This window comes from Dipteris shenzhenensis, chromosome 33 (genome assembly GCF_047967505.1).
Source record: "Dipteris shenzhenensis isolate YYH24624 ecotype China chromosome 33, Dip_SZ_1.0, whole genome shotgun sequence".
In the NCBI taxonomy this organism is placed as follows: Eukaryota; Viridiplantae; Streptophyta; class Polypodiopsida; order Gleicheniales; family Dipteridaceae; genus Dipteris; species Dipteris shenzhenensis.
The window spans coordinates 5,328,848-5,400,936 of record NC_141628.1 but is presented as its reverse complement, the minus strand read 5'-3'; the positions used below and the strand labels follow the sequence as shown (position 1 = coordinate 5,400,936).

Here is a 72,089-nt window from a genome sequence, read left to right as displayed (position 1 = left end):
CTATTATTCATGGGCGGTGTACCAACCGCATCTACCGCTAACAAGTCGATGACATAAATGCATAACGGTCACCCTGGCATATCACGAGTGGAGCTTGATATCTCAACACTCCCTCGATCTCAATCCCAATTCCTGCACACCAAGCAGGTCTCTGAACTTGAGCAGCTTCTGTGCACCCAATGCCTTCGTGAATATGTCAACTAGCTGATCCTCTGTGCTGACATAAACTAGATCAATAAAACCTACTAGAACCTTCTCCCGCACATAGTGATAATGCACCTCAATGTGCTTTGTTCTAGCATGATAGACTGGGCTATTTGTGCCAAGTGTATACTGCTCATGTTGTCACAATAAATGACAACTGGTCCATCTGTAGACTGATGCATATCATAAAGTAGCTTACACAACCAAGCTACCTTACATGCAGCCATTGTTGCACCCCTGTACTCAGCCTCTGTACTCGACAAGGCAACTGTAGGCTGTTTCTTGCTGCTCTAAGTGACTGCAGCACTCCCAAAAGAGAACACATATCCACTGGTAGATCGTCTATCAAAAATACTACCAGCCCAATCAACATCAATATATCCATGCAATTGTACCTGAACCCCAGTCTCATAAAATAGTCCATACTGCAATGTGGACTTCACATACCTCAGTATATGCGTCTAACCACATCCAAATGCGATTTCCTTGGAGCCTGCATAAACTGACTTACCAACCCAACAACATAGCTCAAATCTAGCCTGGTAATAGTCATATAAATCAAACTTCCTACTATGCCTCTGTACATAGTAGGGTCTTCTAGAAGCTCACCTGAATCTGCGCTCAACTTCACATTCTACTCCAAAGGAACTGAAATAGGCTTACAGCTTGTTATCCTATATATGGACAGCATGTCCAATCCATACTACCTCTGCAAGAGCCATATCCCACTCATGGGTCTAATCACCTCAATGCCCAAGAAGTAACGCAGCTCTCCCAAATCCTTCATCTCAAACTTTTGCCTCAATAGCATTTTCACATGAAGGATATCTTTATCACTATCACCTGTGATGATCAAATCATCAACATAAATGACAAGCAGCATAATGCCTTTCTCTTTTTTTCTCACATAAAGTGAGAAATCTGCCTTGGAAATCTGAAAGCGAATAGTGACAAGATACTATCATATTTTGTCAGACCATGCTCTGGGTGCTTGCTTCAAGCCATACAAGGCTTTCTTCAACCTACAAACAAACTCAAAAAGAACAGCATGCACATAACCTGGTGGGTGCTCCATATAGACCTCTTCTTGCAAATCACCATGCAAGAAGGCATTCTTTACATCCATCTGATGTAAAGACCATCCCTTTGATGTAGCCATAGCAATGACTACTCTTACGGTTGCCATTCTTGCAACCCGACTGAATGTTTCTTCATAATCAATGCCATATGTCTCTGCATACCCCTTGACAACTAATCTTGTCTTGTATCTGCTCACAGAACCATATGCATTATGCTTCACCTTATAAACCCACTTGCAGCCAATTGCATTCTTGTCTCTAGGCAAAGGCACCAATTCCCATGTAGCATTTGCTTCCAAGGCATCAATTTCTTCACCCATGGCTTTCTCCCATTTTTCTTTTCCCATGGCTTGCTCAAAAGAAGTGGGTTCTGGTTCTTGTATCACTTTGACCATATAGGCATAGTGAATGGTTGTAACTTCATCATATTTTAGTCTATCCATAGGATACTTAACTATGGTACACCTGCATAAAATAGGCTCACTACCAGGTGCTCTCAAAACATCCCTTATCTTCCTTACTCCAGGTGTAACAATAGAAGGAATACCCAACTCATCATCAAGGCTCTATTATGAGCCACTGGATTCACCATCCACATAAGAGTGACTTGCATTCACATCAACCATGGGCTGATCTACTTTCTCTTTTCCTTTTCGTGATACTTGCATACCACTATCTGCATTGCTTTGATGAGATTCTCCTGATCTCAATCTGCTTGTCCATGGCAAAGTATGTGAATCATTGCTAGAGGACACTATAGGTCCACTAATATTTTGTGATTGCTGTTGTGAATCCTATGCAGCATTACCATTTTGTGCATCTACATCATCAATCACATTTACTGGTTTATACCAGCTTCTCATCTCATAAAAAACATCTCTGCTCACAGTGAACTTACAAATAGAAGGGTTATAGGATCTATATCCTTTCTGCTGCAGAGAATAACCAATAAAGATGGACTTCTCAGCTTTTGGATCCAACTTGGATCTCGACTTATCTGGCACGTGAACATAGGCAATGCAACCAAAAAGTTTTCAAATGAGAAATATCTGGTTTCCTACCAATATACCTCTCCTCTAGCGTCATGCCATGTATTGCTCCAGTGGGACTCATGTTCATTATGTAGATTGCTGTAGCAACTGCTTTAGCCCAATAATAATTTGACAGGTCTTTTTCATTGAGCATGGCCAGAGATACCTCTCCAATATGCATGTTTTTTCTTTCTGTAAGTTCATTTTGCTGTGGGGTATGACTGCATGAATATAGCTGCTTTATGCCATGCTCCTGCAAGAACCTTGCAAACTCATTTGAGAGGTACTCTCCCCATCCATCTGACCTTAGGCATTTTATTTGCAGGCCTGTTTCTTTTTCAACCATAGCTTTAAAAGCTTTGAAATGCCCAAACTCTTCACTTTTCTTTTTCATAAAATACACTCAAACTTTTCTGCTGTAGTCATCAATAAAAGTGACAAAATAATGACAGTCTCCAATAGATGCAGCTTTAGTAGTCCACACATCAAAGTGGATCAATTCCAATGGCCTCTTACTCTCTTGAACATGTCTAGGAAATGGTTTCATTGCCTGTTTTCCAAATAGATAAGCTTCACATACGTTATACATTTCTGCAACCTTGAACTTAGGCAATCCTACAACAATATTTTGGGCCTGCATTAATTTAAGTCGTTATACATTAACATGACCAATGCGTTTATGCCAGATATCAATATTTGCAACTACACCAATCCCATGTGCAAACATTACTACACTCAATTCAAGCATGTCCACATCGAACGTCAACATTCTACCCTTCTTCTTCCCTTTTGCTATTAAGCGATCTTTATTTTTCATATCCTTAACAAAGCATCCATGAGGATTAAATCTGACCTGCAAGCCCTGCTTAACCATTTGACCAACAGAAACCAGATTCTTGGTGATATTCGCGACATGAAATACATCAGACAGATATTTCTTTTTTCCATCCTGCATACATAAAGGAACTTTACCAATCTGCACAATAGGATGTGCAGTATCATCACCAGTCTCCACAAATCCTGGTCTCCATAGGTATTAGCATTCTGGATGTCTAAGGTTATCACGTCCTCCATAGGACTGGTTTTCTTAAATTTTCTGCATATTCTGATTTTTGCTACGACCTCCAGATCGGCCTGCTTTACCTCTGCCTCTACCTCTTCCAGCATTTGAGTAGAAGACAGCTTCTTTTGAACTTTCTTCTGAAGAAGATGCACCACCATTTCTCTGCTCTTCAAAAATTAGAAGAGCAATCAACTCCTCAAAATCAAGAAATTTTTCACGGATGGTAATGCATGTCCGGGATTGTGCATAATCCTTTCCTAGACCATTCAAGGTCACAGAAACTAAATCATCATCTTCCACTGGTGACCCAATGGAAGCAAGTGCATCTGCAATCTTCTTCACCTTCATGTGGTAGTCATTAATGCTCATATTTTCTCTCTGTACATTATGCAACTCCTGCTTGAGCTGCATTTTCCTGGCCTGTGTATTTGTGCTATACATTTTTGTTAAAGTATCCCACGCCTCCTTCGGCATGCTTGCATCTTGAATATGCACAATCATAGAATCTGAAATACTGATAGACAACCAGTACATAACTTTTCTGGCTCTTTCATGCCAGCCTTTAAATGCCTGCAACTCCTGTTGATTGGAAACATTAGAAATAACTGGTTCTTGTTCAGCTCGAGTAATGAACTCCCAATAGTCTTTTCCCTTAAGGAAATTCGTTATTTTAAACTTCTATGCTGGGAAGTTGTTCTTGTCAAGCTTTTCAGTGACTATATGTGAAAGAGCATTAGACACCATTACAGAACACTGCAAAAATATTATGGCACTACAAAAAACACAACTTCTTCTCACAAGGGTAATTCTACAAAACTGACGAAAGTGATAGTTGACCACACAGTCACTTTCTAGTGATGATTATGCATCAATAGGCAATAAGAATGATTCTATCACTCTCAATATCTCTGTGCACAAGCATACGATGCAATTTCTCGGTAACTTTTCACCGACCTGCGGAATAGTGATCGCATAGCAAAAATATGGCACTTTCTTGAGTGTCTGCGAAAAACTTCCACCACCAAAACGGCATCGAATAAAAAAAATAATGTCACTGAGGGCTCTGCCATTCTCCTATAGCATATGCTACCCTCTCGACGCACCACGAAGGGCGTCTCAATCTGAGACAGTGCACTCTTGCACTTTTCAATTGTGCTACCTGTAGAGATTTACTTCCAAACTCGAGAAAAGAAAGCAGCACCGATCCTCTTACCAAGACACCGCGAACTTGGTTTGCTTTCTTGAGCTCCTTACCACGAACCGAGCTCTGATACCATGTGAAGAGAGTGGAAGAGAAGTAAGGAGTCTCACTTGCAGCTTTCTCACATACACAATGGAGGAATACACACAAAGGTGGAGGCTGAAAACAGTTTTTCTCTTCTTAGTTGTGAAAGCCAAAAGAACTCTCTTACCTACACAATAGGGGAATACACAGAAACGTGGAGGCTGAAAATAATTTTCCTCTTCTTAGTTGTAAAAGCCAAAAGAACTCTCTTAGTACAAAAGGAATAGATGAACCCTATATGTGGGTCTCAAACCAAACTCGGCTAACCTACATACACAATGGGGGAAAACACACAAAGGTGGAGGCTGAAAACAATTTTCCTCTTCTTAGTTGTGAAAGCCAAAAGAACCCTCTCTTAGTACAAAAGGAATAGATGAACCCTATGTGTGAGTCTCAAACCAAACTCAACTAACCTAGGTGGCATACTAACTGAGTCACTAACTAGAGTACATAAAGATAGCTGTCATTCAGATACTATTCATGGGCGGTGTACCAACCACATCTGCGGCTAACAAGTCGGTGACATAAATGCATAACGGTCACCCTGGCATATCACGAGTAGAGCTCGATATCTTAACATTTTACCCTTTGAAAAATTTCTTAACACTAATCCAATTTTATGAATCTTTTCACTACTCTCTAATTGATTGACTAAAGTATTCAACTCACTCTCATCCATGGATGTCATCTTATCTTCTAATTCAATCTTCACATTCATGGAATCTTAAAGACCAAAACTACTACTCCAACTTCATTGGCCTCCTCACAATGATCACTTTCATCAAGAGGTAGTCTCATAAGACATGATGAATCAATTTAGATAAATGAATAAAAAACTACATCATCTTATCTTTTAAAATCAATTCCTAGGTCCAACACTATGCTCTGTTCTTTGTCAATTTAATCAAATGGATGGTCATCAATTTCATTCACATGGCCTTTAATATATTCACTAGTTAAAGTCCATACTCAACTTCTTTGACAAAAGCATATTTTTCCAATAGGGTGGACACTTGGAATACACCACCATCGCCATGAATAATCCAAAGTAAAGACTTAATGTGACCAAAGAAGAAATGGCCTAGAATGGATGGATTTTTGTCTTTAGCACTTCTCTAACTCCATGCATCCCCCCATAGCTTAATTAGCCTTTAGTATTTTCAAGAAGAGCACATATATCCCTTTGGAGTATGGTAATGATCTCTAATCTAATTTAGTTATACAATGCACCCTTACTTTTTATAAAAACCTTGACATTTTTTGTGAAATGATCTCTAAATAGCTTATGGGATTGAAATATCGAGAATGCATTTCACATTAAGTACTAAGCACAATTTCTAAGGTTATTTTAGCCAACTGAGTTATGAAGAGAAAAGGAAGAGAGAGTCCCCTTGAAGGCATTCCAAACTTGGGGGATCAAGGTTAATGCACATGTCAATGCCTCCATCTCCTTTTGGGTTGGCAGGAAACATACACATCTCACCTCCTGCACGTCCTAGACGCACAGGTCGCACACAGCTAGGTCTGCCCCACCCGAAGTCAACATCATATGTCGAGAAGCGATGCGAGCTAGCAACATTCAAGGTGGTCCCTGGGAACCAGTGGGCATCAAGCCCAAGAGAGGTGTCATGGAGTTCAAGCCAATGGATAGTACCATAAAGGGTGTCAAGGCTAGTACATGAGTCAAGGGCGGCCATGATGCGGGATGCAGTGCTAGCGAAGTCCTCGGAGAGGAGTTGTCCAGCAGTGGTGCAGGCATTGGTCCAAGTGACAGCGTTGCCGAAGTATGCATCAGAGACGGGTGGAGGGGACGACGAGGTGCGTCGATGCCAACGCCAGTTGGCGATGACGACGAAGCTGAGCTCAGTGTGGGGAGGCAGCTGTCTGGCGAGGGTGATGTGGCGCCAGCAGTGAGCAGAGAGAGCGACATAGGAGGTAGGCTGACGATGCAAGTGCCCAGGAGCTGGGCTGGCAGCCATCTTCTTGAGCTGGCGGAGGAACTCGGAGCTGAAGTGAAACACTGTGTTCTCGAGCTGTCTTGCTTCTCTTCTGGGGAAGGGCACCAGATTGAAAGGGAGGAGCTTCGCTGTTTCTTCCGAGATATGGTCTGGCTTGAAAACAGTCCTGTCGTGAATGGGTGGTTTGGAGATGGCCACTCCCCTCGCGCATTCCCCCCACGACACCATGAAATGCCACAGTGAATACCCATCCATCGCTACATGACTGTGGCTCACTCCTACCACTACCCCCGCGCCCTCAAATCGAGTCACCTGCAAATAGATTTCTCTGTCAACAACTACTCACCAGCTAGTAGACCTTTCCCGTAACAAGATTTGCACATACCTGCACCGCTAGCAGCGGCACGTCGCAGCGATCTGAGAGCGTCAAATGCCCCCACGGCGCCAGCTCCGCAAAGAATGGCTTCAAATCGAACTTCTCTCCCATGTCCTCGAAAGATGCGTCGATGGATGCCACCAGGAAGTCTACGCCTGCGTCGTTGCAATCGATCACAAACCTCCCATCATCTCCCTTCGCCAACCTTCCTGCCAATGGGAAGAAAAGCACCAGAGCGGCCGCCAAGCTTTCCTTCAGCGTCCGAACAAAGTCTGCGAAGTCACAGGATTCGATTCGGTAGAAGACGAGCCGCAAGTTGTAAGGGATGTCTCGCCAGAAGAGGTCTAGGCTGGAAAGATATAGCTCGTGTCTTTCTGTAGGCGTAGAAGGTAGGACGTTGGAGGACTCAAGAAGAGTAACCATTGGATTTGTCATGATAAATGAAGGGGAAGAGATGCACTAAATGAAGGGGAAGAGGTCGCAAGTAAGAAGAGCCATTCTAGAATCCATGTTTTAAAGAGGAGTAATATTGAAGGTTTCTTGGAGCAATCATTTAAGCTTTTTCCAAAGATCCATGTTTTAAAGAGGAGTAATCATTGAAGATTTCTCCAAAGAAACCACTTATCTTCTTTCTTTTGTGAGGGGCATTGGCCCACTCACCCACACAACTTGCTCGCTACCACTCAACCCCCAAGACATGGTAAGCTCACCTAATAGGAGGCTTCCTCTTGACCCTAGTATTGGACCCAAGAAGAACATCAATCTTAACACACTAACATGTGAGACAAACACACAATATTCATGAATATTCTTTTTCCTCCTCTTCACAATTATTCATGAATATTATTTTTTGTCCTTTACATAGATTTTTATAAAGGAGCATGTGGACCACTCCATGACTCGTCCTTCAACAATTGACAAATACTTTGAAATAGAACAATTATTGCTATAAATACCAAAAAGAGCAATTCACCAACAACTCAAATCAATTAATAGTAAGAAAATTTTGACACTACAACAGCCTATAGGTTATCAAAACAAAATAGCTATGAGTTAAGGTTCATTTCCCCCAAGGGAATAAATTCATTTACCAATGATATAAAGCCTAATGTTGGCATTTGTCGAACTGGAAGTCTATTATTATAGGATAATATGGAGCTTGTGATCCTTGAAAGTCCCCGCTCCATTAAATTTAGTCTTTCAATCTCTGTCCATGCCTGAAATGAAGTATTGATGGGTCAATGTTTGCTTGGGTGTAGCCAATCGCAGAACTATTTTCGGGCCTATTTTGGAGCTGCAACGTGATACACTCCTGGATGAGATTTTGAATTTGGGATGGACCCACGCTTTGCTAAAAATTTCCTTGATGTCATGATGCCGTGCTGCATAATAATGAGACACAATCTATTTATTCTGAACACCATAGAGCTCGACACACGGTGGCTCTGCCCTCCTTCGCACAGCGCGACTACATCGTGCATCTTTGCACTGCTTGGTGTAACGCAATCTCTGGCCTGACCACCTGTCATTGCGCAACCTTTTGTCATAGCTTTGCCATCTGTCACTGGACAGCACACCCATGTAGATCATGAAAATTCAAGGTTGGCTTGGAGAGACCACCGCATTGGTTCTTGGCGTAATAATGAGACGCAATCTATCATTCTGAACACCATCACAGCACAGTCTCTGGCCTAACCACCAGTCATCGCCGAGCCTTTTGTAGCAGCATTGCCACCTGTCATCAGGCAGCACGCCCATGCAGATCAAAAAAATTCAAGTTGTCTTGGAGCGACCACCGCATTGGCAAACAAAAAAAGATCTATGACAACCACCTTGGTGGTTCTTAGAGTTATATATTAGTGCATCAAGGAAAATGTATTTCCTTGTGCAACCAAGGAAAATGCAATTGACGATATGGCCCTTGAAGGGTCCCTTTTAGGGACAAGGGCCATATCGACATGACATATTTGTCTAGTGCATCCTGGATATTGTATAATGCATGTCGATATGGCCCTTGCCCCTAGAGGGGACCCCTCAAGCACTATATTTTCAATTGCAAATTCTAAAAGTTTAGTTGTATTTTTTTAGATGTATCTCCATGCAACCACCGTGGTGGGTTGTTGGAGCTCTTTTGGTTCTAAATCAAGGAAAGAGTGGAAGTTGAAGCTTTGGATCATCTACTATGATATTAATTTTAGATGGTGGTATTCTTTTATTTTCTATGCTATCTATACACAACATATAGCTATGATCGTTTACTCTGATGACTTGAATACTACCTCAAGATGAGGTTGAATGTAATAGGTGCTTTATATAGAAATCTTTTTTACACAACACAATACAATTTTTGTGCCCCCAAAAGAAAAACCACCCTTCCTCTCAGGCCTTTGCAAATGTTGAGAAGGAGTGATGTAGATAGTCCTTTCTCTTTTGGCTCTTTGCAAACATTGACTTTCTCTATTACTACTCTCTTAGCTCTTTGGAATAGTTAGCCTAAATGAGCCTTTATATGTTAATACAACCATTTTCTAAAAGTGACATTTATTTAGTCTATTCAGAAAGGGAAGAGAAAAGGCTATGAAGATGTGCCCTCTCCAAAGGTATGTTTGTAGTTTCTTAGAATTATTGGCAGTAAGTACCCTTCCCACCTATGCTATCTAGATGATATTAGTTAGAGGTGGGATGGGCCTAATTCAATTAATGATCAATTCTACCTATTGCATAGATAATAAGCCACTGGCATGTTTCCAATGTTGAATTGGGCGTGATGAAGGAATTTTGCAAAACAAAGGATGATTTCAATAGAGAGTAAAGGTTGTGTATAGAAGGAGAAAGTCCAAGGTGGCTTATGGAAAGGGTTGTAACACTAAACCAATGGCTTAAAGAATTTTTTGAGCTTCCAACAAGGGGCTAGAAGGTGAAATTGAGGCAAGAATACTACACATGATTTGATATACAACACAAAAATAATTATCAAGGACCTCCTCTAAAATTTAAATTTAGCCTAGCATTTGCAAGAGGTCTTGTCTCTGCAAAGTGCTTTTGGGGAGAGCACTATGAATAAACTAAGTGCAAAACCTGGCTCTCTCAGAAAACATCAAAGTGGTCCCATGAGACTGCTGAGCCTTATAATGGCCTTGCCAATGGAACTATGGGTACATCCATAGACATTGGAAGAAGTCAAAACATCAAGCAACTACGTTTGAGTCAATGTAGCATTCAAACGTTACACTCTACATTTCTTGGATATTGTGTCCTTTCTTGGATGATCTAGATAGATAGAGAGATGAAAACAAACATGACTTCTTCATAATCATTCCCCATACTAGTTGATAAATTAATACTACCTTTACATAAAGTCAGATAAATTAGATACCCATAAAGTCATTATTATTTTATGAGATGCATTGTTGTTCTACAAGCTAGAAGACAATACACATGAAATATATTCTCTTTATTCAATCATTGTTTTATGAGTGCAACATCCCAATGCATGACAACATGAAATTCCATCCAAGACACCCATAAAAGGTAAGTTTCTTTAGGACATGCTCTAATAGAAACTGATATTATTATTATGCAACCATTTGTTTCATTGTAGGCTTCCTATTTTTCTCCAATTTCTTATAAAATGATGGTTCAAATTTGTTGTGTACTATCTCCTCTTAAATGACAGAAATGGTGAGATACTTAGACTAAATATTAATAAGTTTTCATTTGTCAATGTATGAAACTCTACCAAATCCAAGATAAACTTGTCCTTCGATCCATATTGAGTAGTACCTCACAAAACTAGAAGCTCTTCAAAGCTATACTCGATGAAAAGAGAGGGGTGGATAGAAATGATGATTTCCATGAGCTCTTGTTCCAATTCATCATATTCTTTAGCCTCATGTAAGAGGTGCTATTATAATGACCCTAGCTTTACATCAGCACCTCTTACATAAGGCCATGCCTTCGACAAGAGCCCATGGAAAGGGCCATTTTTATATACCCCTATCTTTTCATAGAGTACAGTTTCGTAGAAAATTACAAAAGAGTTTTCTTTGAACAACCCCATTGGTTAGAAGATAGTACTTAACAGGGATGAAAGATGAGTTTTAGGGTAGATCTCATAGAATCGCACAAAGGACAAATGACAAGTTCAGTCAAAATATTCTACCATTGACGTTCCTAGAGGAGAGAAAATTTTGGAAATAGGAAAATAGTGTGATGAAGTTGATGGAAACATAAATATAGTATCAGAACCCATTGGAGTTAGTGCTGAAGAAGATTATCTTTTGTGGCTTTGTAGAATAATGATTCATTTTGATGTGCATTGGAATACTGCACTCATGAAACAAGTAGTTGCAAAGAGAGGATTGTATATGTCTATTGTCTTTCAACATCTGCAAATGTTGGTAAATCTCTTGGAATAATAATAACACCATGAGGGTCTCACAAGTAGAGTTAGCTGGTTCTCGCGTAGTTACACAAGAGTGGAGCATTGATATCTAACAAAAGACATATCTGATTTTGGTGAATACGATAACAGCTACTCAGCCAAACACTAAGCCTACACACCAAAAGTTTCTTTCTCAGTTTTTTGATTGTTTCTTAGAGGATTTACTGCCTGGACTACTAGGTTCTCGACCTAAAGATCATAGGATAGAAATCCTACCATGCAATACTCCACCTTGAAAAGCTCCTTATAGAGTCAACATTTGGAGCCCCAAATGATCCTGGATGGCTCTGGGCCGACCGGTGACCATAGGTGAATTGCTCTATTTTGCGCCGCCGTTCTATCGTGTGGTCGGTGGCCTATTTTAGGACCAACCCCTAGTCGGCTGTTTTGGGCGTGGACTGGGTCGATCACCCAATTGGGTCTAACTGACTACGACTGGTGGCTATATAAGAGCAAGCCCATGAAGCCCATCATCATCACTGGCTACAACAACCCTGATTCCTTAGCATCTAGCCTCTGTCGTCTATTGTTTTCAGCATGCCATCGAAGCTTTTCACACAGGAGCACACGGCTGGGAGGCAGCAACGCCATCTATTGTATCACTTTTATAGTAATCAAATTTTTGATTCTCCATACTATCTGCTTTTCTCTCTTGCATACGAGATCCTGTTATCTGTTGAGCACAGACGTTGTATTGTTTTCTTACATCTTCTCACGTTTCCTAATTGCTCTTTTGGCTTGTGTATGGTTGAGTAAAGGACTGATCTCAGGTTTCATTGAGCTTTTTAGATATATTTCTTGTCTGTCCTTCTCAATCCACATCTGGTGTGAATCGTAATCTATCTTAGGATTATATTGATGCCTCCATGGCATTCCTAAGATGATGTCCACTCCTTGTAAGGGTGCCACTGTAAAGTCTCGTCTATCCTTGTAGGGTTTGATTGAAATTTCAAGATTCTTGACTTCTCTAGTGCACCCTCCGGAATATCCTCCAAGAAAGGCATGCTCTCTACTGTCTGATAAATCCTCCATAACGTTGAATTGTCTAAAGTCATCACTATCCATGCTTCGCAATATGCACTCCATGTAGTTGTTCACACTTTGCACTCCAATGTGTTGCTATCCAATCTCCATGCTTTGTGTTTCTTTGCAAGTAGCTCACTTACAACCTAACATGGCATCATGTTTGCTTATAGCCTTACGCTATCACTATTTGTATCTTAGGGTTGAAATAACTGCCAAGGCCCAAAAGGGTTTGTGGCTATGAGCAACCAAGGTTGAAGCAAAGTTGATAAAACCATAACACCAACAAAAGAAAATAGGATATGGATGAAGGCAACAGACATCGACAACAGAAGCAAATTCACAAAATAGGCGCCATAACGCCGTATAGTAATTTTAGGACAATGGATTTTTTTTGGTAAAAAACATGATGTACCTAACGATTAATTGACATTACCTAGCACTTCTAACATTTCTAATGAGTACCTGGCATACCTAATAAGTATGTGAGTACCTAGCATTTCTAAGATACCTAATCATTAGGCACAAGACCTAAACTAACGTTAGTTTTCAGATTAGTGGTGTATGTATGAGAATTGAACTTCAAATCACATACCTAATGGTTAGGTATGTTTACTTGGAGGTATGTTAGTTTCTTTACCCCCCCAAAAAAAAATCGCTCTGTCCCATCACCATATGAATCTGTCCTACCCTGTCTGTACACCTTCACTTTGTTGGCAGGCTATGTCTTCCTATTTTGCTTTAACCTTGTACACTATGAGTATAGCCTTTTCCTCCACCGAGCTCTTGCACGGGCTTTCACGAGTAGGGATGAGAGAATTCTTGCGACCCATGTTTGTATCGAGGAGCGTTGTATCGCTTAAGAGATCAAGGGTTTGCTCTAGTTGTTCTAAGGCACTGGGAAGTGTGAGCCAATGGCTTTTCTTGGGAACCATTTGTAGATCAGTCATGTGGGAGAGACTTGTGTCAATGTGTCGTGGTGATTGATGGTCAGTTAATTCGACATTCAGAGAATTGACAGTGCATTTCGGCGATTGGGAGGGACTAGGTTTAATCTTGCATTTGGCACTGCAAGTGTTATACTCCATGATGGAGTTTGTCAGGCATGGGTCGGCGAGGATGGATATTGTGGGAGTGATAGCCTTATCCAAGGGAAAAGGCTTGTCGATAGGACTCGGGTTACTACCTCGTAGGTCCTTGGGTGGTGCAGTCAGTATGGAGAATCCAATATGTGTGACATAAATTGTATTGGTTTTGGTGAGAGTCGGGGTGCTGTCGGAGTCTGGTTTGAACATCAGAGCTAGGTCAAATGCAGAATCAATGGTTGGATCAAAATTGGATGTCTCAATCATGGACTAAGTTTGAACATCTTTTCTTTTGCCTGAAGCAAATCAAAATCAAACGTCTCACTCGCACGGAGTGAGTTGTCATAGCAAACTCAAAAATACTTATCGGATCAGAGTAGGAGTCGGGTCGAAAAGTAGGATTCATGTCGCATGTGTTGGGCCAGATCAGAGTCGAATCATTTGTCCACTCGCATGTGCTTGTTGGATTGGAGTCGGAGTCATTTGTCCACTTGCACACGCTCATCAAATTGGAGTCAGAGTCGGACACACTGGTCAGACTTGGATTGTACTCGGAGTTCTCAATCGTGTGCATTGTAGTAGTTGAATTGGAGTCGGGACCCTTCGTCGTTCGGACTGGCATCGGATCACCGTTGAGTCCAGGCTTTCCACTGTGGCCATGTCTACTAACTCTCGTGTACCTTCACCACTTATGTGATTGGATCTATATGGTTTAGTGCATAAATGAGTTTTGCTGGAGATGAGACAACTCATTTCTTTTGTGTTTGTCAAACAAGCGTGGATCTTTTTGTCTGTGGTTGTTCTCTAAAGCTCAGCTTTGGCATTGTGCTTGCCTTTAGGAGCTGTAGTGGAGATTGTGTATGCATTGCCATCTTGTGTAAAAGCTAGTGACCTGATATAGTATCATTGTAATTTGTGGAAATAAGTTGCAACCCACAGAAGTGGTTGCTGGTTGCATTATTTGGAGTCATTCTTTGCTGTTTTTGCTATAGTAAAATTGTATGTTGGCTGAGCCTTGATATTTTAGTGGCTAGAGTAAGGTTGTTTGTAGCAGAGTCGGACTTCTGTCGGAGTCTATTGTACACAAATCCTTCAACTTGAATAGCTGAAACACAAACATTATCTTGATTTATGTCAGTAGAGAGCTTGAAAGAGATTGTATTTATCTTTTCTTGAGTGGGGTCAGGCCCAATCTAAGGTTTTAGCCTAAAACCATTCAGTAATCTGTCAAAGCAGTAGAGAGCTTCAGAGAGATTGTATTTATCTTTTCTTGAGTGGGGTCAGGCCCAATATAAGGTTTTAGCCTAAAACCATTCACTAGTCTGTCAAAGCATTGCCATGAAGGTCAACCAATTGGAAGGTTCCTTTATCAAAAGCCTCAAGTACCTTGAATGGGCCATCATATCTTAGCTCAAACTTCCCTGGCATTTTTCCCAAGTTTTTGTTGAACATCAACACTAAATCACCCTTCTTGAACAACTTGGACTTTATGTTTCTATTAATCCATGCTACCCTCCTTTTTTGAATAATATTAGCAATATATGATCTTGTGAGCCTATCCTCATCCAATTGTAGAAGTTGTTCTAATCTAGCATTGATGGAATCTTTTGGGGATAGTCTATTATCTATTGCCACTCTCAAGCTACCTGCAAGAAATTCCATAGGCACTACTGCCTCATAGCCATACACCAATTTGAAAGGTGTTAATCCAGTTGCAACCTTGTGTGCTATTCTAAGTGCCCATAGCACTGAATCCAAGTGCTGATCCCAATCCTCTAGGTGATCAACTACTACTGTTCTTCTGGTATGCTTTTTTTATCAGTTTGTTGGAGCTCTCAGCCTGCCCATTGGCTTGTGGGTAATAGGCTGTAGACTTTTTATGCAACATCATGTGCATTTTAGTCATCTTCCTAATTGTTTTGTTGATGAAATGGGTCCCTCTGTCAGACACTATTTCAATAGGAACACCAAATCTAGTGGCAATGTTGTGATAAAGGGAATGTGCCACAATCCTAGCCTTGCATGTTTTGAGTGCTACAACTTCAACCCATTTTGTACAATAGTCAGTGGCACCCAAAATATATTGATTACCCGGAAACTTTGCTGGAGTTTTGATGGGTCCAATAAAATCTAGTCCCCATTTCTAAAAAGGTCCCAAGGGGAGAATTGGTTGATGCGACATCCTATCATCGTCAAGTGGCGTATCATCTCTTTGACATGGCAAACATGCTTTGGCACAATTATGAGCATATTTTAAAACTGTAGGCCACCACAAACCAGCTTGCAAAATCGTTTCAACTATGATATCTCTAGAGAAGTGCCCTCTTGCTAGTCCTCCATGGGCTTCAGCTAGGACAGCCTTCTGCTCATGATCTTGCACACATCTTCTAATCACCTGGTCAATTCCTCTTCTATACAAAACACCAACAATTACTTGGAAAGGTCTGCTCTATAAAACAAATTTCTTTCTCTGATCCCTAGTTAATGTTTCAGGGATCAAACCATCAATAAGAAAGAACATCATTTTATCATACCAATTTGGTGGTTCTTCAATTCTTACCATAAAAATGTATGCATCAGGAAGTTCATATGGTATACCTGTGAAGGCTTCCCTTGATTGCAAACTACTCAAGTAATCAGCAATGGCATGTTGCTTTCCAGGCCTATGCACAATGCTATAGTCAGACTCTTGCAACAAGAGCATCCATCTGGCCAATCTTCATGTTAATTGTTGTTTATTCACTAAGTAAATGACAGCTTGATGGTCTACATGAAAATTCATTTTGTTGCCTAATAAATAATGCCTAAATTTTTGCAATGCATAGATCATTCCAAGTGCTTCCGTCTTTGTGATTGCATAGTTATTTTCATGCTTTGTTAAGATTCTACTAGCATAGTAAACTGGTCTGAACCACTTAGGTGTTTTTTGCTACATAAGCACTGCACCTACTGTTGCATCAAAAGCATCAACAAAAACCTCAAATGGAAGAGTCCAGTCATCAGGGGGTTGTAGTATAGGTGCTACCAGCAACATTTTCTTCAGGATATTAAAAGCATATTGTTGTGGATCACCCCATATGTATGGCTCACTTTCCCTTGTGATTTTTGTGAGTGGATAGCATATATCAGCAAGGTATCTAAGAAATTTGTAGTGCCATTTAATTTGACCTATAAATCTCTGAAGTTTCTTTATGTTTTTAGGTGGTTTGGCATGTTGTATGGCTAAGAATTTGTTGGGATCTATCTCAAGTCCCTCCTATGAGATAATATGCCCTAGGAGAATTCCTCTACTCATAGCAAATGCACATTTGGCTGGGTTTAAGCTAAGACCAACCACTCTACACTTTGCAAAACATAAACCCAAGTGTTGCAGATGTTCCATTCTTTTCCCAAATACTAAAAAATCATCAAGGAAGACTTTCATAAAAGATGTAAGATACTAAGCAAATACCTCCTGGATGTACTTTTGAAAGGTTGGCGGAGCATTCTTAAGACCAAAGGTCATGACATTAGAAGTAAATACTCCCCACTCAGTGACAATTATTGTTTTGTCCTTATCTTCAGGTGCCATTATTATTTTTGTTGTAGCAACTAAAACCATAAAAAAAGCTATCGATTTCATGACCTGCTACAACATCTAGCAAAGAGTCACAAAATGGTAGCGAGAAAGGGTTCGTAATGGTGGCAACATTCAACTTTTTGTAGTCCACACATATTCTTAGCTTTCCATACTTTTTGTACACAATGGCAATAGGTGAAAGCCATGTAACATGGGTGAGAGGATATATAAAACCAACTCTCAACAACTTATCAATCTCTTCTTTGACTTGCTTTGCATAGTTGGGATTCATTCTGCATCTTCCTTGCACCGTTGGGACAGCATCCTACTTTAAATTGATCTTATGTTGATAGAGCTTAGGGTCCACTCCCTTCATATCAGTATAATGCCAAGAAAAAATGTCTTTATACTCTATCAATAAGTCCTTTAGTGCCATTTTGAAAGGTGGAGGAAGACCTGCACTTACCAAAACTATCTTGGGGTTGGTAGGGTCTCCAACGTTCATCTCTTCCAAGTCATCCTGTCAAACTCTGGCACTCTTTTGCGTATGCTCCTCAAATTGAGTTTCAGCTTCTAGGATGGCCTACGCAGCTGATTTCTTATTGTTCTCTTGTAGGGCATCATCTGTGTCTGCATGATTGTCATTTGTCATTTTGTGGTTGGTAGAATCCAACTGCTTTCCGACAGTGTTCTGTTTTGCAATGGCCGGTAGGTCGGGCTGTTGTGTTTGTGTTGATTTGAGCATGTATACTGATCAATGATTTTGATTACATCAATTTCAAATATGGGGAAAATAGTAGGATTTCTCCTAAGGAAAATCGAGAGAAAATCTCCTCCTCATCTTCCTCAAATTCTGCTTTTATGTTGATGCCCTCTGCTTGTAGTGGCTGAACTTGTCTTGGGAAACTTCTCTTTGGAGAGAGATTGATCTTAACCTTCTTTTTGCCTTTTCTGATGGTTATTCTTTCTGATCCCCAATCTTGTTTCACTTTGGCAGCTCTTACACCCAATAACATGGAATAGGCACAATCTCTTTCCTCCATTCTGAGTACCACAAATGTGACTGTAAAGGATAATCTCATTATGCTAATTTCCTATCCTCTTAGTATATGCCAAGAGGTTGTATTCTTCTTTGATCAGCCATTTTGACCTGAAATGTGCTGGTGCAAGCTCATTGATTGCAACAAAATTTCTTAAATAGATCCTCAGATAGGATGTTCACACCTCATCCTCCATCTACCAATACTTCTGGTATCCTTTGCCTTTTATAATCCACATGTATGAGTGGGACTTGGTAATCCACATCTTCAATAGTGGATGTGTAAATGTCTGGTGTTTCATCTTCATCTTCACTCTATGGATGATCTTTTGTTTGAGAAATGTCCTTAGAATGCTAACTTTGACATAAGTGTTTCTTAAATGCTAGAACAAGATTCAGAAGTTGATCCAATGTAATTTGAACTTTGGAGTCCAAAAGCTCTTTAAAAAAGAGTATAGGGTCTTCATGTTCATATTTTGCCTTTTGTTGCATCTGACTTCTGTTCTTCAATGTGTTGTCTGCAATTGGAACGGCTTGCTCCTCTTTGATTTCTGTGAGCTCAACCTGGGTACCTCTGTTTTTCTGCTCTGCTGAGTCCAAGCTTGTTCCAACCAAGAAATCAACTTTTTCTTTGGGAAATTTTTTTGGGGTGGAAGAAGCTTGTCCTGCTGTGTGTGTATATGGAACCCAGTTAGCTTGTTGAATGATGCTTTGCCTGTAGTGTATGATCTATATGCTGACGTCAGATGGTTTCAAACAGAAGACTATCGGACCGTGTCTCGAGTTGTCTAAGGTCTATCTTAGCCTTACCCTTGTTTTGGAGTTGTAATGTTCTTGCATCTGTTGTTGCATTACTCTCAAGTACTTGCTATAGAGATTTATTTTGGACTTGTGCTTGATTGGGCCAATTCATTGGATTTGCCATCTCTCTTGGTGCATCTCCAAGGATGGGCATTGGCTTTGTACCTCTAGATCTTGTGACTGCTAGTGCTTGTATGTTCCTTTGATTTCTTTGATTTTGTTGATTGTAATCCTCATTGTGATAGGAGCCAAGTACACCGTATGAACACCTGGTGGTGGCTGCTGCTGTTGCTGTTGATTTTGGTTACCTTTTACATTATAATTGATTATAGGTATTCCTCTTTCTCCTATGTGTTTGCACCAAATTTCACATTGAGGTCCTTGTCTGTGGCCTTCCGTGCCACATACTGCAACCTGATTAGTTGCCATGGGTGGGGCTTGATTGTTTGAATTTTGAACATGAGGAGGAACTCTCCCCCTATAACTTGGATTATACGAGCATCTCTCTTTCTCATGATTGTCCTTCCCACAAAATGCACAAGTAACTTTAGGCAGGGGTGGGGGTGTTTTTAAAGTTTCCAATTGCTCTTTAATCATTTGCTCTAATTTAGAGAGCTTGTCTGTCTTCTTGGCTTTTGATTTCTCTCTTTTCTTGGTCTGTTTTTTCTTTTTCTTTGAGTGCTCTTCTTCTTCATTCTCTTCATCTGATGTATCATCTTCTGTATCATCACTATCCTAGTCTTCTCCATCAGTATCTGTGTTAGAGTCAAAATGTCTCCTTTTCTTTTGCTTTTTGGACTTTGACTTAGTGCCAAGTCTTCTTTCTGCCCTTTGGGCTACTTTAACCATGTTGTTGAAGTCATTAGCACCACCAAGCTAATCTCTACCAGCTACTGCAGTTCTTAATTCTTTGTTTAATCCTTTGCAAAAGTAATCTTCAATTGCTCCTGAGTTGGTTGCTGGGCTTGAGTGAGTCTTCTATTCAAATTTCAAAACATCTGAGCATAATCCTCCACTAAGAGATCTTTCTGCCTCATGTTTTGAAGCTTCTTGAGGATATCATCTTGCATTTTTTCTTTCCGAAAACGACTTAAAAATGCAATTTTCAACTCATCATACATGTTAAAATGAGCTACTCCATACTGCATTAACCAATTCATTGCCTTACCAATGGAGATTGCTACAACTTGCTCCTTTTTGGTGTCGTCTTGGAGTCTGCCAAAGCTGCTTGCTATCCACCTCAAACTATCCATAACATGGCTATCGGGGTCTTGGGCTTTCTGCCTGTGAACTTGGTTGCTTTCACGAATGGGTTCTACATTCTTGGTGGAGTTGGATTTTGAGCTAGAGCTTTGGCTGGTACTCTCCTTTTTGGTTGTGCAAGTAGTGGGTCGAAGTTCAATCTTCTTTGGGCTGCATTAACCACACGTGCAATAAATATTGGTTGCAAGAGTTCTTTTGAGGAATTCCTCTATTGGTGTAGATATCATCAATGCACTGAGTTGAGCACCAGCTTTGTATAATTCGCTGTTGCTATGGAGTGAGCTATCTGACGAGCTTGTTCCACTTGGTGTGTAATCTGGATTATGGAATATATCTTGTTGATCCTAGTCAATTTGGTCACTGCTTCAACACAAGCTCGATTACGTGTGAAGTAGACATATCCTATTTGTCTTGGTGATAATGGCTCCTAAAATCTATTTGACATGAGTCGAAATATCCACCATGAAAGAAAGGAATGGAGAACCACGGTCACTGGCTACTGTCGAGTTGCTTGTAGTGCAGTTTGATGAGTAATTTGCTTGCAATTCGTTGGGGCTTGCCGCCTTGAATATCTGATAGTGTTGTTGTTGTCAATATATTTTGTGGTTGGATTGCTATTGTTGATGAACCTTAGAAGAGCATTTGGTCCTATTGCGTAGTTGGATGGGCTCATCTAGTCAATGTCATGACTAAAGACTTTGACAACAATGTCGCTTGTCAAACTGTGTATTGTACTTTGATTGCCAAATAGTTGTTTGCTAGTGGTGTTTGTCGATGAGGGACGTTATCAAGTTGTTTCAAGCTTGTATGGTCGGGGAGTTGGATTACAATCCACTTCCTATTGAATGTTTAATCTGAGACATAGCTTTGTAGACACCTGACTTATCGATGTGTTCACTTGTCTGGAGTGTTGTGGTGGCTATCCAAGTGGTTCTTGTCATGAGGAAGCCACTTACACAAGTCATGAAGGATTTTTGAAAGTGGTGATCTCTAAATGACATCGCTCACTAAATCAGCTTGTATGTCATCTCGTGCTTTGCTAGAAGTCGTCTTTCTGACAATACGTTGTTGTTGTTTTGATTTTTTTTCAAGTTGTTGCCTCTGCTAGTTGATTTGTGTTGTAGTCATTGTAGATTATACGGTTTGTGTAGAATTGCTATGTAGCATCAACCGGTTGTCAAAGCTCAAACATAGATTAGGATCGGCAATAGTGTTAGTGGTGTCTCCAAAATACTGAAAAACACCTACACACATCCACTCCTAGCAATGAGAATGCCAAGGTCAAACTTAAATCTGACTAATGTCCAAAAAGAAAGATACAGTACAAAGCATACAAATAGCCGAGACAATTGTTTGTAGAGTGGAAATATTGCATATAGTTTTTATTACAACAAATAGCAACAACTCTCTATGCAGGAGGTGATGACCAGCTTATAACAACATCCGATGGTATTTCGTATAGTTTGTAGAGTGGAAATATTGCATATAGTTTGTATTATAGAAGATAGCAAAACAACTCTCTATGTAGAAGGTGATGACCAGCTTATAACAACATCCGATGGTATTCTGACCTTAGTCGAATAATAGTTGGAAAATAGGCGTAGTCCCAAAAATGATGTGGTGGATAAGGCCACTACTACATGCTGTTAGGGACAATTATAACTATCCATACAATTACAAAAGTATCTACTACTTGCTATTGTAACCCCCCATTACTAGAGGTCTACTAACCCTCCTTGGTTGAGGTCCACGAGGGTGGAGGAGTCATCCTCAACGCCCTCCCTTTCACTCTTCCCTCAACCCTCCACCATGTCCCCCTCCCCCCCCCCCCAAGCATCTTCCTTCCTCACCTCCTCCTTACCATCTCCTCCCCATCCCCATCCCCATCCCCCTTCCCCTCCCTGCCTCACCCCTCCCCTCCCCTCCCCCCTTCATCACCCTCCCCTTGTCTCTTCTTGCCCCTTCGTTCAATTCCCCCTCCCCTCCCCTTCTTTTCACTCTTCCTTATCTTCCCCCTCCCCTCGATTTCTCCCCCCCCCCCCTCTCTCTCTCTCTCTCTCTCTCTCTCTCTTCCTTCCCTTCCCCTTCCCTTCCCTTCCCTTCCCCCTCCCCTTCCCTTTCCCCTTGCTTTTCCCTCCCTTTCTGTCTCTTTCCCCCTCCCTCCCCTCCGTCAATAGTTGTAGCATGAATTCCACAACAACATGGATGAACTAAAAGCCCCACGGGCATATTCGTGCCATGTGGGCAAGTGCAGTGCATCCATCTCACCATATGTACCCATGGCCTTCCATTGATATGCCACTTGGGCAAGTGCAATGCACCCATCTCATCATATGTACAAATGGCCTTCCATCGATGAACCAAAGGCATGTTTGTGTCATGCCTGCATGGGAAACATCCGATGATGTGATATCACTCAGACTTTAGAGTATTGAAACTCTCAAAAGATGTGTATAAATACCATTATGATATCTTGAAGATTTAAGAGGATTCTTATTATAAATTAATGTCAACAATGGGCCCCACACACACACACACGCACACACACACGCATTTAAATTATTTTATTAATTTAAATTGTTAATAAGTTAAGAAAAAGTTAGGTCTCATTCTCTATAACATGTTACATTAAATTTTACAATTTTCATTTTTTGCACTTCCAAAAACTTACAAAATTCTCTTACTTTTTTATTTTAATTTGTTTCTTTAAGAGTGGATTTAAAAAAAAAAATACATCTTAAAGTACTCCAAAATATGTATACAAATGATTTTGGATAGTACACTTTCCAAAAGTACTTACAAAAATGAGAATTGGGCATTACACAGTCCAAAATAAATGAAATGTGTGTTCATTTATAGTTCAAGATAACATTATCAAGTGTTTAGTAGACTTAGAAACAATTGAGTAGTAATGAATGGTAGCAAACATTTCTACCTATATCCAATTTTGAATATTGGCCTTTAACTAGTTCCATTTCTCAATAACGCCAACAACAATATCTATTGAATTTCCCAAGCTAATGGTGGAGTTGGAGCAAATAGAAGGGGAGAGGTGGAAAGTGTGAGGCTTTGAAGATTCTCTTCTAAGGAGGAGAGATGACCTTTCCAAGTGACACAATTAGTAGTGATAAGAGAGATGCTCCTAGTGATAAGGAGGGTGAGAGAATTGTGAGTGATAGGATCAGTAGAGAAGACAGTGATAGGACTGTGAGTGATCGGATGTGTAGGGAACGGAGTTAATGTGAAAGAGAGTCTAAGAAGAGTCAAACTCTGAGTCATAGGATGGGTAGGAAAGAGATTGAATGTGATAGAGGGTTCCACTCTGAGAGTATTTTGCTAGAAGTATAGCTATAGTTTAGGTCCTAAATTTCCTAAGTTGCTGCAAGAGACTCATTGTGGAGACATGTAGTAAGACAACATGCAAGGTGACATCCCTTAGGGGGTGCACTAATGGTAACGAGTGATTTCAGCCACGTCTATCATGGCTACGATTCCACTAGGCTGGTAGTTAAAATTACTAGCCACCACCAGGCTGGCAGTTAAAATTGCTAGCCACCACTGGGCTTGCATGCATGATTGCTATGAGTGCAATAAAAATTACTAGTCACCAAGCTTGCATGCTCAGTAGAGAACTAGAGTGCATGGTAATGAGTAATTAGAGCTTCATGATTTACCTTTGTGGGAATTACTACCCGGTGGTGGTGGCTCTCATCAGCCACGTCTGTTGTGGCTAAGATTCCACTGGGCTGGGAGTTAGGGCTGGGAGTTAATTACCAGCCATCGGAGTGGCACCACATGGTGTCTTCTTCATGATTACTAACCCGTCTGGGGTGGTGCCTAAGATTCCACTGTGATGGCCTATAATTAATGTGGATGGAACCCCCCGCTCTAGCCACCACGGTGGCTCAAACTTTATAATCAATATAAGATCTGTGCAAGGCATTTCACTACATTGCTCTCATCTGCCCCTGCTCTGCTACTTTGCTCCACACGCTCTGCTACTTTGATCCACACCCTTCCTCTAGCTCTTTTCCACCCCTGCTCTACTTTGCTCCACGCTCCCTCCTTCAACACTCTCATCTTCAGCATGCCTACTGCCACCCCCCCTTAATGCTTTATGATCCCAATGTTATTTTATAAGGTGATTGCGTTGCACTCACCTAGAGTAGAAATGCTGGCACTAGTGGAGACCCTTCATTCCCACAGTCGATTCCCCACACATCTGCATGTCACCACCTTAGATGACATGCTCACAGAGGGCCTCTTTATGGCTATGCTATATGGCCCCCTACATGTCGATGAAGGCCTCAGTATTTTCAAAGCAGATTACTCTCGACTTGTTGGGGGGGCCGCAATCTGAGTCCTGGCTATGTGCATGCTATTCAACCTCTCCATTTTATCCTCCTTTAGCTCCCTAAAATTTTTTAATGCAACAAGCTAGACTTGGCTCTCAGCAATTGCCAAGTTTTTATAAATGTAAGATCCTCTATATGCAATATGGCACATGCATGTATAGAACTAGGGAGACACTGTGTCTCTCTTGAATTAGATGATGTCATGCTGGATCTTTATTTCAAGAGCTATGCGGTATTCAGAACAAATAGATTATGTCTCATTATTACGCCAGTGTGCCTTCATGATGTCGAGAAAATTTCTGATGAGAGCGCAGGTCCGCACAAAATTCAAATATTCACCTAGAAGTGCATCGCATCGTGGCCCCAAAAATAGTTTTGCGATTGGCTATACCCAAGTAAACGTTGACCCAAAATATTTCAATTTGATTTGAAATTTGGAAGGTTTACCAAGGATGACTATTATCAATGCTTTTTTCGATGCCGCGTGTTTTCCCAAATACCTTTTCGACACTAATATCGATGCTATCCAGCAAATAATGCTAATATAGACGCTAATATTGACAAAAATATGGACGTCGTGACTTTTTGGCTGTAAAATCAACGGAACGATTCTGTCCAAAAAACTAAGTAATATGCATCGAAAAGAAGCATCGGAACAGGAGCTAGGTAGTAGTGAGCCTTAAATAACTTCAAGAGCAATAACATTCAACATAAAAAATCAATGGTAAAATATCTTAGATATAACTCAAGCTAACAATCAATGAGCAAACAACCCTCGAGATAGTTGAGTGCTTGACTAAGACTAAGTCTTTAAAAACTTAAAAAGCAAATAACATTTAACATTAAAAGATAATGGAAACACATTTAAAATTTAACTCAAACTGTAACACACAACTCTCGAGTTGAGTGCTAGCCTAAGTCTTTAAAAAGGAAGAGAGCTAAAGAAAATCACCTAACATAGCTAAAAGTAGCAAGATGTGGATGCAACGAATTGTATGCAGATGGGCGAGCAAACCTGAGAGTAGGTATCCGTAAGAATAAGAAATTCATACATACTTTTCCCATATATGCTCCATGTTCTTCATACAAAGAAAGTATTCCTATGAGTAAAAGAGGATAATTTATCGAATACATTTTAAATCTAAAAATTTGGATTTTTTAATATCAAGATTTGTTTTGATCAAATTGATGTAACTTAGTTTGAGGGATAGTCAAATCACAAGGTGTCATTTCTATCAATGTAGGTATGTGCAATGTTGATTATGCTAAAGGTCTATTATCTTCATAAAGAAGAAAAGTACATCTAGTATAATAACTTAAGCTGTAGGGCTCAAATTTGTGAAACCAACTTTGCACTATAGAGCCAACACTAGGAAAACACTTTTCAATGGCTACAGTCTTTCCAGAAGACTTGAATGATTCTTTCTGGTAGTGGAACCATGATTCCTAACACCTTGAAAGGCTCTTGTTTCTCGCGGAGAGGCTCCATCAACATTCTTGCCTTTGTCATTACTAGGTACTGAGGGATCCTCTTAGTGGATGCATGATCCCCTTAGTGGATGAATAAATGCTCCTCTTGGTGGAACAATAAACCATTACTCTCTTCTTCCCCTTGGCAACCATGACGGGTACCATAGTTACGCTCCGTGAGTGCTCGTGTGTCCTACCATCTACGCCTACACAGAGGCAAGGGTTGTATCTTTCCAGCCTCGACCTCTTTTGGCGAGACATCGGCTATAATTTGCGGCTCATCTTCTACCGAGTCGCATCCAGCGAATTCCCGGACTTTGTTCGCACGTTGAAGGAAAGCTTGTCGACCGTTCTGGTGCATTTCTTCCCATTGGCAGGACGATTGGCCAAAGGTGAGGATGGGAGGTTTGTGATCGATTGTAACGACGCCGGCGTAGAGTTCGTGGAGGCGTCCATCGATGCATCTTTCGAGGACATGGGAGAGAATTTCAATTTCAAGCCCTTCTTTGAGGAGCTGGTCCGGTGGGGGCATTTGAGGCGGTCAGATCGCAGCGACGTGCCACTGCTATCGGTTCAAGTATGTGCAAATCTGATCACCCTCAAGGTCTACTAAGTGATATGTAATTGACGGAAAGATTTATTTGCAGGTGACGCGATTTGAGGGGGGCGGGGCAGCGGTAGGGGTGAGCCACAGTCACGTAGCGATGGATGGGTATTCACTGTGGCATTTTATGGTGTCGTGGGGGGAATGTGCGAGGGGGCTGCGCATCTGCAAACAACCCATTCACGACAGGACTGCGTTCAAGCCAGACGAGATTTCGGAAGACACAGCGAAGCTCCTCCCTTTCAATCTGGTGCCCTTCCCCAGAAGAGAAGCAAGTCTGCTCGTTAACACAGTGTTTCACTTCAGCTCCGAGGCCCTCCGCCACCTCAAGAAGATGGCTGCCACGCATCGTGAGCCTTCCTCCTACGTGGCTCTCTCTGCTCATTGCTGGCGCCATGTCACCCTCGCCAGACAGCTTCCTCTTGACACAGAACTCAGCTTTGTCGTTATCGCCAATTGGCGTTGGAGCCGTGGCACCTCATCGTCCCCCCCGCTCGTCTCGGATGCATACTTCGGGAATGCAGTCACCTGGACCAATGCTTGCACCACTGTCGCACAACTCCTCTCTGAGGACTTCCCTGCCACGGCATCTCGCATCATGGAAGCCCTTGACTCATGCACTAGCCTTGACACCCTTTATGGTACTATCCACTGGCTTGAGCTCCATGACACTCGTCTCGGGCTTGATGCCCACTGGTTCCCTGGGACCACCATGAATGTTTCTAGCTCACACTGCTTCCCTACATATAATGTTGACTTCGGGCAGGGTAGACCTAGCTGCGTGCGACCTGTGCGTCTAGGACGTGTTGGAGGTGAGATGTGTATGTTTCCTGCCAAGCCAAAAGGAGATGGAGGCATTGATATGTGCATTAACCTTGATTCCCCAGCTTTGGAGAATCTTCGAGGGGATTCTCTCTTCATGTCCTACTCATGCTAATGCATCTTGAGAATTTTCAACCCCATTTAAGCTATTTAGAGCTCATTTCACAATAAATGTAAGTCTCTAAGAGAAAGGAAAGGTGCCTTGTATATTCTCAATTAGATTAGTGATAACATCCAAACTTCAAAGGTGTATAAAAGATCTTATTGAAAATGGTGAAATTCAGCAATGGAATATGCACTTGTGTCCTAGACTCTTCCATGTCAACATGCCACATGGTAATCCAAGACACAAGGCCACATTAATACAAACAATAGCAACCATAGGCAAATCTCCCCAACTTCAATTAACCCAAATGATAGTTATTCAAACTATAAACAACCTTAACCACAATCAAGTCACCATGGTCATACTAAGACATCATCAAAGAATATGCTCTAAGAACATTGCTTAGAGGAAATTCCAATCACACATACTTTGTAAGTTTTAAAGGCTCCCAAAAGGCTATTGTAGACCTAAATTTGAAGAGGCAACTTCATTATTTATAACCTCTAATATGTAAAGAATGATGTACATTATACCAAATAATGAGTGTTCATATATTGTAGTTTTCTTTGCAAATGAATGGACTAGTATTCATCTTGTGCACTCCTCTCTTTCTCACTCTCTCCATCTCCTCCAACATTTTAACCTAGCCTCCTTATGTGGTGATGTGAGCTCGACCTATTCTTGTACTGCCATGTAAGCCATTGCTTTGTCAACGCTTTGACGCATCGTGTCCCTTCTCTTCCTTCGATTGTGTATAGGACTTCATCCTTTCTATTCTAGTTTAGGAGTCTTGCAAATCTAACTTTTGGATCTCTAGTTACATATGACCTTGAGATTTTACAAGGTTACTTCATGAAGTGGCCATCTTTGGGAGATTTGTAAGATTTGGTGGCTCATTTGGTGTTTAGAAAGGAAAAGACTTGGTTCATTGAGTGTTTTAAGAGAGGCAAAAGCGGAGGATATCATCCTCTCTATTTTGGTTAGAAAGCTCGCAATTGCGACTTTTATAGATTTGGTTATGGCCTTTAGAGTCTTTTAAAGGTCCTTCCTTGATCATTCATGTCTGTGAGAGATTTGTAAGCTCCAGTGGTCGATTGAGTGTTCTTCGAGAGCAAAGATAGAGAGAGATTGAGATTTCAAGGGTCATGGAGATTACCTTTGATGTCAATTGGGGAGAACCACATGAACTCATTCATTTGCATCACTTGACATGCATCTCAGCTATTGGTCTTCTTTGTCTTCAACACTTTACTATGCATGGACTCATTCATCTGCATCACTTGTATATCTCAGCTATTGGTCTTCTTTGTCTTCAACACTTTACTATGCATTCTTTGAGGCAAGATTTTGTAGTCAAGGCTTTGATGTATTGAGCCTTGGATCTTATTATAGATCTCATACAAAGATTTTAGTCACTAAAACTCTCTTGATAGGCTTGCATCGGGCCCAAGGTCCCCACACAAAGCATACCTGTGAGCAACAATAGGCAACTTATTGAGCTATGAAAACCACACCTACTACAAGCCTATCATGAGCTCAATGGTCGAGGAGTTCCATTGCTCCTCATTTTCTATTGAGCCCATCATTACTATCTCTAGTGTGCAACTCTTTTGTAGGTTTGGCTTGTAGGGTCTACCTGATACTTGATATCAACACTATAGAAGAAATGTCTATTAGTTGAGAAAGATAGATGAGACTTTCATTAGCATCTTCATCGACCCATCTTCATCATCCTCATTGTTTGTGTCATCATCCTCACCACTGACTCTTGGCTTGCATAGCCTCACCACTAAGGGAGGAGACCTTAGCAACCATATAGCTAATTGACATGTGGTAGTCATGGATGACTTTCTCAAGTTAGTTTCGTTAAGAGGCTAAACTTTTATATTGGTGTCGAAAGTTTATATGACCTAATAAAAATTGGTTTCAAAAGTTTGTATGACATGTGGTAGATAAGAATACGCAAGATACCTCTTGACCATAAGACACATGGTAGATGGGCCTCTAAAAAATTAACATGTGGCATGATTGTCAGATCACCTTATCCAATGACATTTGGTAGCTAGTAGCTCGACATGTGGCACTCTACCATGTCACACATTCTTGTCAGCATGTGCATCATCAACAACCACCCAAGACTTTCCATTATGCTATAGGCACACAAGACACATCATGAGCATGCTTCCCAACCATAGCATGCAATGTGTACATGCACATAAATGACATTAACAATGCTCGCTATGCACATCCCTCCACTAGCACAAAATTTCATATGCAACTATTTGCCATGTCATCATTTTTATGCACTATGCATTAAAATTCATTATTTTTAATTTGATTTGATGGTAGCCTAGTGGATGGGTAGATGCCGATCCACAAAAGCCTAATTTTATAGACTAATTGGGAAATCTAGTCTCTTTAACTTAAGTTATTGGTACAAATAGGTGCATCAATCAAGTTTTATTCAAAGCCTAATATTGCCTATTTTTACAAGCCCTTATCTTGGTCGTTTTGCATCCAAATTGAACTAAGGTTTCAACATAAAGTCTATTTTTGGACATTATTATTCACAGTAATAATCAGTGCACGAATTCAAAAGAGATTCTAACTATTCTAGCCATATCTTGTTAGTTGTGTTCAAAATTCAAACCCATCTTCACTAACTTGTTCAAACACATCAAATTCCATCATTATAAAGCCATATTGGCTATTTTTAGATAATTTGTCCATAGATTGGTCAATTTTAATATGTTTTCAGATGTATTTTTATTGGTATCCTTTCACTAAAGAAATTTCGTGAAAGACAAAATAAAATTTTTTAGTTGTGTAATATGGATAAATCACATGATGAGATGATATATTTGGACCAGATTAGTGAAGTTGATGGAAATTGGGAAGCCCAAACTTGTAAACATATTCCAAATGAAAAAGAAGTGGAATATCATTACTAGATAAGACCGAACCCAATTTTATATTAGTTTTACACCTGCTACCCATATTATTATTGAATGGCCAATATCATATTGGTATTATATTGGTGGTAGACTCAATAAGAGATCCAATAGATGCCTGCCAATAGAAGTATTGACAATACAATGCAAACATATTGCAACTTGTCATTCCACCAATAGTATTATATTGATATTAAAATGAAATCTCTAGCATCATCAATGTACATGCATTCAAATATTGTTATAAAGATACACACCACCTTCACTTGCAAAAGTTGACAAAATCCATAATGGCGTACATATAGTTGGGCACAAAAATGTGAAGTCCTGCTTTCATAATCTAGTAAAGGAGGTTTACAAAATTTGGGAAGCATGACTTAGTGACATAAATATGACTACAAGTATTTGTGTTTACAGGAGCCTCTAGTAATCCTTTTTTGTTCATCATCAAAAACTTTCCTACTTGTTCAACATATGTATCACTTGCTATTGCTTTCAGGTCAGGAGCAAGGCCATCCCCACCTTGAGTCACTAATGCACTAATGCTTTTCCTTCATCTATTCGTTGCTAAAAGGCCCTGATGAATTGACCTCTTAAGGGCAAAAGGGGGTGAATTCTGGTGATTGAATACTACTTTAGCCACATCTTATATGAGGACTTGAAAAAATGTCTTGCATCTAGGTCTAAAGACCATATTCATAGTGATCCAATGGTAAAATCCCATTCCATTCGATCATCCGCTTTATCAAAGTCCACCCTCAAAAATCAAATGTCTTGTACTTACTCATTAGTAAGCTCCAAATCCTCCGATAAAGTAAGAACGGGTTCCAAAATATGCCTTCCTTTAATGAAAATATTTTTCTCCTCCTTATTCAAAACTACATCTTTCCCTTTAATCTTAGAACTAGGGCTTAGAAAAGTTCTTGTAACAAGTATTTAACATGGTTAGGGGTCTCCAATTGTCGAGCTTCTCCTTGGGCTCCTCCTTTGGGATTAGCTAAGATAGTTGGTCATGTCTACAGCCCCGGTCCTTTCTCTAAGATAGTTTTTTTCCATCCAAAAGTGTTAATCCATATCTTCTTTATATTATCTTGAATATTTTGGGATCTAAAAGAATAATGGGTTAGCTTTGCATAAGGATTTAACACTCTTCCTAAGGTTTCTTGGATTATTATCATAGAAGGGTAAGGACATTAGTGAGTTGTGACACATGCTTGAGGATTACACCTTAGACTTTTAAAGTTTTTTTCTTACCAACTAAGAAAATTTAGCACAAGGGAAAATTTTGGAAATTCAACCCAAATGGGTGCTTTTGATGGAGAAGGAATATCCAAGGAGTAGGAGAGGTCCCAAAATTGAGCAAAAGGGCTAGATCCTAGCTATCCAGGTCCCATTCTTAACCACAACATGTGCCATCTCAGCTTTCTCAAAAAGGGAAAATTAGGTACTCATTATGTAAAAGTCTAATTCTTGGAGCACCAATGGCCTAATATCTCGAACACTAATAAAACCTTGTTGACCTAGGTGTTTCTTATCCATCCCTCTAGGTCACAAGGGGATTAGGACCATGAATGCAACCTAGCACTCCATTAGCAAAAAATCCACTTTTTCATCTCATTCAATAAGAAAATATGAAATTTTACTAATGGATCTTACTTGAAATTTCTTCCACATCCTTCTGATTTGATCTTTCATCTGCTAGGTTGTCTCTATTTCCTTTGAAGAATTTGTTAGATATGCTTAGTGCCCCACCCTCCTGGTAACCACCAGTGGTCCAAGGTGCTCAAGTTGTAAGGCCCCTATATGAGGAGAAGCCAGGTGTGAGCCCGGGACACTGGATGGATCATGACTTGCATGTTAGATGAGGTCTATCAATGAGATCGTTGATGGTAGAAAGGTGATTGTGTGGGAGCCCCTTATTCTTGCTGGGGCCTAGGGGCCACCTGGCCCCTAGCTAGGGAGTCTCAAAGGGGCCAGCGGCCCCCTGGTGGGGGTTCGAGGCTGAGAGCCCCTAAGGCGACGGTATAGGAAATATTCCTTGAATATTCCATGGACGACTAGTCGGTTCCAACGACTAGGTTGACTGGTCAGCTTCATCGACTAGGTCAGTTCCACTGACTACATTGATTTGACTACCGCCTTCATAGCTATAAAGAGGTGACCTCCCCAGTCCATTGCACCAGATCAGATCCTCTAGCAGAGATCTTCCAGCTAGTAGCTCTTCACCTAGTATCTGACTAGATCGCCATCTAAGCTCCACTGTGGGAGCGCACGGGTGGATGGAGCCATCATCTATACTACATCAGTATTGAAGGAAAATTTTGTTCATCTCCAGTTTGCTGTGTACTCTCTATTCTTTGTTCAATTTCTATTCCGCTGCCCCATGTAATTTAACATGGTATCAGAGCCTGAGCAGCTCTAAGGATCGAAGAATAGAACAGAGGCGAGGGCTTCAATAGCATATGAAGTGATGGAAATAGGAAGAGGCTCAACAGGAAGCAGCTCGAGTTCAGCACAGTTGCTATTGCACCAACAATCTAGGCATTGAGCATTCACCCACCAGCCTTCACTGAAGGCAAGCTAGACGGTACAAACTACACTTTGTGGAAGTTAGAAATTATTGCTATTCTGGATTCATATGAGCTTCTGGAGACAGTACTGGGGACTGACCCAAAACCACAAGGAACCCTCGACCCAGCAAATCTGGGGAGTACAATACCTCCTAATGCTGACCTTCTATGAGCTTGGACATGCAGGAATGCAGATTCTCTGTGTGCCTTGGTTACAAGTACTACTGATAGTGTTTTGACCTTGATTCAGCATACATCTAAGGCAACTGTGGCCTGGAACATATTGAAGAGTCAGTATGAGACGCAGAATCAGACAAGGATCCAGAACCTGGGAATCACCTCGCAGCTGAGAAGTTTAATGAAGGAGAGACAGCAAAGGTGTTCATAACCTGAATCAAAAATCTGTGTGACCAGATGGCTAGTGTTGGGATACAAAAGACTAGTGAAGAGCTAGCTCGATGGTGTCTCTGGATATGTCCACCAAGGTTTGATGGACTAGTAATAGCGTTTAACACTCAGGTGAGACCCCAACCATTGTCATTTGAGGAGTTCTGTGCTTTACTTATGGAGGAGGAATTCAGGCTTAAAGCTTGAGATGGAGGTGGCAATGGGGATGCCGTGTTCTCTGCCACTGCGAAAGGCAAAGGTGGTTCCTCCACCAAAGGTGAGTCCTCTACTAGTGGTGACAAAAAGAAGAAGGGCGGCAAGACAAAGTTTCAGGGAGAATGCTTCTACTGCAAGAAGAAGGGCCATGTGATTGTAGATTGCCGCCGAGTCAAGAAAGCAGATGAAAAGAATGGTACCTTGAAGAAGATAGATAAGGAGAAAGAGACAACTAACATAGCGGAAGCAGAGTTGGATCTATTTCTAGCCATTGAGGAAGAGTGTTCCTCAATTCAAGAAGCGTCAACCACTGATTCTTGGGTGTTGGATAGTGGTGCCTCCCGTCACATGACCTGCAAGAAGGGTCTATATTGTTCCATGCAGCCTCTATAAAAACCCATCACTATGACGGTTGGAAATAATGTAAAATGCCTTGTTGAGGGTACAGGTATGGTTTCATTTGTTTCTGTAAATGGAGATGTTAAGAAACTATTTAATGTGCTGTATGTTCCACAAATCAAGAGAAATTTGCTATCAGTTGCTTCCATAACTGACCTTGAACATGAGATGAGCTTCAACAAGACAGGAGCAAAAATTTTGGATAATGCTGGCAATCTTGTTGGCACAGGAGTAAGGAGGAACAACCCGTATGAGCTAAGCGCTCTTACAGCCACCACTGGAGTGGGCACAAGCAAACTTTGGCATGAAAGATTTGGCCACATTGGATTTGCAGTGCTGAAGGAGATGCAGACGCAAGGTATGGTTGCTCATTTACCTGCAGTAGCAGAAATCAAAGAACCATGTGAAGCTTGCATGATGGGCAAGCAACAGAGAAAGGCATTCCCACAAGAAAGCAAGAATAGAGCAAATGCTCCTCTAGAGTTGGTGCATGTTGACTTGTGTGGTAAGATGTCTACACAGGCCTTGGGGGGATCTTCCTATTTTTTTATTGATTGTCGACGACTATAGTAGGAAGATGTGGGTGTACTTTCTTTGCGAAAAGGCTCAAGCTTTTGGTAAATTGAAAGAATGGCTATAGCTTGTTGAAAATGAAACAGGGAGAAAAGTGAAGAAAATCAGATCGGATGGTGGTGGTGAGTTTGTTTCTACAGAGTTTGGAGATTTTTGCAAGAGCAAAGGGATCAAGCGACAAACGACGACACCACATATAACTCAGCAAAATTCGGTTGTTGAATGCCGAATGCAGACCACCATGGAGATGGGGAGGTGTATGTTGAAAGGTGCTGGACTGCCAAACCACTTTTGGGCTGAGGCTGTCAATATTGCACTTTACATCCTTAATCGCAGCAGCTATACAAAGGCACTCTTATGCGCATGTACCAGACAAAGAGAGAAACAAGCTACAACCAAAAAGCACCAAATGTATCTTCTTAGGCTATTGTGATGAGAAGAAAGCCTATAAGTTGTATGACTGAGAGGCAAAGAAGATCATAGCGAGCCGCGATGTGGTGTTCAGGGAGGAGCCACATGCAGTGGAGGCAGAGAAGAGCTCTTCCACTTTATCATCAAGTGAAGAGGTAATTCACTATGGACCTATCCCAAGAGCTATAAAGGAGGAGGAAATATCAGATGATGAAGGTTTAAGTCACCAACCTATTGTTACACCACCAGAAAAGCCATTGCCTCGATGGGTAAGGTAGCTCTACGACCATGATAAGCAGATGCCTATGTCTGTTGAGCAGCATGTAGATGGACCAAGGCGGTCTCAGAGAATTGAGGAGCAAAGGAGGGCTTCTGCTCACATAGTCAATATGGCCTTGATGGCTAAGATTATAGTAGAAGTAAAGGAGCCTACAAGTTTGGAGGAAGCACTTGTAGACCGAGATTGGAAAAATGCTATGCAAGTAGAATATGACAGCATCATGAAGAATGAAACTTGGGAGTTGGTAGAGATCGACCACCTAATAGAAAGGTTATTGGCACCAAGTGGGTTTGGAAGGTAAAGTACAAGGCCAATGTCCCATAAAGTACAAGGCCAATGGGACATTGGAAAAGTACAAAGCCAGATTGGTTGCACAAGGATTTTCCCAGGTTGAAGGGTTTGATTTTCAGGAATCTTTTGCTCTGACTGCTAGAATGACCACTATTCGCTCAATACTATCGGTGGCTGCTCATAAAAAGTGGCCAGTTTATCAAATGGATGTTAAATCAGCATTCTTGAATGGTGACCTCAAGGAGGAGGTGTACGTGGCTCTCAGCCACCTGGGTTTGTGGCCCCCCATTCTGAGAACAAGGTATGTAAGTTGAAGAAGGCTCTGTATGAGCTGAAATAGGCCCCAAGAGCATGGTACCAACGGATAGACAAATTCTTTCATAAATTAAACTTCAAAAGATGTGCCTCAGATGCTAACTTGTATGTGTACATGAAAGGTGGAAAATCTGCTATTATTGTTCTATATGTGGATGATCTCCTTATTATAGGTGACTTATGAAGACATGATCTAGCAGACTAGAAAGGCATTGAGCACATAGTTTGAGATGACAGACTTAGGCTTGATGCACTACTATTTGGGGATTGAAGTCTAGGAAGAGCTAGGCAAGATCTTCATCTCTCAGCAGAAATATGTAAGGGAGATCTTGAAGGCATTTGGTATGTCTGAGTGCAAGAGATAGCTACACCTATGGAGGTAGATACGAGGCTGTCTATGGAGGATGCCTCACCACCAGTAGACATTGGGAGGTACAGAAAGTTGGTCAGCAGTCTCATCTATTTGTGCAACACCAGACTGGACATCAGTTTTGCTGTGGGCGTTTTAAGCAGGTTCTTCAATAAGCCCCGGGAGAATCATTGGAATGTAGGTATGTGAAGGGCACTCTTGATTATGGCATCACTTATGGTAAGGGCACTTCCTTGGCTGGTCATTGTGATTCAGATTGGGCTGGAGATGTTGATTCTAGGAAATCAGTTTCTGGATATTGTTTCTCTTTAGGTTCAGGTATCTTCTCTTGGATTAGTAAGAAACAACCCATAGTGGCATTGTCTTCTACCGAGGCTGAGTACAAGGCATCATGTTTTGCCGCTTGTGAAGCAGTGTGGTTGAGGAGGATCTTATGGCACATGGGAGTGCAAGAGGATGAGGCAACTATACTGAGGTGCAACAATCAAAGTCGCATGGCCATTGCTAAAAAGCCAGTGTTTCATGTGCACACAAAACATATAGAGATTTAGTATCACTATGTGCATGATTTGATCGAGAACGGGATAGTGGAATTGGTCTACTATCCAACAGAGCAAAATGGAGCAGATATCTTCACCAAGGCACTCAGGAAGGATCAACTTCAGGGTCATCTTCAGAGACTCGGCATTGGGCCAAGAATGTAGTTCACTTGCAGGTGGACATTGAGGGACTCTAGTACTCTATTGAGCATGAGATCCCAGTGACTAGTAATTTTTACTACACTCATAGTGATCATGCATGCTTAAGCCAGGTGGTGGGTGAGCGGTGGCTGGTAATTTTAACCTGCCAGTACGGTGGAATCATAGCCATGACAGACGTGGCTCATGATAGCCACCACCATCGAGTAGTAATTCCCACAAAAGAAAATCTTGAAGCCTAATCACCTCTAATCCCTCATTACCATGCACTCTAGTACTCTCCTGATCATGCAAGCCCAGTGACTAGTAATTTACTGCATTGGTAGTAATCATGCATGCAAGCCCGATCATGGTAACTAGAAGCTGAGTAATTGCAGGCCACTGCAGTGGCTGGTAATTAACTGCCAGGCCAATGGGTCTTAGCTACCACCACAGACATGGCTGGGAATCTTAGATTCCACCACCTTTAATCATTCATTACCATGCAAGTCAGTACTGCTACCTTGAATTAATCAAAATTTGGGCTAACCACCTCGGTGGCTCTCACCTTGACAGTGTAGTCAAGCTACAAACCGCTATTCCATTCCCTTAACTGTTTCATCTTCTATCCCTCTCAACCGTTTGTTCTCCCTTGCAATCTCAAGCCTCCATTATTCCATTTCCTTCATTGCTTCATTTTCTATCCCTTTCGACCATTTCTTTCTCCGTGGCAATCGGACTGCAAACTCAAGCCTCCACTATTCCATTTCCTTCACTGTTTCATCTTCTATCCCTCTCTTCCTGCAACTTCTATCCCCTCTCGTAATGGACCCTGCATAGTCCAAGAACTCCTCACACAATCTTTCCTCCCTCTCTATAGCACACTGCGAGAGCCCCTCCTCCCCTGATCTTCAAATCGTGACATATGGGAGCTCCTCTCTCGCTCTTTAAAAGCCCAATTTGGATGCTCTCCAAGACTTCACCAAGTTGGTATAGGAGGTGAACGTGAAGGAGGGGCAACTAGTCTGTCAAGGTCAGAGGATTACCATCAATGAAAGCATGACTGAAAATGCTTTAGGAATTTCCAGAGGCAGTTTGCAAGCACACTTTTTTGAGAAGCAGTGGAAGAGATAGGATATTCTAGATGTATACCCCAACGCTCGCTCAGATTAGTAAAGATGGTGGAGTCAAGATTTCAAGCTTGCCAACAGACCTCCAAGATGTGCTAAAGAAGACTATTCACTTCTTTTCTGATACAAGAGGAACCTGCAAGTTCTAGCAGGTTCAAGCATCAGTAGAGCAACTGAAAGGATGTGATGTATCTTTCTCAAGGGCAAAAACTCTGTACACAGATCCAAACTCTCTACACCGATCCAGCTACAGTGAATATATGGCACATCCAAATAACTTTGGAATGCTTTTGTTCTATCTAAAAACGATGTGGGATGGTATCCTTCCTCGTAGAAATAGACCCAGAGAAGGAGGAAAATAGCTGCAAGGAGGACATGCTTCGGTGGTGGGTGTATTACTTTGAGTCGGCAGAGACGATGAATATTAATTTCCCTGGCTATTGTTTTCCCTGCTCCTTTAAGGTACTTGTCGAGCTCATGAGAAGGCACAATATAGAATGCAAGCAAGTCCCAACGTGGAATAGTGGAAATGCTAAGCTTCGATGTGTCAAATTGATGTCATAAGAACAACAAAAAACAATGTTCTAGCAATGAACTCTATCAAATCTGATCACAACCAAGTTCCAACATGGAACAATGGAAATTGCTACACCTATGTATCAAAGTGATGCCATGAGAACAAATAAAAACCATGTAGTGGCAATGAATTCTATCCGAACTGCTCGAAACCAATGACGAATCTTGAGCTACTGATCGTGAAATTCTTGGATGGCTTGCTCTCCATCAGCAAGTGGCATGTAACAACCATATTGCATGCATGATGGTCAATGAAATGGCAATGATGTCACAGTAACTGGTTCACCTGGCTACCCCAAACTTGGATGTCCACCTGTGAGCCATTGCGCAACAAAACACGAACTTTCAATGAGGGCACACAAATAATCTCTCGCGAAAGGTTGCAGCTAAAGCAGACGGACGAATGGGGTCTTGAGTGACTCGTGATCCACTACAAGAAGCACACTAGTACTCCACCAACGGTGCAATGAGGTTCATGAATTGAAGTACCCTTGTCATGTGTACCACATATTTGAAGAGTGCTATGAGCACATGTTATGGATGGTTTGTGAGTGTGTACGAAATATCATAAGTAGCTTTTCCTTGTAGCCAAGTTCAAAGACTTGGCGAGTAAATGCCGCCTTCGATGTTTCTCGAAGGCTACCGTTAGGAATTGATGCGAGAATGGTGAAATCAAACACCGCTAGAGAATGCTTTATGCTCATGAATGATATATTCTTTGCAACATACATGACCACACCACCATCGAGGAACATCGAACGAGCTAAGGTGTTTCTTCTCTCCGCTACGAAAGAAAACTGTATGCAACATTTCTTGTTTAAAATGTGCTCAAAGGGTATGTTGGGAGTATGTTGGTTAATGCTTACAAATGCACTTGAGACTCACCGTAGCTTGGTCTTAGGGTTTGGGCCATCCCCAACAATGATCTGGTCGGCTACAAGACCATCTAGATATACTTTCACAATGACGAAGGCAATGGTATCCATGATGGCTGCGAAACTAGCACTCTGCGAGACTGCATGCGGCTAGCACGACCAATGAGATGTACACGCTGATAGGTTTCTCGGGGTAGAAACACATATCACCATCAAAGGTCTTGGCCTTTACCATGCTAGTGGTTGCATCAACATGAAGTACTACATGAGTAGTGCCACCTTCACCACTGCGAGGTCTCCTAGAAAGAGCAAGTCCCTCATTGCTATAAAAAGCATCCACTATGAGAACATCCTTCAATTGGAGCACATAGGCATGAGGCACATGTAGGGTTACCATTTGACAAAACTCCCTATTTGTTAAGTCCACTCTTATGTAAACAGAGTAAGAGGTATTCGTGGCCTTGTAAGTACCATATTTTGCCAACTTTGCCTTCAAATGCAAAGGGATACCCAAGAAACTCACATAAGACATTTTAAAGTATGTCGTTCGAGACGTTCGTCACAGCCGCATTAATCTGAACAGAATCATCTACTGCAGAGTCGACTCCTCCAATCTGATCCACCAACAAATAGCAACACTCGCGAACAGAGCAGCCCTACAACAACGGCGGAGCACAACTGGCATATTCTTGAATTTTGCAACAGATGCTTCAAGCATGCTTCATCACAGAGGCAGTTCTCGAACGATGTGCACAGCAAATGAGAAGATTTGGAAGGGTCACGAAAAAACAACTATTGTGAAGGCCTTCGGCGATAGCAATCCTTTTTCACGAAAGAACTGGAAAACATCCCGTCCTCAGAACAACCGCACAAAGCATGGGCGGGAAGTCTAATGAAGCGATGCAACAGTTGCATTTGGACATAGAGCACACAGAGCCCAAAGAAGCACAAACACTCGGAACATGAAGCTTACAAGACATCAGAGCTTCTGGGAGAGAAGAACTCTAGAAGCCAGTACTTGAGCGTTTAACACAAACTCAGCAACTTCAAGTCTCAGCTATGTAGATCGTGGATCATCAACATTCAAGGACATGAAAGCACGATTCAAGATATCCACAAATCATTGCAAATTCAGGGTTGTAGCACTTTATCCAACTTAGAGTGCAAAGCCTAACCACTAAACAAATGCTAACTTTTTGTGCGACCCTTATTCCCAATTCCTCCCAAACACCGGCGGGAATACGTTGCTTTAGATATATAACGATTCTGATAGCCACTTTACCATTTGGGCACCTTTCATGGAGAGCCTTGCACACTGGAATGTCAAAGATTGAAGCTCAAGGCTAGTGTTCACAGAAAAGCTGCAAACTATATACAATGAACTTGTAACATTTTCATTTTCACTCGTAAAAGATATTTTCTCATTTTCGTAAAATGTACAAAATTTTAGGCAATTTAGTTATATTTTAGCTTTAAAAACGACAAATTCTCAAGAAAAACCGTCAAAATTTGAAACCCCAAGTTTTGTGATTTGTTGAGAAAAATGGTTTCCTGTGAACACTACTCAAGGCATATTGGCAAATTCCAACATGCGAACGAACATACACTTCTGAATTTTCAACTTACCCTCCCCTTCTTAATGGACATTTGATTCTTCTTTGATCCCTTTGTAGCACTGAATGAAAGAGGGACCCTAAGGCTTAGTGCACACGCGAATTCATAGTAGCTAGTGCAATAGCCACATTTTGTTCACATGGTTTAATTTTGTTGGTAGCTTCGGGCATTTAATGCACATATGAGGAGCTTTGCATAGACCTCTAAGTATGGAGAAGGAGCTCTGCATCAGATTCTGTTTAACAGTTGGGCACAGTTGTAGCACACTTTGTTGTTCTTCTCCATGGGATTCACTAGTGGGTCTTGCACACAATCAATGTTTAGTATCACCAAAGCACACATGAAGATTAAATAGAAATCGAAGTACAACTTACACTAGACATAGCATCATCGACACATGCATCGGATTTCTTGGCGTCATCTAATTTCATGAGCTCTGCATACGCCAAAGACAACATACTACGAAGTCAAAAACAAAAGAAAGAAAGCAATTCAAGAATGCACGACCTTTGCGAAAATTTTTGCTTCTTGTGTCCATAGAATCCGCACATTTGTTCACTGCAGCCATTGTTACTGGTTTGGCTTATCCACCACCGAGATTGTGATAGGAGAGGACGATCATAGAACGAGCACTCAACATTTAAACACTCCAAACACTTACCACCATCGTTATATCACAACATAAACTGACAAGGCCACATCGTGAATGACCACTCAATGGATTGTGCCATGCATGGCTGCCAAATAGCAATGGCCATCACGCACACTACTATAAAACACCAGCAAGATCATGTAGACCACCTTGGACATTCAATCAGTTGATGAAGGAGTGATTGCAACCATCACGCCGACCACTTTGGGCATACAAAATTCAAGGAGGTGAATAACTTGAATACAGAGCGCCTTGGACATGCAAAACTCAAGGAGGTGAATAACCCAAAATTGCCATGTGCCCACGAAAATGAAAAATTCTCAAAATTCTATTTTCGCTTCTGAAAAAGTTGAAGCAGCAATTAGACCTACAACCCCCCCTCCCCGGGGCAGAGGTCGAAAATTCAAGGGATCCAAAGGATTGTAATCTAGTTTTGTTATTGTGTAGGGAAACAAGTTGAAATGTTTAACTCATACGGATTCAAGGGATTAAGTTTTGAAAAGGGTTGGAATATTTAGCTTGATGGTGGACATTGGGGACCAAATTGGAACTCTACAACATGGGTAATCATTTCAAACCTTTTGAAAAGAGTAAGCCATTGTGATTGCAAGCTTGATGTATGGACATAAGAGTGTATTTTGTGTGAAAATAGATGTGAAATTTCTTGTTTGGACCACTTTATGCATAGTTTAATGGGTACTGATGGAAATGAAATGTGTTATTAGGGTTAACTTTAATGTGATTGAAGTAGTTATGTTAATTTTACTAACATAACATAATGGTAGGTGGGAAAAAGCCCTTAGCAACCTATAAATAGTTACAAACAGGTGTTAATGAAACCAAAGAGAAGTGCTGCATAACTTGATCATCGTGCTTGATTGAATGTATTTGATTGATTTTATTGCATATTTTTCTTTGTGAGTGCATATTTTTTCAATTGTAGAACTACTCTACAATTTACAAAATGAATGGGTACGAATACATGAACCCATACTGTAGAACTACTCTATAACTACTATACACCAATGAGAGCACTATCAAACAGTTCTAACTAATGGGACAAAAGCATGACCCAACACAAGTTTACACATGGTCCCATTATAGGGAATCATCCCTAATCAATCAAGGGCACCTACATAAAGAAATTGATTGGAAGGAAGAGATAGAAGTAATGGCCCAAGTCATTTGAGACTTGAGAGGCAAATCTCTAGCAATTAAGATTCACTAAGTATAGCTTTTAGAGGTGCTAACACCAACAAAAGAGAGGAGCAACAAATGTTTGACTGAGCAATGCATAGAAAGCTTTCTAAGGTGTGCAAACCAGCAAGTAAACAACTTTCAACCCGAGCTCACTACATTGACGCCTAGTACCTTGGCTATTGTTGTGGTAGGAATTTGATTTTTGCATCATCCACAAGCCCAAAAAGTCACATGTGGGTTTAGATTGCTTATCTTAGCTTCTATCACCTCAAGCCTGACAAAGATATCTGAACGCAGCTTTCATCTGCCTACAAGGACACCACCATGTTGACCCCATTTCAAATGACCTATGTGCTAGAGGTAGTTATGCCATTAGAGTTCCTACTTAGGAGTCTCTAAGTATTAGCCAAGCATAAACTCTATAAGTGTAAAGCCATCCAATTTATGACTTAATGAGCTGGCCAATTCTTAATGAACTTCAAGCAAGAGTAGCATGGGTCTAGTAATTGATTCAATGATGACACAAGGTGTGACTTCATTGCCATATCATCCCTCCCTAAACATCTTACCAAAGGCATGCTTGTTCTCTTCTATAATACCCAACTCAGCCCCAAATGTCGAAGGGGTTACGAGTTAAAGAAAACAACACCTATTAATAAAAGCAAAATGAAGCCTTGCGATGTTGTCACTTACCACTTTGGCCATTTATGGGAAGGCTTCACACATGAAAAATCTCAAATGGTTACCAATCGCACATTATAATCATTTTGTGAATCATGCACAATATCACTAGCCTCTTCCAGGTGGCTATGAGACCACAAACAAGGAAAAGTAAAATCACTTCGTATTTCACTTGTGCATGCAGCTTTACCCTCCCAAGTAAGTAATCTGTTTTCCACTTCCTCCTCTTTGCTGAAGATTTTGAATGACATTCTATCCCCAAACACCTCAGCCCTAAGACATTGTTAAACTTAGCTACGAGATGACAAAACTCAAAACTCTAGCATAGCACCAGAGCTTGAGCTAGTGCTAGAGTTGCACTAGAAGAAGGCCATGACTCCACCCTCATGAGTGCAAGAAGGCAAGGCTACATGAGCTTATCTAGACTCTAAGTTCAAGTGGGCTGATTCCATAGGCCTGAGCAACTCAAGTAGAGCCCATCACCTAAGTAGTCCCTAGAGTTTAACGCAATCTTGGAGGCATACTGTCGTTCTGTCCTTGATATGAACTACACTAAAGCTTAGGCTCACCCACTCCCCAAGATATCTTAAGGGACATCTTAGAAAAATAAATCGTACATATTTTCCATGTGCAAGTGGATGCTGCCTCAACGAGACTGACATCACCATGTAGACTGAGGTCATGGTGATACCCAACAAAGTTATTCCTCTTACTTCCCTTTGTTGGTGGGTTTATATGATAAGCAGACTCGTGCATTGAACCTTTGCTTAAAGCCAACCATGCTACATGAAATATTGAAGGCTAAAGAGCAATGCCAAGCCATCCAGTCCAAATAATCAAGTTGCCCTTTGCCCAGGCCTACCAAGGTGACCATTCTTGAGAACTCCTCACAGTTGCTATAGAAACTTGAAAGGCTTTTGGCCATCACATTCATAGAGATCCCATCCGCCTACTACTGGTGTACAAGGGACTACAAGGAACATGGATCAAAGCACATTGCTAGCAAAAGTAGGTGTAGCTTAATCTTGCTCAAAATGGGATTATCCATCCCAAGATGGTTCATGACATCAAGTAATAAAAGCAGGAGTGACATATATGTCCAAATTCTCTCTTAAGTTTGATGCTATCTATCACTATCCCCCACAAATTATTGAGGACCCTCACTCCCTTCTTCAATTTTGTGCCAAGTAGCTAGCCCTTGAGTACGAGCAGGCACTTCATCCATCCAACAAAAGGCCCTACCTAAGGAAGAACACATTACTTAGATTAGGACTTGTTTGTTTTTCCAAAAAAAGGAAGCTTCTATTAATGCTTGAAAACACTCTGCCAAAAGAAGCTAAGGAAGATAAGTACAAGGGAAACAATTGGCTATCAGAAAATAACCAACCTGTTCCTTAGAGAACCCAGCACACTACCTAGGAAATCTCTAGAATAGGGGCTAAGAACCAGGGTGGTGTCTATACATCCAGTGGATATCCGCCATGGAAAGTGTGTAGAAGATGCCCACAGGCCAAGAATTGGAGAACCACTCTCGTGTTTCAATAGTAGCTCTCAATCTTGGAGTACTACACTCCCAAATGGCATACAAGGTAAAGATAATGTCCTTCTAGATGGCAACAAGGGTAGCTGATGGAGTGATCTGCTGACCTCCCATCACCTATTTGCACTGCATGACCCATATGTTCTAGGTATTGATGTTGGGTACCATGTCCTAAACACTATCTTTTGGTGAGGGCATCATGCATACATGGGAAGGTGATGATCCATCATCAGTCTCTATCTAGAAGGCCTGCTTGCCATGGACCTTGTATGCTGGCAAGATTGGGTCAATCGAGAAGGCATGTCCTCCTTCTATGAATCGAGTGTGAGCCATTCGACCATCCCTCAAGTGGAGTCTCACTATATGTACTACGTGTGGGCCACAATCCTAAAGGCTCCCAGCCCAATCCTCTGAGTTGTAGGACATCCCCATAGGCAATGGGTATTATCTCCACTAGTACTTTCTCTGTGCAATAGGATCAAACCAAGAAATTGAGGGCAGGAAAACAAAAGGCGTGTTGAGTGGGCAAACACCTTTTGCCTACTCATACGAGGGGGCAAATAATTGTTAAACAAGCTATTGACCGAATCGACCAACCTCCTAGACAAATTGTTCATATATCCATGCCAACAAGAAAAACAATCACCACAGTAGTGAGAAGAACCAACATAGTAGCAAGAACAACTCTCTTTCAAGCCGAGAAGCAAGAGAAACAAAGAAAACATCTCAAGCCACACGTAGCCAAAAAGGACAAAAGACAAAAACCCATTGTAGAAGATGTGCAAGGCAACTAAGTTGTGGCACATCCCCCCAATACTTTTGAATTGATGAGTTGAAGTCCTACTTTGAGCCCTCGCTAATTATCCTCCGCATTCACATCACATCTTCGATTGAAGAGGATTTCAAGATGTATTTCTACTTATATGGCCCAGTCATGGGGCATGCCATCAAGGTATTAACAGACATTTATGTTAGAATTTTGAGTGCAATAGGTGAATCCAAAGAGGAAGAGCTTAAAAGCACCAGTATTCCCACACTCGAACAAAATATGAAGCAATGAGAAAAAGAAGGGACATGACTAGATTGTCAGGTGGGAATAATGTTGAGCCCGGGCTTAAATGAGCAAAGCAATGAACCACAACAAAGCACCAGTCTAAGTGATCATGAATTGGCCCATTTGCACAAGACAACATAGTATGGACTAAAGCCAAATGAGACATTGACTTGAAAGAACATGCCAAGCCGAATGGCTATGCCTCCTAATTAAAAGGAGTCTCAACACCAACCTTAAAGGCACCTACCTCATGATTGGTAGGTACAGTCGAATGTAATTGCTAGTGGGTGGCACCTAGTATACCTTGTCAAAGGGTGTTGTATAAAAGGAAGTAGATGAGAGAGAGGAAGGGTCCTCATATTGCTATTGTGATTAGTGGATGTGTTGGACTCCAATGACCTGGTTGTATTACCTTTGCATAAATTTTTTCTAGCTACTATAAAAGAGCATCTTCTCCTATTGAATTTTCTTTCTTTTCCACTTACTTGTATTCATTCATTCATTCATTGCAACCATCCTTTAGCACATGCAATCCATCGAGTGACCATTTTATTTGTAGTTTGAAATGGCACTCTACCTCCACTACAAGACACGAGCCTCTTTTCAACATCGACACCAATGCTACATACAAAGATTTTTTTTAAAAACAAGTGAAAAGTGTTGGAATATGCGTCGATGTGTACATAGTAAAGAAAGCATATGCATGAGTGTCGGTATGGGCGTCAATAAGTGATAGCTGTAAGTGTTGGTACCATCAATATATACCGACATTGCAGTGTTGGTATAGGCATCAGTATATACTGATGGTTTAACAAAAGCAAAAAAAAATTTGTGGGGCAAGATGGGGCTTGTTTCAGTCCCATCCTGCCCCACAATGTTTTTTTTTTCATTAGAATCATGAGCAAATGTTACAAAACAGGTGTACAAAAAATCTCTACAAAATGGCAAAAGTAGTGTCAAAGTTGAGAATGGCAAATCTGTTGAAGTAATGCACTACAATATGGCCAAAGTGCCGAACCCCAAAATAGAAAATCTGTCAAAATAATGCACTACAAAATGGCAAAAGTGCCGAAATACAAAATGACCAAATGCCCTATCCTACTATTACCCCTCCTTGTCCTCCTTGCCCCCCTCATCCTCGGCCTCTCTGTGTAGGCTTGATCCCCTTCTGTGGCCATCCCTCTTCTGTGGATCCAGTTTCTAAGTTTGGATCATCAAATGGGTCAAGCGTCGTGCCTCCCTAAGAATGAAACAAGTTAGGAAAGATAAGAGCGTTGATTGTAAGACAACGGTGATACTCAAATGACAACAATGAGGATTAAGGTACACTCACATGACGGGCTGCCACCTTGCACCAATTGATTCAAATTCCTTCATCCTCCTTCTACTGAAACCTTCTCCTAAAACCAAGGGTAGGATCCAATATTAAGGTACACTCACTGTGAAGGGAGTGGAAGAGAAGGAAGGAGTCTCACTTGCAGCGTTCTCACATACACAATGGGGGAATAAACACAAAGGTGGAGGTTGAAAACAATTTTCCTCTTCTTAGTTGTGAAAGCCAAAAGAACTCTAAGTACAAAAGAATAGGTGAACCCTAAATGTGGGTCTCAAACCAAACTCAGCTAACTAAGGTGGCATACTAACTGAGCCACTAACTAGAGTACATAAAGATAGATGTCATCCAGCTATTATTCATGGGTGGTGTACCAACCGCATCTGCAGCTAACAAGTCGGTGACATAAATGCACAACGGTCACCCTGGCATATCACGAGTGGAGCTTGATATCTCAACACTCCCCCTCGAACTCTATCCCAATTCCTGCACACCAAGCAACTCTTTGAACTTGTGAAGCTTCTCTGCACCCAATGCCTTAGTGAATATGTCAGCTACCTGATCCTCTATGCTAACATAAACTAGATTAATAAAACCTACTAGAACCTTCTCCCACACATAGTGATAATGCACCTCAATGTGCTTTGTTCTAGCATGATAGACTAGGTTATTTGCCAAGTGTATACTACTCATGTTGTCATAATAAATGACAACTGGCCCATCTGTAGACTGATGCATATCATAAAGTAGCTTATGCAACCAAGCTACCTCACATGCAACCATTGCTGCACCCTTGTTCTCAGCCTCTGTGCTTGACAAGAAGGCAACTGTAAGCTGTTTCTTGCTGCTCCAAGTGACTGCATCACTCCCAAAAGAGAACATATATCCACTTGTAGATCATCTATCAGAAATACTACTAGCCCAATCAGCATCAGCAGTGTATCCATGCAATTGTATCTGAACCCCAGTCTCATAAAATAGTCCACACTGCAATGTGGACTTCACATACCTCAGTATGCGTCTAGTCGCATCCAAATGCGATTTCCTTGGAGCCTGCATAAACTGACTTACCAACCCAACAGCATAGCTCAAATATGGCCTGATAATAGTCATATAAATCAAACTTCCTACTATGCATCTGTACATAGTAGGGTCTTCCTACCAGTATACCTCTCCTCTGGAGTCATGCCATGTATTGCTGCAGTGGGAGTCTTGTTCATTATGTGGATTGTTGTAGCAACTGCTTCAGCCCAATAATAATTTGGCAGGTCTTTTTTGTTTAGCATGGCATGAGATACCTCTCCAATATGCCTTTTTATCCTTTCTGCAAGTCCATTTTGTTGTGGGGTATGATTGCATGAATATTGCTGCTTTATGCCATGCTCCTGCAGGAAACTTGCAAACTCATTTGAGAGGTACTCTTCCCCTTCATCTGACCTTAGGCATTATATTTGCAGGCCTGTTTCTTTTTCAACCATAGCTTTAAAAGCTTTGAGATGCCCAAACATTTCACTTTTCTTTTTTATAAAATACACCCAAACTTTTCTGTGGTAGTCATCAATAAAAGTGACAAAATAATGACAACCTCCAATAGATGCAGCTTTAGTAGTCCACACATCATAGTGGATTGATTCCAATGGCCTCTTACTCTCTTAAACATGTCTAGGAAATGGTTTCCTTGCCTATTTTCCAAATTGACAGGCTTCACATACCTTATGCATTTCTGCAACCTTGAACTTAGGCAATCCTACAATAATATTTTGGGCCTACATTAATTTAAGTCAATGTAGATTAACATGACCAATGCATTTATGCCAGATATCAATATCTACAACTACATCGGTCCTATGTGCAAACATTGCTGCACGCAATTCAGGCATGTCCGCATCCAACGTAAACATCCTGCCCTTCTTCTTCCCTTTGGCTATCAAGCGATCTTTATTTTTCATATCCTCAACAAAGCATCCATGAGGATTAAATCTGGCCTGCAAGCCCTGCTCAACCATTTGACCAACAAAAACCAGGTTCTTGGTGATATTCGGGACATGAAATACATCAGACATGTATTTCTTTTTTCCATCTTGCATAGACAAAGGAATTTTACCAATCTACACAATAGGATGTGCAGTATCATCACCAGTCTCCACAAATCCTGGTCTTTCCATTTTCCTTGCATCCTGCATCCATTCTGCATGACCTGTCATGTGGTTTGATGCACCTGAGTCAACATACCACACATCACTACTTTCTTCTGCACTTGTCATAGAATTAATCATGTGCTGCACCATAAACAGATGCTCATTTCTATCATCACCCTGTCTACTAGAGGATGCATAATTGCCTTGCTGCAATTTCCCAGTCATGATGTCATTCTGCTTTTTATAGTAGTCTTTAACCATATGACCCATTTTACCACACTAGTAGCATTCAACATTGCTATTTGCATTTGGCCTCTCTGCCATCCACCACGACCTCTTTGGCTCCCCCTACCTCTAAAGTTACCACATCCTCCTCCATAGGACTAGTTTTCTTGAATTTGTTGCATACTCTGATTTCTACCATGGCCTCCAAATCGGCCTGCTCTACCTTTGCCTCTACCTCAGCATTTGAGTAGAAGACAGCTTCTTTTGAAGTTCCTCCTGAAGAAGATGCACCACCATTTCTCTGCTCTTCAGAAATTAGAAGAGCAATCAACTCCTTAAAATTAGGAAAATTCTCACGGACGGCAATGGATGTCCGGAATTGTGCATAATCCTTTCCTAGACCATTCAAGGTCACAAAAACTAAATCATCATCTTCCACTGGCGACCCAATAGAAGCAAGTGCATCTGCAATCTTCTTCGCCTTCATGTGGTAGTCATTGATGCTCATATTTTCTCTCTGCACATTATGCAACTCCTACTTGAGCTGCATTTTCTTGGCTTGCGTATTTGTGCTATACATTTTTGTCAAAGTATCCCATACCTCCTTTGGCATGCTTGCATCCTGAATATGCACAATCATAGAATCTGAAATACTGATAGACAGCCAGTACATAACTTTTATGGCTCTCTCATGCTAGCCTTTAAATGCTTGCAACTCCTGTTGATTGGGAACATTAGGAATAACTAGTTCTTGTTCAGCTCCAGTAATGAACTCCCAATAGCCTTTTCCCTTAAGGAAATTCGTCATTCTAAACTTCCATGCTTGGAAGTTGTTCTTGTCAAGCTTTTCAGTGACAATCTGTGAAAGAGCATCAAACGCCATTACAGAACACTGCAAAATATTCTCTCACTGCAAAAAAAACACAACTTCTGCCTCACAAGGGCAAATCTGCAAAACTGACGAGTGGTATTTGACCACACAGTCACTTCCTAGTGATGATTATGCATCAACAGGCAATAAGAATGATTTTGTCACTCCCAATATCTCTGCGCATAGGCATATGATGTAATTTGTGCAATAACTTTCCACCGACCTGCAGAATAGTGGTCGCATAGCAAAAATAGGGCACTTTCTTGAGTGCCTACGGAAAACTTTCGCCACCAAAACGGGCCCCGAAATAGCCTCGAATCAAAAAAATAATTTCACCAAGGGCTTCACCTATACCCATAGCATATACTGCCCTCTCGCCACATCGCAAAGGGCATCCCAATCTGAGACATTGCATTCTTGCACTTTCCGGCTGTGCTACCTGCAGAGATTTGCTCCCAAACTCGAAAAAAAGGAAAGCAACAATGATCCTCTTACTAGGACACCGCGAACTTGGTTTGCTTTCTTGAGCTCCTTACCACGAACCAAGCTCTGATACCATGTGAAGAGAGTGGGAAAAAGGGAAGGAGTCTCACTTGCAGCTTTCTCACATACACAATGGGGGAATATACACAAAGGTGGAGGCTGAAAACAGTTTTCCTCTTCTTAGTTGTGAAAGCCAAAAGAACTCTAAGTACAAAAGAATAGGTGAACCCTATATGTGGGTCTCAAACCAAACTCAGCTAACTAAGGTGGCATACTAACTGAGCCACTAACTAGAGTACATAAAGATAGCTGTCATCTAGCTATCATTCATGGGCAGTGTACCAACCGCATCTGTAGCTAACAAGTCGATGACATAACCCTGGCATATCACGAGTGGAGCTCGATATCTCAACACTCACATGACGGGCTGCCACCTTGCACCAATCGATTCAAATTCCTTCATCCTCCTTCTCCTTCTCCTCGTCGGTTGGAGGCCTACCAATCGCAGATTCTTGTGGATCCAAATTTAAGGAGTTAGATATGAATGATAAAACATTTGAATGATTGAACATATTAGATATTCAGTAGAAGATAAATATATACTTACCACCCATGCCTCGTTGTCTAGTCTGCCATCGCTCTTGAGGTGCAAAGGACCTATGGTCTCAAGATGTCTCCTGGCCGCCCTGTGCTGAGTCATGAATGAATATAGATTCTCCTTGAACTCGTCCTTCACTGTCTTCTGGTCTTTTTGGTTCGCCCACCATGGCTTGGACTTACTAAACTTAATAGCCTTCCTTAAGTCATATCTACGAGACTTTAGGAGCTCCCCCATGTGCAAAAGAATGGCATCTCGGTCAAACTCATCCCTTTAGGGTTGCGAAATTTTCTCTTTATGGCCTCTATGACGTCTTCCCTGGCTCTATAGTCCTGTGGATTCCAAGGTTTGAATATATCCTTGGGGAACATCAACCTCCTCATGTGTCTCATGAGCTGCCTCTCGTCCTCATTCTCTATAACTTCCCCAACGCTGCTCACAAAGTAGTTGAGGTCCTCAATCAAAACATAGTCTGAAGGATGCATGGTAGATGGAGTAGCGGAGCCAAAGCATGGAGTGGGAGTAGGGGAGCTAGAGCGAGGGGTGGAGTAAGTGTTTATGGAGTAAGGAGTGGGGGAGCGAGTGGCCTATGGGGTGCTACAGCCTGTAAGAGGGGAGGGTAAGGGACTAGACTGGAACTGTGTCTCATGAACAAGGGGAGACGTGGAGCACTGGGAGTGTGCAGACTCGTCTACATCTCCCATGCCACCACAGCAGTCTCAATCCTTACTTCTCTTTTTGAACCTACGACAGTGATGCCCAAGTGACGGCTATCAAGTAAGAAAAGTCATCGCTCTCCTCATTCTACCCCCAAGGGGTGCAAGAGAGGGAATAGTGGAGGTCCTCTAAGATAGAAGAGAAAAGAATCTCGCTGCCTCCGCATCACTCATGGCCACAACAAACTCATCAGGGCTCAACCATGGGCTGCTAGTAAAGGAGTCCCCTGAGGGGTAGTCCCTTGAGGAATTGGCCCCTAAAAAGTCCCTCTAGGGGTAGTCCCCTGAGAAGTCGACTAAGTGAAATATCAAAGTCTTTTGGATGGTAGAGTCCATGAGCTCTCCTCCTATGAGGAGTCCCATGATCATCGGGATTCCACTCCTTGGACGCGCGATGTGACCACATGTCTAATTTAACGGGATTGGACAAACACAAACCCAAACACAAACACAAACACAAACAATAAAACAAACACATACAAAAAAATGAATAAGAAGTGAAAAAAATAATAGATATTTACATTTTACTCTTCTATGTTTTGAAAAGAGACCACTATAATGTCTAAGGATGGATATGAAGGGAGAAAGAAAGAAAAGAAAGAAGGAAGAAAGAGAGGAAAAGAGAGGACAGAAAGAGGGAAAAGAGAGAGGAAGAGAGGAGAGAAAGAAAGAAAAAAAGAGAGAAAAAGAGGAAAAGAGAGAAGAGAAAAGAAAATAACAGAGGAGAGAAAAGAGAGGAGGGAAAGAGGAGAGAAAGAAGAGTAGGAGAAAAAGAGGGAGAGAAGAGGAGGGAAATAAGAGAGGAAAGATAGAGAGGAAAAGAGGAGAGAAAGAGAGAAAAAAGGAGAGAAAGAAAATAAGAGAGGAGAGAAAAGAAAGGAAAAAAAAGGAGGGAAAGAGGGAAAAGAGAGAGAGAGAGAGAGAGAGAGAGAGAGAGAGAGAGAGAGAGGAAAGAGAGAGCAAGAAAGAGAGGATCGAAAGAGAGAAGAAAAGAGGGAAAGAGAGAGCAAGGAAGAGGAAAGAGAGAGTAAGAAAGAGAGGAGAGAACAGGAAGAGAGAAAAGTAAAGCGAGGAAGAGTTAACAGAGAGCAAAAAAGAGAGAAAAGAGAGGAGAGAAAGAGAGAAAAAAAGAGAGAAAGAGGGGAAAAGAGAGGAGGGCAAGAAAATAAGAGAGGAGAGAAAAAAGTAGAAGAAGAAATGAAAAGAGTGGAGAATTCCTAGGTGCATCACTATAGCTAGCTGCAAGCCAATGCTCGGCCAATGTATGCACGAAAAGAAAAACAAGAGAGAGAAAGCATGTTCTTACTTGGAAAGTACGTGTCTTAGGCATGACACCACTTAAAGTTTTGTATTTTGTGTTTTTTGCCCTATAAAAGAGAGGAAACATACCATTTTAAGAAAACTAGTTAGTGAAAGGAGGAGTTTGGAGAAGCAACATACCAAAGGAATGGAGAGAGGAGACAAAGAGAAGCCTACAAACAAGGACAAAGCATGAAAAAAAGAGGTAGAGCATTCAAAGAGGAAAGAGAGAGTGAGAAAGAGAGGAGAGGAGAGTAAGAGAGAAAAGTAAAGCGAGAAAGAGGAAACAAAGAGCAAAAAAGAGAGAAAAGAGAGGAGAGAAAGAGAGAAAAAAAGAGAGAAAGATGGGAAAAGAGAGGAGAGCAAGAAAATAAGAGAGGAGAGAAAAAAGTAGAAGAAATGACAAAAGTGGAGAATTCCTAGGCACATCACTGTAGCTAGCTACTATAGGCCAATGCTCGGCCAATGTATGCATGAAAAGAAAAACAAGAGAGAGAGAAAGCATGTTCTTACCTGGAAAGTACGTGTCTTAGGCGTGACACCGGATGATCCCGCTCAAAGTTTTGTATTTCGTGTTTTTTGCCCTATAAAAGAGAGGAAACATACCATTTTAAGAAAACTAGTTAGTGAAAGGAGGAGTTTGGAGAAGCAACATACCAAAGGAATGGAGAGAGGAGACAAAGAGAAGCCTACAAACAAGGACAAAGCATGAAAACAAGAGGTAGAGCTTTCATACTCCTCTTTTTCATGATTTTTTTTCATGTATTGTTTTTTCCTTGAGAGAAAGAAAAGAAAAGGAGGAGAGAAACTATAGACAAAGGAAGGGAAACTAGAGAAGAGGGAGAAAAATAGACAAAGAAACAAAGAAAACTTGAAATAAAAGTAGATGAGAGAAATTATTACCTTGAGGTGGAGAGGGAGCTCTTGCAAGTCTTGTAAATGGAGAGGGAGAATGTAGGAGAGGATGGAGAGGTGGGAGGGGGAGGGAGGAGGGAAGAAGGAGGAGGCAAGGATTGAGGGTGATCGTGAGCAAAAAGCGAAGAAGGAGAAAGCAAGAAACAGAAATCCGAATGGCATCGCAAGAAGGGAGTGTTGGTATGGGCGTCGGTATATATCGATGCATATACCGACACCTATACTTACAAAACAGGGGTTTGGGATTTTGGGCATTTAGGGTTTAGGGTTTTTGGGGGGCTTGGGAGATTTTTGAGAGTGTTTGAGGGGATTTAGGGGGGATTTAAGGGGGGTTTAGACCCCGGGGTGTTCAGGGTTTAAGGGGATTTAGGGTTTGGGGGGTTTAGGGAATTTGGATGGGTTTAAGGGGTTTAGAGGGATTTAAGGGGGTTTAAGGGAATTAAGGAGGAGTTTAAGGGGGGTTGGGGGTTTGAGGGGATTTGGGAGCAATTTAAGGGTGGTTTAAGGGGATTTAGGGGGTGTTCGGGGTTTACGGTTTAGGGTTGGGGGGTTTGGGAGGGCTTAGGGAATTTGGACAGTTTAAGCAGCTTGGGGGGGTTTTAGGGGGTGTTCGGGGTTTAAGAAGGCTTAGGGTTTGGGGGGTGTGGGAGGGGGTTAGGGAATTTGGGTGGGTTTAAGGGGTTTTGGGTACCGGAGAAGGGGTTCTGGGGGTTTTTGGAAGATTTGGGTATTTGACTTGACTGGGAGAGATGGTTTTGGATGTGTTTAGGTGGGGAGGATGAGTAGTGACATATCATCAGATAGGGGCCACCTCCCAGGTGTATGGAGTGGCTTCATGAGAGATTGCCTTGTCCTTGCATGCATTGCAGGTGAGGGGTTCATCATTAGTGCCGTATTGTCATGCGCCACTTGCAAATGTATGGAGAGTGCCACCAGAAGAGGGTATTGGTCGTCATGCTAGTGCATCAGTGCTAAACCAATGATATTTAAGTGATTCATGAATATTTATATTGCATGCGTATTGCACACACTAACCTTGCATCATTATATAGGATGAGGAGAGCAGCGAGGGAGCACATGCAGCACCACCACACTTTGCGTTGAGGTAGATGATCCTCTAGAGGAGGACGAGGTATGGCAGACATGATGGATTCTATTTTTGGAGGCACCACGGGAGATGGGGGCGACATGTTTGAGCATGAGACTGTGATGTGAGATTTGACATCAACACATTTGTATGATGGTGATGATAAAACTATGAGCTTGTATCTCGATCTTAAATATGCAGGCAACGTATGGCTGGTCAGACACAAGTGTCTCATCCTTGATGAGGTTAGTGCAAATCATGTTTAGATCCTTGTTGTTAGTATCTCATTTCTAATTGTTTTAATTAGTATCTCATTCTTAAGGTTTCTTGGATCTGCAAATTGCAATAGATTGCTCCAAAGATGTTGCTTGCCCCAAATACCATGCCCAATTCTAGAGACAAAGTGAAGAAGATGTTGACGATGGTTAGGATGGATAATGACACCATCCCTAATGATTGTATTTTGTTTCATCATGAGTATGGTGATTTGGTTAATTGTCCAGAGTGTGGAGCACAGCGCTACAGACAGGACTTGCTAAGGGAGACAAGATCCCAATGAAGGTCTTTATGCATTTTCCCATCATCCCTAGAATACAACGCATGTTCAGATGCAAGTCCATTATGCAACTGATGATGTGGCATGCTACACACCAGTCCACCGATGACACTTTGAGTATCTCTGTAGATTGTGCTACTTGGAAGCACATAGGCAACATGTGGCCGGACTTTGTGAGGGAGACATGCAATTTACATCTTGGGCTCACAATGGATGGAGTGAACCCTTTCGGTTTATGCTCGATATCTTGGTCGAAATGGCCCATAGTTTGGTGAACAACAATGAGACTAAAATAGCCTGCCATGGCTAACAATAAAGAAGGGACACCTCATGCTTGCCCTACTTGTGCCAGGGAAGTAGAAGGCAAAAAATATGGACATGTACATGGCACCTTTGATCGAGGAGCTGTAGACCCTATGGAGGGGCATACATGTCTTTGATATTTCTAGAGCCCCGATGACGGTCTACATACATTCTCATCAAGAGAATTTTGATGTGGACCATGCATGACTATCCATGATATGGGAAGTGTGTAGGTACGTGCTTGTGCATGCCTATTGATACCTTTATGCTTTATTGTGGTGTGTTCTATGCATGTCTAATGACCTATTTGTGCATGCATATATGTTGGACTTAAAACACAAGGGTACCATGCTTGTCCTATTTGTGGCTCTAGTTTAAATGGACGACACCCCAAACATATGAAGAAGATGGTTTATGAAGGTCATGCTCAATACCTTCCGCTTGATCATCCTGCACATGAAGGTCAACTTGATCCATCACCAGTCCGTAGGAATGCAAGTGACTGTGGATTTGAGATTGCAGAGCTAATAGTAAGGAGCCTCCTCCTAGTATGGAATGGTTGTTGATCTTTCACGAGCTTCCATATTGGGGTGAGTTACAAATCAATCATCTCTAGGATCCCATGCATATCTTCAAGAATGTGCGGGCTTCTATTTGGGAACACTTGGTTGGTGATAAAGACACAAGGGGAGCTCGAGAAGACTTGCACAAGATGGGTAGGATGCCTCACTTGTGGCCCCAAGAGCATGTGTGTAGAACCCGAGAGCGTGGTTCTACATCTCAAGAGGGTGGTTCAAGAACCCTAATGCGTCCTCCTAGAATTGTTCTCGTGAAGGTAGCATGGATCCTTTCCAAGGTAGAGGAGGCAAGGGTGAAGGTGGTAATTGCATCTTTTGGGACACCAATAGGACACATACATTACCTTAGGGAAGCATTTACAAAGGACACTAAGCTTAGTGGCCTCAAGTCCCATGATTGGCACAAGGTCTTATAGGTATTCTATATGTTAGCTTGAATGCTTAGTAGAACTAAGATTATAATGCTTTCATGTAACTTATATGATTGTGATACATTGTTATAACTCCTTTGTTGCTTGGGTAGTTTATCCTTCTAATTATAGTGAGAGGATGCTTATTGAAAGATGTTAGAAAAGCTATCTAAGATCAGTGGCATTGTTAGGTATGATTACTATCATATCACCTTCATTATATTTTATACAATTTTAAATGATCTGTAGAAAATATTGAATCTTACGGGCGCATGTAGAATAGGTGGATCTCACCAAAAGAGATCTCTATATCGAGCATCAAGAGGGCTAAGGTAGACTCCATTGAAGGTGTGTGCTTGCTTGAGAAGGGCTTTACCTCAAGCATTATGATGACTCAAGTGCACTTTCTTGTACATGTTGATGAGGTCACCATTGGAGGAACTGTTCATATTCATTGGATGTTTTCCCTTGAATGGTTTATGAAAACTTGGAAGGGATTTGTAAGGCAAAGAGCTAGACCCGAAGCAAGCATGGCGGAGGGATGGCTTGTGCAAGAGTCATTAGTAAATATCACAGAGTTTCTTGCATCCATGGATCTCAATATGCTACATGCTTGGAACATTAAGGATGATAATTGTGTCATTGTGGAGGTTTTCCAAGGTAAAGCGGTTGAAAGAAAGATGAGCAAAGAGCAAAGAGAGAAGTTTTGTGTCCTCAATAGTCTTGAGATGCAAAGATGGGTGGAGAGATATGAAGAGGCTAAAGCAAAAAGAATAAATGAGAGGACGAGATTTAGAGTCATGCACATGCGAAGGGTGCCAAGACCTTTCTCTTCTCCCCAGACACATGTCACGTGATTGGCTACAAGTAGCTCTTCGTGAAGCTGAAGATGATGGAGAGGATATAACCGATCGAGAGCATGAGCTTGCAGTTGGATGTATGCCACATGTAAGTTTCTTACCTTTCTACTTAATTTGGGTATTTATGATCACAATGGCTACAAAATGCATCCTCATTGTTTTAATCATGTTCTTTTGTAGTACAAAAATTGCAGTGCATTATGGTCGCATGGACGGCATTTTTATGTGAGACATAATCTTCTCTCCTCATAGCTAGATTATTGTGGAACCATACGTGACATGTATAAAGTTGATTTTAAATTATTTAGTATGTTAATTATTGATGTCAAATGGTTTAGAACTATCTACAATGGTCCCAATGCTACAGTCAGGAGAGACATCAGTGGTTTCTTTGCCATTGACTTCACTAGACACTGGACCGATGAAAGTGATACTTTTGTTCTTCCAGAGCATTATGAACAGATACATACTAATGAATTTATTAAAAGATAATATCTTCATTTTCAAATAAATATTGTTAGATATTCATATATATTTATATATATACTTAAGCATAAATTAATATAATTACTAGCATCTAATTTGTATCTTCAATGTAGGTGGTCTTTCATTCAGATCGTTCGGATCCATGATGGTGGTACGTGGTCCAAGTTGCTCCTCGAATAAAATATATTTTTAAAGATATGAAGGTGGATACGGAGATGCCAGTAGAAGAACCAAATAATAATGCCGATGGATCTAGGGAAGAGAATGAAGATGACAATATGGGCCAGGAAGAAGGTAAAAATAATGACATTGTAATGGAGGAAGGTGGCGATCACGACTTTGGGGAAGAAGAGGGTGAACTACAGGATCAAGTCTTAGGTAGACATACAATAGGGGATGATGATATAGGTGATCGACTGTATGTAAACCTTGAGATATACTTATTTGGTGTGCAAGACGTGGCTCAAGAAAGCCGTCGATGTAAATGCTATTGATTGATTGTTTTGACATCGACGAGACTTCCTATGTTTGGGCCCTCTCATTTTTATAGTGACGTTTTGTACATTTGTACGTTAAGTTCACCATCAATATATGAGTGTTTTGATCTCAATTTTGGTGTACATACTCTTATATTTTTTATCGTTCAAATGACCAAACTTGTGGTCAAAAATTATTTTGGGTACCTTGGAAACGACGTTTTGTAAATACATCAATATGGAAAATTTAACCCAAAGTCAGTATCAGAGTCTGTGGAAGCATTGTCAATCGTCAGTATATATCGATGCCTATATTGATGTACATACCGACTGGCATACCGACTAGCATTTCATCATCTACACTGACACCTTCCCCTCCTGCATCAACCATACCAATGATTTTCGTGCCCGCGCTCGCATCTGCAAAGCATTGGTAGACAGCGTCGAAAAGAGACCCATGTCTTGTAGTGTTCACAAAGCTCATAATAAAGATAAATACTAAACATACAACTAGATAATTGAATGGACGTAAGAGCAGTGATTGCTTGACCATCATAGAAAGAATGAGAATAAGCAAAGAGGAGGAAGGTTTATGGGAGATGTTATACTTGAGAAGAAAGTACCAATGTTGTTTTCTCTAAATTTTAAATGATAGGTATCAATCATTGCTTACATTCCTAATCTTTTGTGCTGAATAGTTGCAAGGTTTTTTTAGTGCACTTGTTTCACAAATAAATACTTATGGGGTTTCTCATGCAAGTCACAAACCAAAACACACAGGTTTTTCACACGAGTTTAATATATAGATCCACAATCACAAGATTTTCTATAAACACTTCAAATTGATACTCTTGATGTTTTCTTAGAGATATCTCAAATTCATATCCTCGAGGTTATGTTATAGAGATCTCACATTAATATCCAAAAAAATTCTCTCCTAAACATCTCAAATATTACCATGCAAATTTCACGTTTCTTACCTCTTAATTTCTAAAACTCTAGAATGCGCACAATCTTCATCACTTCAATTATTTAGTTTCTCACAACACTTTGAACTGAGAGGGACAATATAGCACCACAATAAAGAACCATTGAAAACTAGAAAGATGATAGTTTTTGTTACAAAACTCCATTTTTAAAACTTTTTGTATAGAAAATTGCATCCAGGAAAGATCGACAAGGACATGGAGACTTAAAAACAAGGTTATGCTAGAAACACTTTTCGTAGGACTTAGAAGTTCATAAATTCCTAGCTCTCCTCCTACAACTTACTTTGCAGCTTATTTTAGAAGAAAATCAATGTCTAAACAATAGAAAAAAGCCTCTCCTTAGTTGTAAGTTTGAGATAAAGAAGCCTAAGCTCCAACGTTAAAGAAAAAGTGAAAAGCAAGGATTACTCAAATTAAAGATAAGCAAGGTGAATGATATTTAATCATTCACAAGGCTTGCCCAAGAACCAAAAAGCAAACAAAAAAGAATCCACTAAAGATGGTGTGGAGGAGGACTGCAGGAGATAAAGAAGAAAGAGAGAGAGGTAGAGAGGGGGGGATGGTGGGGGGGAGTAAAAAGGTGGAGATGGTGTGTAGGAAGACTTCAGAAGAGAGAGAGAGGGAGTGTGTGTGTGTGTGTGTGTGTGTCAATCCCTTTAAAGTCTGCATTTAAGTCCATACTAGAGCTAATGAAGAGAAACCATGTTCCAATAGAAAAAACACATTTCCAAAATTTCTAAAAATGCCTCATTTTTGCTTTGCCCAATTTGAAACGAAGGCCACCCAGAGGGTAGGCCAAAAACATGGGAGGCTCCCATTGTAGGATTCCGAAGATATTAAGGGAGGCAATTATAATTGGGAGGATATTAGCATCCAAAGATTGTGAAAAAATTCAAGAGATGTAATTTATAATTGGTCTATAAAGAATCCCATTTGAGCTATATTGGCAATTTAAGTGGATGGAATCCATCCACATAAATATCTTGTTAAGGATAATGCTAATGTTATACTAGAACGATCTTCTCTCCCTAACTACGAGTAGTAGTCTTTGTTCTATGAGATATATAGACTCATAGTATCCCAGATCTGACTCCATGCCTACAATCTTAGCTATGGTGTTTGGAGTGTCGATATGTATCTCTTCACTTTTTGACGACTTTCTCCATGGCTAAGTTCTCCACAGGGTTGAGCTCTCCCCAAGCTTCGATCCAGGTGACCATGGCGTCAGCCAGCTTCACGAAATAAGGATCCAACGAAGCCAGCTTTTCCTTCACCTGCTTGGATAACTCCAAGTAGCACTGCTCCACAGTGGTGGCATCCTTGGGAAGCTTCACTTGTTGGAAGAAGGGAATGATCTCTTCCTGCCAGAAGATGCCTTTGTATTCCTTCTTCAGATTCACAAATGGGTTGCTGGCCTTGCTGTGATAGATATACGGTAGGCCGGTCTTCACTCCATAGCCCAAGTGGTCACAAATTACCTGCAAAATGCAAATCCCATCACTCTCTCATCAGCATTGATGTTCGTTCTTCCATTTCTCTGCTAATCGGACAACAAAATGGGCTCGTTCAATATCAGTCGATTTCTACCTTGCAGCACCAGCCGGCCCACATATCATCGTATCGCCCTATTGGTTGACCATCTCCCATCAGTCCGAAGTACATGGCTGGTCCAATCAATTCTCTGTCGAACGCCAGGTTCATCCCACACATGGGGAACAATGTTCCCTTTGGGATGGTCATCACTGCATTAACATATCTGCTCTCACGCATATGCATAAGTTTCGTTTTGTTTGCCCGCATCCGCCCGAAGCAGTTCGAATGTGAGAGGAAAACTGAAAATTCTGAGCATTTCTACCTTGTATTCCTCTCTTGTGGCTTGACTAGTTGGGTTGGAGCGTCGTAATCTGGGATGTTGAGCCACAGCCCATGGGAAATCGCGGTCGGCACGCCCTCTCGGAGACTGAAGGGATAGCCACGTACGAAGTCGGCACCCTTACAGTAAGGGTCATACAGAGTGTTGAAGAAGTATGGCGTCGATGGACATAACAAATTCTTTATATGTTGTTCAAGAGCATTGATCTCCTTATCAGACGGATCCTTGGCGACCTGGATCAACATATGTACATGATGCACCAAATAGTTAAACATCCAACCTTGAAATTAGCGAAAGAAAAAGGTACAACAAAGACTAAGAAGAGATCTAATCTGCTCAGTTGATTGAACACTATATGCACAGAAAGAAAGCTGCACTGAGAGGACAAGCAAAAGGAGTTCCAAAAGATAGAACCGAAGAGGATGCCGTGGGCTTACAAAGCAGTCGTCGTCAATTGTGAAAATGTACTTCTTCTTCGAGATTAGGAAGCCGAAGCAGCGGCAAGCGCTGTCTTTGAAGGAAATGCAGGAGGCCTTGGACCCAAGAATTTTATTGACGTGGTTACGGTTGTAGAGCTCATAGTCGAAGCCTTCGGGGACTTTGATGGACTTGGTTGGGTCACCGTCCTGGACGATGATAAGATGGTAAGGTTGGAAGAAAGGTCGCCACATGTCAAGGAAGTCGAGGTTACGGATGGTAGGGATGACGATATCGAGCTCATCTTTGAGAGCCATGGAGGGAGGACTCAAGGACTGAGAGGTTCACTGAAGTGGCAACCGAACAATCAGTTGGCAAACGGAACAGACGTAGAAAGAAGAAGAAACGACAACTATGACGACGACGAGAATGTAAGACCACGAGAAAAATGACCGTTATTTAAGTACCATTAAAAGAGGTATGTTACTTCTTAATCTCACATTTAAGTAAAGTACTTTCGTCACGACCAAAGACGTGGCCGGCCACTCCACGTGGAAAGAGAACGTTGTCCTTCATTTTTAGACCCCCACGTCCCTTTGCCGGCCACCCCCCCCTATCATTCCCCCCCCCTCTTGAGTCTCTCCACGTTGTGGCCTCCGGAAAGGGGTTTTCCATGTTCTCGCGCCACTTCTCGAGCACTTGCCAGATCCAAGGCACCCTTGTCTCCCTATTGTTGATATCACTTGTTGGGGCCAGAGCTCTCTCGACTCAAGTACAACATTGTTGATGGGTGTAGCTCCTAGCTAGTCTCTAAGAACTAAACTAATGGAGCTAGTACAATTACAGGAACATGTTAAAGGATGATCAACAAAAACCAAATATATTTTTGCAATTGATCTCTCCACATCATTAATCTTTTGGTCTTTTGGCCATTTATTTGGATTTTGGATGCAAAAAACTTCTTTACTTTCTCTCTTTCTTTTTTTTGGGGGTGTGGGGTGTAGTCCTTTAGAATATTAATGCTTCTTCCCTAAGCTTAATGCTTCATTTCCTTACATGCTCTCCATTACACAACCTAGCATAGCTACATGGCTTTGTATAAGTGGAATCCCTCTTGCATGCCTCACATCATCGTCGCCATGATCATGCTTGGCCTCTTCAAGGTTGCTTTTCTTTCAAGTTGTATAGTGACAATCTATATATAAATGGGACTCCCTTGTTTCTACATAAAATACATGTTGCGGCACATTGCCATCACACTTGAAGCATGAGACATTCAAACAAGGTTGTTAAAGGAGAAGACATGATGGATGTTTCTTTAACAATGATCTTTGTCTTTGTATATCCACCAACACCTCAAAAATTTATGCTCTTGAGGGAATGATGAGAAATAGGGTAACATTGCCATCAATCTTGAAACATGAGATGTTCAAACAATGAATTGAAGGGGAAACATGATATATTTGTGCTTCCATAGTCATCCTTGGCTTTGCATCTCTACAAACACCTTGGGAATATTGAAGGCTATATATGCAAGGGGCTAACCTACTACTTAATATGCTTTTCTCATGCTATGAGAAACAATGATAAATGCATTTGTTCATTAGTTTTTTGTCCTAAAGACTGAGTAAAGACTCCTTTTCTACCCCTAAATTTTAGTCTTCCCTTCTAGCATTATATTACATAAACACTTGCCATTCCATTATTCACACCGTTAATGCCCCTTTGAATGGCACTGATGCACTTCATAATATCTCTCAAACTTTTCTCACATTGGATGCCAACATACGACAAGATTTTGTATAATTGATTTGAATTTTGTTTGAAGTGCCAATTTTAAAACACTTCTCTATTTGTGATTTTAAAAGCCCAATTTTTCCAACTGATTCTGGAGACCCAATGTAGTATTGTTGTTACTTTCTACAAAGGCATGTGAGGTTTTGCATTTTCTTAAACTTAGAAACGACTTCCCTCATTCTTTGAAAACAATCCTCATTCTTTACAAAGGCATGTGAGGTTTTGCATTTTCTTAAACTTAGAAATGACTTCCCTCATTCTTTGGAAACAATCCTCAACATGGTAACTCCTCCTTAGGTCAATGTTGTAATTATAATGTGACCACTGACATGATGATAGAGAATAAAATTCTTTATCAGGTGGCAAGGTTAGTAATAGATCATGCTTTTTCTCTTGTTATTTGACATATATTCAAGTAGATTCACAACATTGCTCACCATAGCATTAAATATTACTTTCACCCACCTCATTGATATTTATCTTTGAAAAAGAGCAAAAAAAGAGGACAAGGAGCTTCGATAAACTTGGTATCCCAACTCTATTGTCTTAAAATCTATTTTATTACCAAATAGATTTAGTAATCATGCCAAAGGTATGAAAAATTCTTTAAAAACGTCATACCCATTAGACAATTTCATCTGGGCTACTAATGTATATTTAACTTTGAACTACAATGTCAATGGAGGATCCTTGGTGGATCATTTAGGGATTACAATGTAAGACACCATAATGTTAGTATGCAAACCCTATGTGCCTTCTCATCTAGTTTATCTCCAATAATTTAATTGTGTGTTCTTGTCAAAACAATGAAAAATACTTAGAAAATATGTACATTGCCATACAAATTACTACTAATGTAAATTTTGATTTGAGCCACAAAGTGGAGCATTTAGGGATCCTAGTGTAACCTATGATGGCAGTGAACTTCAATAATTCAAGCTTTAGAATCCCCACATATTAGCAAAATATGGATTTCATAAATTTTTCTCTATATTGAATTTCTTGCAATCCTTGTTTGAATAACAATCAACTTATTCTAATGCAAAAAAGGTTTTCAATGTATTCTTTTACTAGTGTTCTTATTTGCTTTCCATTTTTGTCCATCTAGTAATACTGATATTCCTTAAGTGTAAGATGATCCTTTGCATGATGTAAATCATTCTCCTTTATTTTTATTTTTTAATTTAGTTACAATCAAAGTACAAATGACCTGACTTCCATATGTGATCTTTCTAATGATAACAATTAAGATATCACGTAGCAAACTTACTACAAATATTAGGTCCACATTAATAATGGAGATAAGCGTAGGAGCCTTAAAGCACCTGTATTACAGTAGTAATGGGAATAAACATAGAAACCTTAAATTTGATCTTTCAAATGACTTGGTCCATTCAAGTATCAATTTAACTACAAACATTAGTTCCACACTAGTAATGGAGACAAGCATAAGCACCTTTAAGCACTATGTCACATCCACAAATAGGTAATTGGTTACCCCTAATAGACTTTAGGTATGGTATAATTGGGTACTTATTGCCTTAAGGAATTTTAATTGGGACTCATTTATATTGTACCATATTCATATTCATAGTGGAAAAGGTGTATTTCTTGTACATATTTTATCTCTTCCATCACGAATGTATGAGTGCTATCACACTATTCAACATGGAAGTAGAACTCATGGTTTAGTTGGGGCTAAGTAATGAGATCTTGTGAGGGTATGTTCCTCTTCTTCTACCCCTTTAGAGATTTCTTACTCTCTAGTTCCAAAGATGCTTCTAGTGGGAATAGATATTGAACAAGCTTGCATAGGAGATTGGCTCATGTTTTTATCGACTCTTGATACTTTCAAGCTCACAATTAGTCTCAACTAAGTTCGTTTACTTTGGTGGACACTTAACTTTGTTAGAAACTGTGAACATGATGGAAGAAGCATCATCTTCATTCTATGTCACTGACCTCATTGTGCCATGGCATTTGAAGTTCTTCTTGTCATCTATAAGAATGGAAACCCTAGCCAAATAGAACAAAATAGTCTTATCAGAGATATTTCATGAGTATCATGCTAATTCGACCCTCAAGATCAGATTAACATGCAATCTCATACCATTCTAATCCCAAGGACTGGAATAGCATGAGATTGCATGCTTATCAGATCCTGGGTCAAATTAGCATACAGCCTAGGAAGAGGTTACATGCTAATCCAATCCTTGAGATTGAATTGGCATGATACTTCATGTTAACCCAATCCCAGGGATTGGATTAGCATGAAGCTCTTGGAATTTCAAATAGAAAAGGTAAATTATTTTACAGCAAAAAAAGTTTTCCATTTTTGTGAACATGCCAAAGAAAAGAAATTAGGTTTTTTTTGGGAAATAATTTATGTGAAATCTAAAAAGAATCAAAACGGAATCTAGATAGTCTACTCACTTCTTTGAATTTGTGGCCATCTTGTCTACAAGCATGGGTTTTGGGAGCTGTCAGTGTCGGGAGCATGGAGATGTCAAATTTTGAGAATTATGAAAAATGAGGAATTAGGGCAAATCCTTGGGATTTTATAGACTCCAATAATCAGGTCAACATAAATATTTTTTAAAATTCCATGGCCTATGTTTCGTAAATTAATATAAAATATATTTACTTTTCAAATATGGACCTCAAAAACCTATGCTGTTCTTCGGTTAGTGCTTTTCGGGTTCCATTTTTAGGGTTCAATGAGGATGTACATGTGTTGCCCCTGAACATGTTGTGTTATATAGCCCATGGATTCTATATGCACATTTCATCATTGTGAGTGTATTGATTCCTCTTTGTGTTTGATATATATTTTAGATATCAGTCTGTTTTCTCAACATATGCATGTTCTGTCATGTCATTTCAAAACACAAGTTTCATCAACTCCTCAGAGCCTTTAGTTCTTCATACAACTCAAAAAGTACTTGTGGGCATGTGTCTATCTTTTCATATGAGCCTATTAGCAAGCCAATGGACCTTTCACTGTCCTCATATGAACTTGAGTCTTTCATAGGGACTAAGCTAGAAGAAGTGGTGTATGAGTTTTAGAGTTACTAGGCTAGGTCTAATGTTCATTCTACTTCCACTCGAGCTATGATGAAACCTTTGTCACATGTGATTAATTAAATCAGACATAGGCCTTCATCTCCAAGAGCTCAACAAAATGCATATGCTCCTTCCAAGAACCTAAGAAAGCAAAGGTTGCACATTGATAAAATATTTATGAGGACGATACAATTCTTGATATCTGAGGCTCAACTAAGGGAAACATGCACTACCATGTGTTGTGTTTGAAATTGTTTAGGAAGAGTAGGCTAAGAACTATGAGGACACAATACTTTGGTTTCAATCATGAGGAGAAACATTATTGCTCATATGTAGCAATCACCCCTCTAAAGAATGAGCAAGTTGAACATTCTTTGCAAAGTATGTAGATTTGTAGATCATCCTTTAAAACCATTCATAGATTGGGTAACATAGAGGTAACATAAGGCTTGCACATGCACAAAAGAGGACAAGGTGTTTTAGGAATCCATGTCTGATTGAGACCATTGGACATACGACCATAGCATGGATGGAAAGCTACTTTGCCATGAATCAAAATGATGCCACAATATGAAAATTTGATGGATGATTACACAAGATTTGAGGTTTACACATTATACAAGGACAAGATGCCAAAAGGCAATAAAAAATTTGCAAATGAGGATTCCAAAAGATGTGAAGTAAGAGGCAAATGTGCAAATGCATCTTGTGAGATATCATTTGTATACAAGGATTATGATCACCTTTTCACGTTTGTGTTAATGGGTTATTAACATTCATTAATTACTCTTCCAAGTAGTGTCAAAACTACGTGATAATGTAGGTTACCGGAAAAAATCACTGGTAAACCAGATAAATGTACTGCTGGTACCCAAGACATTACCGACGGTAGAATTAATATTTTCGACAGTAATATTAATTATCCTGGCGGTATATAATACCGATGTGCCGGTACCCAAGACACTACCGGCATATATTGTCGGTATTATATACCGCGATGGTATTATATACCGCTAGGATAATTAATATTACCGTCGGGAATATTAATTCTACCGTCGGTAGTGTCTTGGGTACCGGCAGTGCTGTGGGGTGTAGATTAAGTTTCCTGTGCACCCTGAGGCTATATATTGATGGAAATGATGATAGAGGCTCACCATTCGATCCAGCTCTGGTTCATATCCGGATAAGTTGGGAAAGAAAGTGAACCACAATTTGGATCTAAATAGTTGTAAGGCTAAGTGGGTTAGAGTGAGTCAGCATTCATTATACCTCTGGGTGTGCTTTGCTCCTCCAATTCCGTGTGTCTTGGAGAAATTGTAGACCACGAACACGAGGGCTAGTGGATGCGAGTGTTTTGTTGTGTGTTCTTGAGGGTGCCGACTCCTTGCATTTTGGGAAACTTGCGGACCACGATCATGAGTGCCAATGAATGCAATTGTTAGTGAGCAGTCTTGGCTCTTAAGCTAAGGGCCTTAGGTAAGGAGAGAAGGGAGAGACGAGATGGCAATGACTTAAGAAAAAATAGGACACGTGTTGCGATTACAAATGCACAATCAAAAATGCCTGAAATTAGAAATGCTCATTCACAATCTTCAAGATAAGTTGTGACTAGGCAAACTATGGATGCATCAAGTCATGCCCATGGCAGTATTGATATGCCTAAAAATGTTCTCCGGGTTGAAGAAGGAGTTGTAGAAGAGGATCTCATTGCCAAAATGCACACTACCCCAATGCTTGATCCACCTTGTGAGGTTTTTAACCAAGATACGAGGAGAGGATTTATGTGGGTGTCACAATCCTCTCAACGAGTTGTTCCACGTGCACATGGGGAAAAACGTAAGTCACACGGTCTAGAGTGAGACTTTGTTATTAATATTCATGACCAAGGATGTTTTTATCGAAGCTATGCCTATATATTAATATAAAATCTTGGCAAAAGTTTTCAAGCTCATTTTTTTAGTTTCACAATATTGGTAGAATGTAGTACTTTTTTATATTTTGAATTTTGAATTTTGAAGGAAAAAATGTAAATCCTGGCGAAACTTGAAATTTTTTTACAAAAAAGTTTCAAATCTTGGCGAATGTTGAAACTTTTATTTTTATTAGGGCATACAAACTTTCAAAGCCAATATAACATTTTAGTTTCTTAATGAAACTAACTTGAAAAAATCATCCATGTTCATGACTATGTTGAGTGAAAATGCAAGTATTGTGGAATACAAAAATCTTGGGGAGCACCTCACATAAGGGGCCACTTACTTGGTGACTCAAGGAAGAGCATTCAGCGTTGTGCAGCCCCAGGAGCTGCTGAAGCAGCTCACACCTTGACAGAGAAAATGCAAGCTTCTGGAAAAATATGAAGAAGATCGATTTGGGAAAGTCAAGGTATAAGTGGAGTAAAGTCTGTAAGCATACACGATGACGGAAGTACTAGTGTTGCAGGCTCCAATGCCAGAACTCCTTATGTGGATACTAGCATGCAAGATAGATTGCCACCTATGGATCATGAAGCCAGATCGGCAACTGCTACTTCTAAATTTAGGCAACCCCCATGATAGTTGAGTTCAAGACTTGGAGAATTCATAATATGTCCTTGGTAGATCAATCTTGCGATCAGGATATCCACCGAGTATGGTCGATAACGATGATATGAGAGCTACATGGAATTGCATTGCTAACTATGGGCCGGGCTTCAAGCCACCTTCTTACCACACATTGCATACGTCATTGTTAGATAAGGCATATGCAGAAGAGAAAGAGCACATAAATCGTAGCATTTTTGAGCAACTGCATAACACCGATTGTCTCAGACGGGTGGACAAGCATAAAATGCCATGCTTTATGTGATGGTTATATCGCCATTTGGGGAGGCCTTCCACACATCGATTGATGCCTAACATGTAAAGAAGTTAGGGACATATATTAGCCGTGTGTTATCCAAGGTTATAAGAGAGTTAGGCCCTAAAAAGGTTGTTATACCAATTTATATGCATCAGCATGTTGTACACATACTTTAAATCTTGCATCAAAAGATTGGTATAAACAAGTGCCATGGTTCAAAGAGATTGTTTGTGAGGCTCGAGACATCATCAAGTTAGTACGATTGAAGCAATGTCTCGAAGCAATCTTTATGTCTCATGATGGTTCTACCATGTTGCAATTGCCAACAAACAAGATTTGCCACATACTTCTACACTTTGCAATCTCTGGTGAAAAATAGGAGTTTTCTTATAGAGACTTTTCATTGTGATGCATTTGAATGATGGATGTTAGAGTTGACCGATAGGGCAACAAAGGAGAAAATGCATGACCTAAAAGAAACATTGGGATCCACTGCATTATGGAAATGGTTTGAGGATGTCGCTAATACTATGAAACTTGTTTTATATGCACTTAGGGCATTGGACTCAAAGTCTCCAACAATCAAAAAAGCATGGATGCACTTTAAGAGTATTGAGCAAGCTCTTATTGCATGGAACCCCCCTGCTCGCCCAGGCCAGGAGAATGAGAGAAAACCATTTAATGCTACAAAATGCAAGGAATTGTGGCAATTGTTTAGGCCCCGATGGGAGCAAGCTCATAATCCATTGCATAGTGTTGGGTACCTTTTAGACCCCGAGTGGTGGAATATGAAGTCCGAAGAGATCCCAATTGTTATGCATGACTTTCATAAGGTGGTGCGACAATATTTTCCCCACAAACATGAGTTTGCAAAGTGTTGTAATGAGTTAGCCAAGTATCAATGCAAGGAGGGGTTGTTTGCATCGAGCTATCCTCAAGAATTGGCAGAAACTACATCTGCTTGGAAATGGTAGATGATGAATGCTAACACTATGAGCTTCTATGCCCGATTGCAATGAGGGTTCTTTCTCAGACATGCTCAAACTTGGGCTCAAAAAGAAACTGGAGTCATTACAAGTACATTCATAGTACTTTACAAAATAGACTTCTAGAGGATCAGGCTGAGAAGTTAGTGTACATCTATGCCAATCATAAAATCCTAGAAACACTAGGAGATATGGGATATGAGGAGAAAGTTCCAAAATGGACCTACGATATCCCGCAAGATGCTATACAACCTAAAGTAGTCCCATCATTGCAGATTCTAGAACCCCAAGAAGAGGATGAAACTGAGAGTGATGCTGCAACATTTGAGGAAGATAGTGATGAGGAGGATGAATCTGATGAAGATGAAGGAAATAATATTCGCCTACCACATGGGTCTGAAGATGAGGACATTGATGATGAACATGATGATGATAGTGACTCGTGAATTATGGCAATGAT

The 72,089-nt window shown here is 40.8% G+C and overlaps 3 protein-coding genes across 3 annotated transcripts; 1 reads left to right on the top strand and 2 right to left on the bottom strand.

Moving 5' to 3' along the window:
• Positions 1-6,023: 6,023 nt before the first annotated feature.
• On the bottom strand, positions 6,024-7,501 carry LOC147879578 (hydroxycinnamoyltransferase-like). The gene is made up of 2 exons (XM_087372043.1): positions 7,006-7,501; positions 6,024-6,932 (listed from the first exon to the last, which is right to left on the bottom strand). Exons 1-2 carry the CDS (start codon positions 7,429-7,431, stop codon positions 6,024-6,026), a joined length of 1,335 nt encoding a protein of 444 aa, XP_087228169.1. The 5' UTR covers positions 7,432-7,501.
• An 18,681-nt stretch (positions 7,502-26,182) lies between these two features.
• On the top strand, positions 26,183-27,576 carry LOC147879577 (hydroxycinnamoyltransferase-like). Its single transcript, XM_087371402.1, has 2 exons — positions 26,183-26,612; positions 26,683-27,576. The coding sequence occupies exons 1-2, from the start codon at positions 26,187-26,189 to the stop codon at positions 27,574-27,576; spliced, it is 1,320 nt and encodes a 439-aa protein (XP_087227528.1). The 5' UTR covers positions 26,183-26,186.
• A 33,907-nt stretch (positions 27,577-61,483) lies between these two features.
• On the bottom strand, positions 61,484-63,346 carry LOC147879576 (putative UDP-arabinopyranose mutase 2). Its single transcript, XM_087371474.1, has 4 exons — positions 62,963-63,346; positions 62,508-62,758; positions 62,240-62,408; positions 61,484-62,130 (listed from the first exon to the last, which is right to left on the bottom strand). Exons 1-4 carry the CDS (start codon positions 63,257-63,259, stop codon positions 61,795-61,797), a joined length of 1,053 nt encoding a protein of 350 aa, XP_087227600.1. The 5' UTR covers positions 63,260-63,346; the 3' UTR covers positions 61,484-61,794.
• Positions 63,347-72,089: the final 8,743 nt, after the last annotated feature.

What these genes read in the sequence shown, in the direction of transcription:
- LOC147879578 (XM_087372043.1), bottom strand. Translation starts at nt 7,431, where the DNA reads ATGACAAATCCAATGGTTACTCTTCTTGAGTCCTCCAACGTCCTACCT. An exon ending in TGCCGCTGCTAGCGGTGCAG is followed by an intron (nt 6,933 to 7,005) that starts GTATGTGCAAAT and finishes ATCTATTTGCAG; the next exon opens with GTGACTCGATTTGAGGGCGC.
- LOC147879577 (XM_087371402.1), top strand. Translation starts at nt 26,187, where the DNA reads ATGACGGGTACCATAGTTACGCTCCGTGAGTGCTCGTGTGTCCTACCA. An exon ending in TGCCACTGCTATCGGTTCAA is followed by an intron (nt 26,613 to 26,682) that starts GTATGTGCAAAT and finishes ATTTATTTGCAG; the next exon opens with GTGACGCGATTTGAGGGGGG.
- LOC147879576 (XM_087371474.1), bottom strand. Translation starts at nt 63,259, where the DNA reads ATGGCTCTCAAAGATGAGCTCGATATCGTCATCCCTACCATCCGTAAC. An exon ending in CCACAAGAGAGGAATACAAG is followed by an intron (nt 62,409 to 62,507) that starts GTAGAAATGCTC and finishes GCGTGAGAGCAG; the next exon opens with ATATGTTAATGCAGTGATGA. An exon ending in GGGCCGGCTGGTGCTGCAAG is followed by an intron (nt 62,131 to 62,239) that starts GTAGAAATCGAC and finishes TGCATTTTGCAG; the next exon opens with GTAATTTGTGACCACTTGGG.